The sequence below is a fragment of the Lissotriton helveticus genome, chromosome 4_1 (assembly GCF_964261635.1).
Source record: "Lissotriton helveticus chromosome 4_1, aLisHel1.1, whole genome shotgun sequence".
Classification (NCBI taxonomy): domain Eukaryota; kingdom Metazoa; phylum Chordata; class Amphibia; order Caudata; family Salamandridae; genus Lissotriton; species Lissotriton helveticus.
In genome coordinates, this window is record NC_136063.1 from 914,731,149 (window position 1) to 914,803,237 (window position 72,089).

Genomic DNA, 72,089 nt, shown 5'->3' on the forward strand with positions numbered 1-72,089 from the left:
TGGGGAACTGCATGCCCACTGCTGCTCGGGGTGTTAGTCTGATTATTAGTCTGATTATCAGGCCCGCTACCCCTGTTATTAGGATCCATTCCACCAGCTGTATCGTCTACTTTCTTGCTTTCAGTTGTTGACTCACTTGCCAGTACCAATACCAGGGGCACCGCCCCCTCCAGTCCTGCAGCCTCGCTTGCCTCACTTGCCTCCAGGACAACGCTGGGTGTGTCGTTTCCAATCTCGGTTCCCGGCGCAATTATCAGCTGTCCCAAGCCTGGCTCTATAACTCCTACCAGGCTACAATCCTCTGCGCAGGTCTCCGCCTCCCTCATCGCTCCCGCTTGTCCGACTTGTTCTGCCTCTGCCACCGCTTCCCCGGGAGCTGGTTCTTGTGGCGGCGTCGGCATCATATCCATGGTATCCTCCGCATCGGCTTCGGCCCGAATTTGTCCTCTGCATCGGTCCATCGATGCCTCTCTGCTGTTATTGCCGAAGGATTCCGCCAAGGTAGGCTGCCTCAGCCCCCCTCTTCCCCTTTTGGGGGTGATTTCCTTTGCTGCTGCCTCCTTCGCTGCTGTCTCCGCTCTCAGCGTTTTCTTTTCCACCCGGCCCTCATTAGCCGCTGTCATAGCCCGGCGCTCAGCCTTCTGCTCGGCTCTGGTTTCTGCCTTGCGCTCCTTCTCCTTCCGCCTCAGCTCTCTCTTTTTCGCGGCTGAGTCCATTTTCACATCTGAATCCAGGTTCTTGTTTCTGGCAACCTGATTCCTCGTCGCGATCTGCGATAACATTTTTTCCAGTATGCTCCGCTTGTGTTCTCTTTGAAGCGGCCTTCTTATGTCCTCTGCCACTGCTTTGGGTCTCAGGAATAGGGAAATGTCTTTAATCAGCCGTGCCACCAAGCCGACCCTCTTCAAAATCCTCTGCTCCAATAGTAGCAAGTTAAATGCCACTGCCCCATGATTCCTCGTTTTCAGCTGCATCGATATGGGCGTCTAGAGGGTCACCTTTTGCGTCTGCATAGCCTCTGCTTCAACCGCGGGAGGAGAGAGAAAAAAACAGCCTCTCACTCAGCGGATCGGTCCGCGGCCATCTTGCCCTGCCCCAATGCCATGTTCTGATGCGTCTGTCTGGACAATGAACTCCTTGGAGAAGTCTGGGGCCCTCAGGACCGGTGCTTCACACATTGCCTGCTTCAATTTCTCAAAGGCTTGCTGACAAGCCTCAGTCCAGACTACCCGTCGAGGTTGTTTCTTAGAGGTGAGCTCTGTGAGGGGCGCTACAATAGTGCCATACCCCTTCACAAAGCGACGGTAGTAACCTGTGAGGCCCAGGAAGGCTCGGACCTCAGTCTGTGTCTTGGGGGGTTCCCAGGCCATGATGGCCTAAATCTTTGCCTGGAGGGGCTGCACTGCTCCCCTACCCACCAAGTGGCCTAGGTACACAACCGACCCCTGCCCAATCTGACATTTACTGGCCTTGATTGTCAAACCAGCTTGTTTCAGGGCCTGGAGAACTGCTTGCAAATGTTGCAAATGGTCCTCCCAACTGCTGCTGAAGACAGCAATGTCATCCAGGTAGGCAGCGGAGAAACCCTCCATTCCGGAGAGGACCTGGTTCACCAGCCGCTGAAATGTAGCAGGGGCATTCTTGAGCCCAAAGGGCATCACACAAAATTGGAAGTGTCCCTCAGGCGTGGAGAAGGCTGACCTTTCCTTCGCTCCATCTGTCAAGGAGATCTGCCAGTACCCCGAAGTGAGGTCAAAGGTACTTAGGTATTGGGCAGCTCCTAGCCGGTCAATTAATTAATCCGCCCTAGGGATCAGATGGGCATCAGTCCTTGTCACTGAATTCAGTCCCCGGTAATCCACACAGAACCTCAGTTCTGGAGTGGTGCCCGGTGGAGCAGCTTTTGGGACTAACACCACCGGACTGGACCAGGGGCTACTGGAAGGTTCAATAACTCCTAGCTCCAGCATCTTGATGACCTCATCGTGGATGCTGGCCTTCACCTTGTCTGACAGCCGGTAGGTCTTCGACTTCACTGGTGGGCTGTCTCCTGTGTCCACATCATGGGTACACAGGTGGGTCCTTCCCGGAACAAGGGAGAACAGCGAGGAGTACTGCTCCAGGACCTGGCGGCAGTCCTCCCGCTGCTCAGGAGTAAGGGATGGGGAGAGAATCACTCCCTCCACCGACCCATCCCTCTCTTGAGACGAAAACAAGTCAGGGAGAGGTTCGCTTTCCGCTTCCTCACCTCCGTCAGTCACCATCATCAAGATGACCTCGGGCCTCTCGTGGTGGGGTTTGAGGCGGTTAGCATGCAGCACCCGCAGGGGCTGTCGAGGGGTCTTTAGATCCACCAAGTAGGTGGCCTTACCCTTCTTCTCTAACACCTCAAAGGTGCCTGTCCAGCGATCCTGGAGGGCACTTAGCTCTCCAGGCTCCATCACCCACACTTTCTGGCCAGGCTCCAACTCCACCGGGTGAGCGTTGTGGTCATACCACTCCTTCATTACTGCCTGGCTGGCCTCCAAGTTGTCAGAAGCTTGCTTCCACAACTTCGCCATTTGGCTCCTGAAGGCCAGCATGTAGTTCACCACATCCTGGTGGGGTTTCCTGGGAGACTTTTCCCATCCATCCTTCACCAGGCTGAGAGGCCCGCGTACAGAGTGCCCATGCAGAAGCTCAAAGGGGCTGAAGCCCACTCCCTTCTGTGGCACTTCCCTGTAAGAAAATAGCAAACAGGGTAGGAGGACTTCCCACTTCCTCCGCAGGCTTACAGGCAGACTTCTGATCATGCCCTTCAAGGTCTTGTTGAACCTTTCTACCAGTCCATTGGACTGGGGGTGATAGGGAGTGGTGAACCGGTAGGTCACTCCACACTCCTTCCACATTGCCCGCATGTACGCTGACATAAAGTTGGTCCCCCTGTCGGACACAACTTCTTTGGGGAAACCCACTCGGGTAAAGATCCCCATTAGGGCCCTGGCCACCACAGGTGCAGTGACAGTCCTCAGAGGAATGGCCTCTGGGTACCGTGTGGCATGATCCACCAGAACCAGGATAAACCTGTGACCAGCTGTTGTTGGTGGATCCAATGGCGCTACAATGTCGATGCCCACCCTTTCAAAGGGGGTGCTAACGACAGAAGTGGTTCCAGGGGAGCTTTCAGCTTCACCCCTGTTTTCCCACTGGCTTGGCAGGATACACATGTCCAACAGTAGGTGTTAGACGCCACTTTCATTTGAGGCCAGTAAAAGTGGGGGACAAGCCGAGCAAAGGTCTTGTCCTGACCTAAGTGTCCTGCCAAGGGTATTGCATGAGCCAATTCCAGCAGAAAGGCTCGGTACCGTTGCGGGACTACCAAGGCCCTTGATGAACCAGGTAAGGGTACCTTGGGTTCACTGTAAAGGAGTCCATCCTCCCAGTAAATGTGGTAGTGTCCCGCAACGTCCCCTGCTGCCTGGGCTTCAGCCTGTCGCCTCAGTCCCTCAAGGGTAGGGCACTCCTTCTGGCCCTTACGGAACTCTTCTCTGGTAGGCCCTCCCTCCACATGCCACTCAGCAGGGATGGGCAGGTCCTCCATAGAAACTACTTCCCCCTCCACGGACTCCTGGTCCACCACCGCAGGTGGCCGATCTGTCACATGGGGTGTGGAAGCCGAAGCAGGCTTCTCCTGTCTTCGGGTCTGTCCCTTTTTGGCAGCGGGTTGGGCCATTGTTCCAGGCTCCAACCCAGGCGAACTCCCTCTCCGGGCAGTCGCAGACCTTGTGCTCGCACAGGCCCAGTCAGGTGTACCTAGCATCTCTGAATGCGTCCGGTATTCCACCTCTCTCCAAGCATTGTGCTCCATGTCATTCCCCAGCAGACAATCAACTGGCACGGCAGGGCTTACGGCAACTCGAAGTGAACCTGCAACCCCTTCCCACTCAAAGGGAACCTCGGCCACGGGGTAGTGGCCCATTCTGCCGTCAGCCATCGCGGCGGGGTGGAGTACATTGGGAATCACCTGCTCTGGAGACACCAGTTGACTTCTCACCATAGTCATACTGGCTCCTGTATCTCTCAGAGCCTCCCCTCTCTGGCCATTGATGGTGATCCATTGCCCATACTTAGTAGTATTTGGGGGCACCTGAATCTTAGGAACCATCTCCCGTTCTCCCAGGGACACTAAGGTGACACCCGCCCACTCACCCCCCTTATCTAAGGGCAACTCCTCCCCGAGCGCTACACTAGCTACTCCCGGGGCTTTGCCTCCGGTGGGAGGGGATGGTCTCTTTGGGCATCTGACATCTCCCTTATAATGTCCAACACCACCACACTCGAAGCAGTGGACAACCCTTGGCTGCTGGCTTTGGCCAGGATGAGGGTTTCTGGGCGGGTTAGCCTTAGGGGTGAAACCTGTTCCCTTTCCCTGGGAACTGTTTTGGGGACCTTTAGAGAACTCCCGCTTTTTATCTCCCCCCTCCTTCTTCTGAGGGGCGCCCTGTCCGGCCTTTTGGGAATCCCCTCCAGTCCCCTTTGAGGACACCCGGGTACTTGCCCAGATGTCCGCCTCCTCTGCAAGCTTCCGGGGGTTGGTCAGCTTGCTGTCCACCAGGTGCTGGCGCAGCTCGGGAAAACATTTCTCGAGTAGATGCTCTTTAAGAAATAGGTCATACAAACCCTCATAGTCCTTTACCTCACTGCCCTGTACCCAGCCCTCCAATGCCTTCCTCGCATAATCCAGGAAATCCACCCAGTTCTGGGTGCTTAACTTGTGGCTCCCCCTGAACTTTTGGCGATACTTTTCCGGGGTTAGCCCAAACTTTCTAATCAATGCTAACTTCATGGTGGGGTAGTTGGTCTGCTCCTTCGGTTCTAAGGCTAACAAGGTGTCCCGACCAGTAGGAGGCATGTACTTATACAACCCACCCCCCCAGTGCTTTTCCTGGATCCCATGGGCTCTTAAGGAGACCTCATAGGCAGCCAGCCACTTAGCTATGTCATCCCCCTGACTATAGCTGGCAACTATATCCTTAGGCAGGTAGGGTCTGGACTCCCTGGTTGGTTCTCTCGTTTCGCTGCCACCATTTGGAGAGTTGGCGAGTCCTAACTGTAGAGCCTTGAGTTCTAGCTCTTTTAGTCTAAGCTCATGAGTCATCCTCTGTTCCTCCCTCCTTTCTTCCAACTCCATTTTTGCTATTTCCCACCTTAACAGTCTTTCCTCTCTCCTGTCAGCTAACTCGGTTTCTGACAACCCTCTCAATGACACACTGCTGCCCTCCCGTGAGGTGGCCTTGGGGCTGATTGACATCTCACCCACCCCCGGGGGACATTCCGCAGTCCTATCAATGACAGTACCTCTGTCCGATTCCACCTCCTCCACCGTTCCCTCCGTGTGTGCTTCCACCCATGATCGCAGACTAGTACGGAGCTCCTCTCTTTTGGCCCCTCGCCTGACAAACACTCCCCTCTCCTGACAGAAATCCTTGAGCTGTGCCACAGTATAGGTCTCCAGCTCTGACATTTCGAATTCCATCTTGTCAGTGAAAAGTGTGGATAACCACCCCGAAGTAGGTGACCAGGATAAGAACTTTGAGTGTCACTTCCACCCACCTCCAGGAAAGAATTTGGAAAAAGCAAAAGTAAAAAATTAGGAAGGCCGCCAGGAGAAAACTCCTAGTGTAGGTCAGTGGATTACGCTTAGTTACTGCAGAGTAGTTGCAACCACAGTTCTCATTCCACCGCTAGACACCAATATGTTGGACCTAGGATAGCCTGGTTACATAGGGTAGCCTGGCCTAGGGTAAGACAGTCACTAAATAGAGGCACATGTGTAAAGGTTGCACACCACCCAGCGGTAACTCAATGCAATTCCACTCAAAAATGACACTACACCTTAATTTTTATAAAAGTAGAAAAAAGCTTTATATTTTCTTTTGTTGTCAGTTACTTATTTTCTTAGGTTCATTTGTTGTTTCAAAATCACTTTTACAATACAAATTAAGGGTCACACTTCTTTATCATGTAAATTCTACCTCTCCTCCTTACTTAGCTTATTACTGTACTTTTGATGTTACATTTAACATTCACTTCAGTTGAAAATCTTCAGGCTTATACACTTAAATTGGCACCTTGGCACCCAAAGGGTGACACTCCCTCCCTTAGAACAGGTGACTATTTTAGGGTTCCAATGGACAGGTTCAGTGCACAACACAGCTTATTTGTACAGCCTAAATACTTTTGGTCAAGCAAGCCCAGAGCTTCTTTCCCCCCTCCCGCCTTTGAAAGAGAATACAGATCTTTAGCATAATTCCCACTCTTGGCGGCACACAGGGGTTAAAGTAAACGTCACTGGGCAGTTGCCCTCTTTATTCACACTGTTTCCTCACTTTGCAGGTTCAATAGACCTTAGTCTCAGTCTCCTCTCCTTCAGTTTCTCAGTTAACCAAATACTGGCTGACTATGGAGCACCACCCCTCCTTGGTGACACACGGGGGTTGCCCAGTGAATTAACAGCCCCTCCCTTCTCCACCTTACTTGGGACCAGAAGCGGTAACCACAGCAGCCAGGGCTTCACTCTTCAAGTCGATGCCTTCTTCATAGCCCAGGCCACATGCCCAGCAGCCCCACAACTAAGGAAGGCCTCCTCGAGGCACCAGTGGCCTGGAATTGCCACTCGCGTCCACTCTCTCCACACGAGTGGTCGCGCTTCTTCTCAGGCGCGATGGGCGGTGTCCCCGCGGGCGCCGCCTCCCTCGCTGCCTCCTACGCCGCCCACCTCACCTCTTGGTAGCCGCGCCTCCACACAGGCGCCACGGAACAGTGTCTCCGCTGGGCGCCGCTGCACACGCTTTCTCCTGCGCTTCCCACCTCACTCCTTAGGCAGCCGCGCTAGAGAACAGCCGCGAAGGAGCAGTGTCTCCGCCCGGCGCCGCCTATTCACGATCTCCGCGCCTCGGGGCATGCGCGAGAGAGCGGTGTCTCCCGCCTCAGCTGGCGCTATTCACAACACTTCTCCAGGGGCGATGTACCCCTTCAGACCCGCGCGGGGTCCCAGGGACTCCTCCTCGACTACAGCTCCTCAGGGCCCCTCGTGGATTCGCGCTGCGCTACTCACAAGGCTGGTAAGTCAGTCTTTTGGAGCCTTATCAAGGGGGGTTAGATGAATGTTCAGGAAGGACCTGAGGGGGGCCAGCAGGAGCTTAAAGGGCCACTTCCCTCAGGGGTAATGAACCACACCGGGGCTCAGTCAAAGGGACTCAGGGGGGGCGTCCTCAAGTGGAAAGTGTCAGCCTTAAAGGTAACTAATTACTAATTGTGCGCCACCCTCCCCAGGTCACAGCCTCACTCCTCGGGTTCTATGGTCATCACAAAAGGGCTGCCCACACACCAGCCTTTTTATAGGCTGACCTCAAAAGGTCCAGAAGGGACCGGAAGGTTCTAGAAGAATCCTATTGTGCCCTATGGACCCAGTCCCAGTGGTGGCAGTTGTGGCAGTTAATAGCCACCATTTTGTATGTCAGAAAAAATCCTGTCAGGAAGGCGCCTAGGCCTCAAAAAACTATGAGGGCAAAGAGCACCTAACCCCTGTCAACACCAAAAAAAAGTCAGTGAACACACAAAGATAAAAAGGGTTTGAGGGGCAAAAAGGGGACAAAAATAAATAATTAAGTAGGAGGGACTACCCAAAGGCAGACAGGTCTAACAGCCTGCTACTTGCTTCTTCTATCTTGGGCAGTGAAAGGACTGGACTTCGATTTCTACATCCTGCTTGTCAAGGTTCTCCAAGGCCTTGAGTGTGCTTGCCTCCTGTTAAGAAGTCTAAGGGCCATCAAGGACTTCAGCTGCAGTCCCCTCTTGCTGGGAGTTTTGCCCTGCCAAGTGGTGCCAATTCCAGTTGTGGGCACTTGGGGATGGCTTTGCTGCAAAGAACCACAGATAATCTATGCACCCACTCTCAGCGCTTGTTTTTCCCGATGCTGCACCACTGTTCAGCTGAAAAAACCAACGCATTGCCATGGTGCGGCAGAAGAATCGATGCATTACCCACCGCGCAGCTGAAGATTTCTACAGCCCAACTCCAGAGCACTCCATTACTGACGTCCGTGACGCCCACTCCGACTCCGGCGCAGGCCCTGCCATGTGGTGAAGAAATCACAGCGGGAAATCGACACGGCACCTGTTTCGCCACCGCCACATCATCCCAACGTGTCTGGATTTTCAACACATCGTCCCTGTGCACCAAGTTCTTCATCGATACGGCTCAGCAGTAAGGACCTGAAGTCTTGTGTATGATGATCGATGCATCACCTGCCCTCGCAGTAAGGAATCAATGCTTCACCTCCTCTCATAGTAAGCAATCAGAGAGGGAGCCCGTGTTTGTTTCTTTTCTGCCACCCATATTGCCAGCCTGCAATTTATGTCATTGGACTTCAATCCCCATAGATCCACGTGCTGGGGAGGTGCACCGACTCACTCTCACGCCAGGAGGCGCCTAAAAGGGGGCCTGGACTCCCGCTGCATGGGACGCACGTGGGAGTGCCAGGGGCCCGTCAGCTGCCAGAGGAGGAGGTGCTGGGCCATGTCCAGAAGGCATTACCCACAACTTCCCTGACTCTGGGTAGGAGCAGCTGCAGTCACTACAAGTTTTCTTCTTTTACCCCCTGTGTGTGCTCTCTGTCCCTGGTGAATATAATTATGGGAAAACGAAAGCTTGTGGGTGTTGCACCTGGGAACAAAAATAAGAATGCAAGACTAAGTGCACCTATAACCAACTATTTAAAAACTGCGATGGGACTAATTAATAGAGAGATTGTCAATGTGGAGGAGTGCCTTGCAGCAACAAAGATCACACTAAATAATGTAGTTGAAAACACACTTGTTGATACAATTGCAGTAGAAAAAGTGCTAATGGAAGTCCTCAAAATCATACTACAGCTTTGGTCCATAATGCAGCATCTTGTTTATCAACATAATTACTTGAGATATCAGTGTTAACAGGAGGTTTAGACCCATCCACATCCCCTGTAATTGAAGCAAAACAACCACAGAAGAGTAAAATGAAACAATCCGCAAAACATCCTCAAATACTATAAAATACATTGCCCCCGAAATAGAGTGGGGGAATAAGGATACTCAATGTCATGATATCTCCCATTCCTGGACTCACTTGTTAAAAAATTACATGGGAAAATTGACTCAGTTGAGAAAAATCTGTTATCTGAAATTTTAAAACTTAAGAACGATGTTGCCAGTGTTTCCAAACTAATTGGGGAGTTGATAATACAAGGAAAGAGTGAGAAGGAAAACATACAACCCATCATAAACAACAATACCGCAATGGTTAATAATCCTCAAACTACTACAAATGATCCTAAACATAGTTTACAGAGCCCACCATCGTTGGGCGAGGGAAAAAATACTGTTGGCAAAGGGACATGAAAGAAACTAACATGGGGTCACGTCTTATGACTTTGGCTAATCAAGTGACCAGAAAGGCAAAACCAAACGATATAGACATGGACAAACATGGTTATAAATCATTACCTACCAGGCCCCAAAGATCCTTACACCTACCCCACAAGGCTACACCGTACATGATCATTTTGAAAAATGTGCCAGAATTAAAGGTTGGTATAAATGAGGATTGGGAAGAACTGAAAATAAGGTTCTATTCTGGTTTAATAATCACTGTGACTATGATGCAAATATCTTGTCCCAAAGCCTTATTATATTAAGAAGAGAACTCTGGGTAGGGAAACAACTTAAAATTGTGAAGGGGACTGCGTTGTAGTCTCCTTTCGATACCCAGAGATGGTTAAGACCCTGCTAGAATATCTATGTAATAGCTGTGAGATATTATTAGAACATCAGAATGAAACCATCACTTGGGTACCACTAAGGTACTTCTACAAGCGGATGGGAGGATTCAACCAGGTCATGGTCATATAAGTTTAGACCACTTGCTTTGTTTAATAGATTCTTACCACTCAGACGATGTAGTGATGTAGATTGACTACAAAAAGATACGGTCCAAGATTCCGGCTCTGTTGATGAGATATTATCAGAGACATTACCTGCAACTCAAAAATTGAAATCTAGAAAATTGACTTTAGTAACTTGGAATATCGCGGGTATTAATAAGAAATTGAATGATGAGACATGGCCTGTTTTGCTAAATAATTGCGAAATTATTTGTGTGCAAGAAACGTGGCACACGGCACCCTTCCAAATTGATTTTTTTAAGCCATGGATACTAAAGCAACACCTTCACAGAATGGAAGAGCAAGGGGTGGCCTAGCAGTTTTACTTTCAGTTACATGCCCACTGACCTTGAAGAAAGCTTATATTGACTCTCCCTTTTTCCAATTCTTGTGGCTTTATTCTTCTGACCATCAATGTTACGTATTAATTAATTTCTACAACAATGTTTTTGATAAAACTAGAAATCAAGTGATATTGGTGCTTGAGAGGGAGCTTGATCTTTTTAAAAAACATAAGGGGTGATTACCTTTTGATTTGGGTGAGAGATTTTAATAGTAAAAAATGTAGTATTTCAGATGGAAACCTCTGTGGGTCTGGAAACGAGGGTGGTGATAGCTATTTCCATTTTCCTCAAATTCATCATGGTGAATCTATTAACGAGGTTATGTCCAAATACAACCTAGAGTTGTTAGATCAGTATAGTTCGACGGGCAGTTCCAACTACCGACTTATGAAGGACATGGCCAAGGTTCAAAAATTGACCACATTCTAATCTCGACACATGGCCAAGAACACATACGAGAAAATGGAGGAAAAAATAGTCTATGTTAGTGATCACCAGCCACTTGTCCTAACAGTTAGAATTGATGATACCCACCAAACTGGACCTTGTTTAGCCCCTATTATTTCTACCCATGGGGAAAACGGTTTATCTATTAAATGGTCAGGAGTAAATCCAAAAGATTTTATGGAGGTTTTAAAAAATAAATGTAAACAAGATATAGAAGTCTGTAATAGGGTGGATCTTACTGAAATTCAGATTATGGGGTCTTTCTGTAATATCAGTGCCGAAATATCCAGAGGATTGGAAACTTAGTTTAAGAGAAAAACATAGAAAGTACGTGGCTGGTTTGAATCACAATGTACGAAGGAAAACCAGTCACTAAAAATGCTCTAATAACCAGGCCAGGAGATACTTATAAAAAAAAAGTCCATAGTAAAAAGAAAGCATGAAATCCAATACAATGCTTGGAAAAAACTTTCACAGGCCGCAAATACTAAAGATTCATCCCTATTTTGGAATACTATAAACCATCAGTTTTTTAAAGAAAACTGTGATATTAAGATTAAGAGCCTGGTGCAGCCTGAAGAATGGGTACGTTATTTTGGCCGGGATTTTAATGCAGAAAATGAAACCTCTATCCCAGTCATACAAAATGGCCCTGATTGTACCATAAAGTTATTAAATAATCAAATTTTTATGAATTTTGAATCACCTAATTTGGTCCCCGTCACACTGGATGAAGTGACATCTGCACTAGTGAGAAGTACAAATGTAAAGGCACCCGGTGTTGATGGGGTTCTAATAGATATCTTTAAGTATGATATTGATTTTGTGACCCCCTTTTACAAAATGTGTTTAATATTATTGCAGGGGGCACAATACCAAAAAACATGGTTTGAAAGTATAATCGTGCCAATTTTTAAAAAGGCAACAGTAGTGATACTAAATATTATCACCCTATTTCCCTTCTTGATACAACCTCAAAACTGATTGATAGGATATTGTTAGAGAGACTGGAAATATGTGTAGAGGAAAACAATATCCTTATAGAATCACAATATCGGTTCAGAAGGGAAATCGTAATTATTGAACAATGTAATAATTTACACCTGTTGATCAGTAAGAACACAAATATAAAAAAGGGCCATCTAAACCTTTGTTTTATTGACTTAACCAGTGCCTTTGATTTAGTAAATCATTCAAAACTATGGAAGACTTTGACTCAAATGCAGGCCCCAATGATATCATAATTTACCTTTTCTCAGATATACAGTCGCCTGACTACAAGAGTTCGTTATGGGCTAGACGGGAAATGTACAGCTAGCTTCAGGGTAAAACGGGGAATTAGGCACGGGTGTGCTCACCCCACTCCTGTTCTCCTCATACATAAATGGTGTAGACGAGGAACTACAAAAGTTAAACGCAGACGTCCCTAAAGTAGCAAAACGTGCTGTTCCTACTCTACTTTATGCGGATGACGCACTTTTATTATCAAGAACTGCGAATGGGTTGCAGACCCTTACTGGAACATTTGCACAATATATGCAGGAAAAGGATGTAGTAATTAATTTGAAAAAGACCTTTACGATGGTCTGTGGACCAGGAAAGATAAAAATTAAGAATCATCATATAAATAGTGTCCCTATTGAAAAAACTAAATAATTTGTATATCTAAGTCTGGTTTCACTGATATGGGGAATTGGGGAGCCAATATTGATTAATGTAAATTAAAAATGTTTAGAATAACTGAGTAAATTTTGGGATTTTCACAAAAAATGGGCAATAACATCAGGGGAAAAGCAAGTGTCTTACTGGGGTTTGTTATGGGGCAACACTATGGGGAGGGGCAAATTGCACAACCCTCTACATCCAAGAAAATACATTTGTACGACAGCTTTTAGCTTTACCCAGTTCTACCCCGGTTTTTAGTGTGCAGAAAGAATTAGATGCCCCCTATATACATGATTTTTTTTAAATGTCTGGTATGGTATATGGAGTAAAGAAGGTACAAAGTTTACGCAGGATATCATCAAAGATTGTGTTGCCCTTGACCAAGGAACAAAAATACCATGGTTACTTTATATTAAAAATCTTGAAATGATTATGGGAAAAAAGAGTTGAAGAATAAACTAATGGAATCACAGAACTGGCTCAGGGATGTAAATGCAATGCAGAAACCAACAACCAAGGCTTACTTGGACAGGACATCTGGGCAAGGGATAGCTTTCTATTTACTGCAGATTACAAATACTAAGCACAGATTTTATCTCACAAGACTGAGAATGTGTTTAGTCCATTTTTGATAGTTTTCCCAACGATGGGCAAGAGGAATCATAATCTTCCAAAGTGCCCAGGCGACGGGAGATCACATCAAACAACATTGCAATTTATATTATTCTGTGGTTTTACAGAGATGTTAGCAAGAGTGTCCTATGGCCACTATTTTTAAAGGAGAGAATTTTCACATATAATATAGCCTTTGAATATGTTTGTAGTCTGGCAAATATTAGGGTCTGTAATGTAGTGGTGACCTTTTTTCAGAAGTCAATTAAAATACGACATAGTACTTATCATCTCAAGGCCTTGTATATGAACACAATGAATAAAATCCAGATAAATTAGCCAATATTTTGTTTAATAGATTCCATAAAATATTATACTCCATGTATTTGGCCTTCTTATCTTTCCTGCTTTCCCAGTTATAAATAAGATTTCTTAGAGGGAATGTATTTTATCCTTATTCCATGATGTATTATGAAGTTAATAAAACCATTGCCTAGCTTTTTAATTGGATAATCTTGCACTATTTACCACTTTGCACTTTTGTTGAAGTAATACCTATATGATTTCTAAATATACATTTAGTATATTTTATCTTAGATATTAGGTTCTTTTAGATAGAGTATCGAAGTGCCAGAATTATAACACATTCTACTGATATTTCTTTGCTGTACAAGGAAGTTAGAGTTCTTATCATGCTATGAATTGGATCTTTTTGCACAAAGCACGTTAATATATATGGCCAATATGGTTCGTTGTTTGGGATCTCTTTTTTACCTTTGTGTGTTTCTTTTCCTTTTTATGTAATGTGTGTTATCGCATATTGTGAAACATGAAAATATGTACAAAAAATGTTGATTTCTTTTATGGTTATGTTTTCATTTAACTGAATAAAGCTTGCTTGATTTCATTTGAATCAACGCATCAACTCCCCTGACAGTAAGGAATCGACGCATCCAATCCACTGCGCTCCAGTAGGGAGCCGACACATCACCACCCCTGGCAGTAAGGAATTGGCGCATCACCTCGCTGGGAGTAAGGAACCAATGCATCACTTTGCTTTTCCCGCACCTTAACTCCCCTATGCCTGTTTTAGTCTTTGATTTTGATGCATCCCAGGTACTTTGTGATAAAAATTAAGCACTCATAGCTTCCTATGGACTGGACTATGTTTAACCTTTTAAAAGTGATATCTTGACTTGTGTATGTTGTATATTTGTAGTTGTGCTCTTGTTTCATTCAGATAAATATTGATTATTTTTCTAAACGGGTGTGGTGTCCATTTGTAGTATTCTCACTGTGTTACCGTGTGTGTGTACAAATACCTTACACATTGCCTGAGATAAGCCTGACTGCTCGTGCCAAGCTAACAAGGGAGTGAGCTTAGTTTATTTTAGCTGTGTAACACCTTCACCCTCACTAAAATAAGGATCCCTAGTTGGACAGGGTGCAAACCTGTGCCAATTAGAGACCCCCATTTCTAACAAGTAAGAAGTGATTAAAGGAGGGTTAGTGAGGGATTAGGAAGCAACATACACCAACCACAATAGATTAGACCCATTGCTATATAGACTGCACTTCTACATTTACTACACCTAAAAGGGTCCCTTAGCAGTAGTAAATGTACTCCAAATCAGACCTGCAGTAAGTCTAGCACTTCACCTGGCCACCCACAGGTAATGCAACATGTTCCTGTTGAAAATAATGGAGGGGGATTTAAAATTAAACCCCAAACTAAACAATGGTAAATAAATTACATTAATTTTACCTTAGAAAAAAATATATAGATATGTTAAGATAGTCTAAATATTTTAAAAATATTGTTTTAAAAATATATACATATATTTATTTTTAAATATATGTTAACTAATACATATTTGTTATTCATTCTATGGATAACTTTTAATATTTTATATACATAGAAATTAAATGTAAACATGCTACTGTAAGTGGAATATATTTTAAAAAGAATACTTAAATAATCATATTTGTAATAATTACATATTTATTTAATCTATGATTAAGTTCATAATACTATTCCATTATATTTAATTTATTCTAGGTTTCAAATACATTTACACATTTTTTTACATTACGAATTGACTAAATAATTTGTATTCTTTTTTTCGAGTTTAAAAAACTTTTAAACATTTCCCTATACCATTGGGAGATCTCCACCTCTGTGGCTGAGATCTGCAACCCATAGAGGGACATCCTGGGCATGCAGGCTGGGATCTCTTCCCCAAAGGCAAAGATAGATCTCCTCCAAGGGGATTATTTACGAGCCTCCAGCGGGTCAGATTACTAAATCACATCTATGAGGCCACGCAAAGCCATTACACGTGAGTTTGAATGGCCTTATAGATAAAGAGGAAGGCAAGGCAGTGCAAATCACTGCATTGCCTTACTGTGCGCTCAGGAGGCATTCCATGGGCATTGCAGTGGGCTTTCCCACACAACACCCATGGAATTTGATGCAGCCCCAGATTTACAAGATCATGTAAATGTGAAAAAGAGCCAAATCCTTACTCAGGACAATTGTTAGACACAGGTACATGGGGTGTCTGCGAAGAGGTCTTTGAGAGGAATTACCCTGCATTTGGGAGGTGTCCTGATCTTTCTTTTTTTGCAGCGGGGTGTTAGAATGCACCTTCTACCCACTTTATTTGTTTTTTTCGGTATCCTAGTGGTAAGATTAGGGCAGCTTGTTTTTTCTGTTTCAGTGTTCCCTTCTATTTTTCTTCCTTGCTTCGCTATGACATTTATTGCACAAATATTTAATGTGTGCTTACTATAATTTCATTTCATATAGCATCTCTTGTAGTGGCTCTGGGCCTAGTAAGAATTGATAGTTCAGCACATCCTTCAATTGGGAGAATGGGTGGGAGGAATGGCCTAAGTAGGTAATGGGCTTATTACTTACAAGTAATGTTGATGATTCCTGAGGCCATAGTACTTGTCCCATTTAATTAATACCTGTCACTCCCTCCCAGTTGTATTTCCCTTCGGACTGGAGTTGGTGGCTTGTGTCGTTCAGATGGAGGAGTGGGTATGGACCCATTTTATGGCTCCACCCTAAAACTCAGGGGAGGAGTTACTAAAATAATGTTAAAAGCTTGTAATGCTTGTATAGGAGGTTGCATTACCTCACATAGTTAAGAATGGAACCAAGAAGACGACCCTAGGAGTAATTAAGATTCCTGTAAGTAATGGAGCTATTAGCATTTGAGTTCAGTTAAGTTTAAAACTGGTTTAGATAACTTCGAATGCATGTAAAAGTGACTGAAGATGGAAGGATATATTGCAATTTCCACATTAGAAAGCAGGTATTAGTGAAACACACTAGTCAATTTCATAGTGGCTAGGTAGGCTCTCTTTGCTTGCACCTGAAATATCTTCTGCAATGTGCAGAACATCTAATGGGTAATTTGAGTTTGGTAAGTTTTGTGGGTTTTGGGTAGGCCTTCAAAAATCAAGAGCACAATTGTGCGAGGATACAACCAAAAAAGGCAAAGTAAATGTTAAAGCTTTTATTTAGGGACAAAATTGCCAGGCAGGGAATCCTTTTTTGTCATGTTATGTCTTTAAGTAAACACTACCGGCTATATGTATCAAAGCGTTTTATCCATTCTGTGTCTATGGGAAAATGTGTTCATACAAATGGGCCTAAGACTCAAACTCAAATAGTAAATGTTTTTAAGGATGTTACAAATAATATAATTTTTGAAAATGCCATTTGACAATCTCATATTGTTTCACACAAAGACATCCAATAATTAAAGACATTTTGCTACGCTAATGAATTCCTTAGCTGGTAAGGCTTTTCTTCTGCCATGCACGGCTATTTTTTCATATTTGGTGGCTTTGCGCTTACATCTTCATAACTTCTTCTCTACAAGGTACCCAAACCACATTTTTGCCCATATTTTCCAAAATTCTAGGGATTATAAAGAAACACAGGGTTTGGGGATTTCCCTTGAAGGAATTGAGAACAGTCGAAACATTGTTAAATTTTGTGTTTATTGGGAACAATGGGAAACAAAGAACAGTACAAGTGAGTGAATAGCTTTTTGTCTAACAATGGCATCAAGAAAAGTTTGCTTTGATAGGATCACCATCTACCTAGCATTCAGGAATAAGCAGAGTTTTAAACAAAGCAATTTGGTACCACATTTTTTGCATTTTTGTAATAGGTAGTACATTTTTTGTAATTTTTGTGAATTCAGCCTATTTTCAGTCTATGGTGTAAAACCCATGGGTGATCCCAGAAAGCAACACAGTCTGCGCTATCATGATTTCAGAGAAGGCTCACTTGTGTTTATCCCTCAACGTTTTTCTACAGAAACTAATAGTTGAAAGAAACACAATTATTAAATAAATTGGACAAAATTGTGATTTGTTACAATATTTTCATCTGTAATTTTTGTAAAAATAGCTGAAATACAAGAGCACTGTGCTGTTACATCCATTAACCTTTTCTGGTCACAGAGATATGTAGGGTATGCAGGTTCCCCCTAAAGAAATCACAATACCCCGAGCCAACAACTGAGCTGCAGCTTAAAATGATTTTTAATTGTGTAGTGATTATGTAGCTACACATATGGGCAAATCTTAACTTTAAAATGGGGATGAAGGAAACTTGTGTTTTTCTGACGTGTACCCAAGATACTGAGATCGTGACCACTGGTTATTTGTACACCTCTGAATTTGGGGTTGCCCATTCTAAAGTGGTTCAGAGGGTATTTTGCAAAAATTGCTATTTCCTGCACATTGATTTAAATTTGGAAGACAAAAATGGAGAGAACTTCCATTGGTAATAATAAATGTTTTATTACTTTGTGTTCCCACTCGTTGGACAATACTAATGGTTCTCTATGTGTGAAGCTAGAAGCCGCAACACAAACCACCCTCAAAACACAACCTTGAGACAACACATTTTGCCCAGAAAAATCACGTTTTTTTACAACGTTGATGTAGGCTCCTCCCCAGCCTAGGTACCCGCTAATGTTAATGCCATACACGGAGCTTAGTCTAACATTTCTTTATTCGTCTGCCTGTAACTAAAAACTCAACATTCTAAACCTTCATTCACTTCACTCTGCTCTAACACATACATCACAGTTCAACTGAGTCCATCAGGAGCCAAAAGTAATCTGTCATTGCTAACTCTCATAACACTACGGTGGGGAGCTGACAAATGTGGGATCTAGTTCGGCTACCACCAATAAAAATCTATAAAAACCTAGGCATTCTTTAAAACAATACTCATGGGGTGTCCAGGGTTGTGTGACTCATGTGGATGGTACAGTGTTTTCTTATCCATAAGTCCTTGTAAACGTACAACGTTTGGTAAAAAACATATTAGCCTCACATTTATGTGAGAGTAAGTTCCAGACGCTGCAAGGATCCACTATCATACTACCCTGTGGTCCCATAAGTCGACTGATAAAAGCAGTACTTGAATAGCTGGGCCTAGCGCACCTGACACAAATTACCTCAAACCTAGATGTGGCAATATCCCATTTGACCAATCAAAGACAATCTTTGTTTGTGATGTAGGCAGCTGCAGGATTTGAGCCCTGGCAAGTCCCCCTCCCAGGGAAACCTACCAAATACAGACATTTAAAAAAACTAGATACGCAAGCGACCCAGAGAGGTATGACTTGCAGGGATCCTATTACATTGTCTTACCCACAAGTCCTTTCAAAACCTCAAACATTTGCTAAAACTACACATTTGTCCTCATTATTTTGGGCCAGCAAGTTTCAGAACTTTAGAGGAACCACATCATTCTTAACACCCAGCATTTCCACAAATCTCCTTATAAAGCAGTACCCAATTTGGGTGGCTGGGCTGGGATGTGTGTAGCTGCTGAATGTAAGCCCTGGCTTTGCCGCCACCCAAGGAAATCTTCCAAACCCAGGAATTTCTGAATATTAGACACCCAGGGTAGTCAAGGGTAACTTGATTTGCATAGTTCCTATGACATTTTCTTACCCATAGGTTATTACACCTCAATCTTGGGCCAAAAACATTCACTGTCTTCGTATTTCTGTGAGAGAACATTCTTGAAGCTTCAGGTATCCACAAAACTCCTACCATCTAGCATTCTGACACATCTCCCAATAAAAACAATAGCCCATTTGTGTGACTGGGTCTAGTGACTGCAACACAAAGCACACCAAAGCAAGACATTGGGACTTGCTATTTCACCAAAGGAACCAACCCTTTTTATGATGTGGAAAGTTGTGGAATGTGATCCCTATCTCTGTTGCCACACAGGGAAACCTATCAGACCCAGATAGCTCTGAAAATGAAACACCCATGGGAGACCAAGGTGGTATATTCATGTGTCCAATGATATTTTCGAAACCACAATGCCAGGCAAACATACAACTAAGGCTATAATCAAACTTATTCTTCACACTTCTGCAAGAGAAAGCTCCAGACTACTGGGATCTATTGCAGATCGCTAGGAAAACATAGGGTGCAAATACATGACCACCTGATAGAGGGGCAGGTAGATGTCCTTTTTCTCACTGAGACATGGCTCAATGATGCCTCGGCACCAGACATTCTAGAGGCCCTCCCACAAGGATACGCTATCAGCAGGATTGATAGACCCACAGTTAGGGGTGGAGGGATCGCTATAATTTGCAACCATGAGATTCAATCCACCCTAGAGCCTGCCAACATTACAGACAGCGAAACTGGGCTCTTCTCGATCTCAGCTTCAGAAAATCATATTTTAAAGGGACTCCTGGTATACAGACCACCAGGACCAGGGAAGTGGTTTTCCCCTAGTTTAATTGTGAGCTTAACCCTGCCAGCCCTCAAGTATGAGAGCCTGTTATTGCTGGGAGACTTGAACCTTCATTTTGATGAGGCCAATAATACTGAGGCGCAAGAACTATGACAGTCCTCCAGCTAATCCTGAAATCTGAACGGCCTACCCATTGTCATGGCCATCTTCTTGACGGTGTACAGTCATAATATCGAGTCTTTTATTTCGACTGGACAGAATATCGAGTAAAAAATATAGAATGGACATAATATCGACTAGACATAATATAGACAACAAAAATATCGACTAGAGAAAATTAATATCGAATAGAATGGACATAATATCGAATCAAAAATATAGAATGGACATAATATCGACTAGACATAATATAGACAACAAAAATATCGAATTTAAGGTAAGTTAATAATAATTTTTATTTTTTGTGTAATATAAGTCTGTAGCGGGTTGTGGGTTTATAGGGGAATAGGGTGGGAAGTAATTTAATTCTAATTAATTAAATATGTTAATTTATTTATTAATATCTATTTAGAATTAATTGTTAATTAATTATTAATTGGTAATTAATTAAAATATAATTGGTAATTAATTATAATTGATTAATTGATAAATATTTAAATTTTAGTAATTTATTTTCTGTAGCGGGTTGTGGGTTTATAGGGGAATAGGGAGGGAAGTAATTTAATTATAATTAATTAAATATGTTAATTTATGTATTGATATTTATTTAGAATTAATTGTTAATAAATTATTAATTGGTAATTAATTAAAATATAATTGGTAATTAATTATAATTGATTAATTGATATATATTTTAATTTTAGTAATTTATTTTCTGTAGCGGGTTGTGGGTTTATAGGGGAATAGGGTGGGAAGTAATTTCATTATAATTAATTAAATATGTTAATTTATTTATTGATATTTATTTAGAATTAATTGTTAATTAATTATTAATTGGTAATTAATTAAAATATAATTGGTAATTAATTATAATTGATTAATTGATAAATATTTTAATTTTAGTAATTTATTTTCTGTAGCGGGTTGTGTGTTTATAGGGGAATAGGGTGGGAAGTAATTTAATTATAATTTATTAAATATGTTAATTTATTTATTGATATTTATTTAGAATTAATTGTTAATTAATTATTAATTGGTAATTAATTAAAATATAATTGGTAATTGAAAATAATTTATTAATTTTTAAATTGTAACTTAATTTATTGTTAATAGGTAATTAATTAGTATGAGTAGGCAATTTTTATAATTAAATAATTTTATTTTGTATTTATAAATAAATATTTAATATTTGTATACACTTTTTTAATATTTTAATTATTTGTAATTGGTATTACTATTTATGTTATTTATATATATTTGTGAAGTATTTACTTTCCCTACTATTGCACTCTCTGAAGTTGGAATAGTAATTTTAACCCCTACGCTATCCAACACTTTCCCTACTGTTGCACCCACTGGAGTGGGTATGCAACGTTTACAACGCTACTTTTACTATGCACTACCATTACAACAAAACTTTTAAATTGCAAAAACTTTTACAACGCATACATTTACAAAGCATGTTTTTACAACGCAGATACCGTTACAACGCATACTATTACAATGTAAGTATTAGTAAGTATATAATTATTTTTAAAAGGTTATATGTTTGGGATTTTGGGTAAAGGGGTATTTTTAGGGTTCAGGGTCAGTTTTCAGTTTTTGGGTAAAGGGGTATTTTTAGGGTTCAGGGTCAGTTTTCAGTTTTTGGGTAAAGGGGTATTTTTAGGGTTCTGGGTCAGTTGTCAGTTTTTGGGTAAAGGGGTATTTTTAGGGTTCAGGGTCAGTTTTCAGTTTTTGGGTAAAGGGGTATTTTTAGGGTTCAGGGTCAGTTTTCAGTTTTTGGGGTAAAGGGGTATTTTTAGGGTTCAGGTCAGTTTTCAGTTTTTGGGGTAAAGGGGTATTTTTAGGGATCAGGGTCAGTTTTCAGTTTTTAGGTAAAGGGGTATTTTTAGGGTTCAGGGTCAGTTTTCAGTTTTTGGGTAAAGGGGTATTTTTAGGGTTCAGGGTCAGTTTTCAGTTTTTGGGTAAAGGGGTATTTTTAGGGTTCAGGGTCAGTTTTCAGTTTTTGGGTAAAGGGGTATTTTTAGGGTTCAGGGTCAGTTTTCAGTTTTTGGGGTAAAGGGGTATTTTAAGGGTTCAGGGTCAGTTTTCAGTTTTTGGGTAAAGGGGTATTTTTAGGGTTCAGGGTCAGTTTTCAGTTTTTGGGGTAAAGGGGTATTTTTAGGGTTCAGGGTCAGTTTTCAGTTTTTGGGGTAAAGGGGTATTTTTAGGGTTCAGGGTCAGTTTTCAGTTTTTGGGGTAAAGGGGTATTTTTAGGGTTCAGGGTCAGTTTTCAGTTTTTGGGTAAAGGGGTATTTTTAGCGTTCAGGGTCAGTTTTCAGTTTTTGGGGTAAAGGGGTATTTTTAGGGTTCAGGGTCAGTTTTCGGGTAAAGGGGTATTTTTAGTGTTCAGGGTCAGTTTTCAGTTTATGGGTAAAGGGGTATTTTTAGGGTTCAGGGTCAGTTTTGGGTTTTTGGGGTACAGGGGTACTTTGTAAAAATAAAGTAAAATTACATTTAAATTAAATTTATTTAATAAAATTAAATTATATTAAATTATATTATAATATTTTTTATTAATTTATATTCAAAAAATTATTATATACTTACCAATACTTACGTTGTAATGGTATGCGTTGTAAAGGTATGTGCGTTGTAAAATCTTGCGTTGTAAATGTATGCGTTGTAAAAGTTTTTGCGTTGTAAAAGTTTTGTTGTAATGGTAGGCGTTGTAAAAGTATGCGTTGTAACGTCATACATCCCTGGAGTGGGAATAGTAATTTTAACCTCTACGCTATCCAGCGCTTTCCCTACTGTTGCACCCACTGGAGTGGGAGTAGTAAATTTGACCTCTACGCTATCCAACACTTTTGCTAATGTTGAACTCACTATAGTTGTAACAATACATTTTAAACATTTTCTAAAATGTTATATATGTTTATTTAATAATATGTTTATATATATATATATATATATATATATATATATATATATATATATATATATATATATATATATATATATATATATATATATGTGTGTGTAATTTTTGGTGATATAATTTTTTTAATTATATAAATTATTTATTAAAATTACACTTTTTTATTAATTATTTCTAAGTTTATATTAAATATATTTATTACTATATTAGTTTTAACTTAATTTTAAGACATTTAAAAAAATCGATATTTTGACAGTCTATATTTTTGTAAGTCGATATTTTGGAGTCGATATTTTGGTACCTACCTGTTTGAAGATAGGGAGTCGATATTTTGTCAATCGATATTTTTGACTCGATATTTGTGTATCTCGATATTTGTGCCGTCGATATTATGTCAGTGATCCATTCTTGACCCGATCTTCGCAAATTGGGAGCAGCTATCTATTGAATCCCCTACTCCCGTGGTATGTTCTGACCACTTTATCATCACACTTAGGGTGGCGTTAACATATATCAACACATTAGGCAATATAGGAGCTAGAGAAAGAGAAAGACGCAGGAAATGGGCTAATTTCTCCACAGAGGTGTTCAATAAATCCATCACACAAGGCGGGCCCCCAGGGGGCCTTGAAATAGAGTCAGCTTGCGAGGCTCTGGACAAACGCATCATGGAGGCTTTGGACAGAACTGCGCCCTGGTCGAATACTGCACCGAGGAGGCAATCCAAACCGCCCCATGGTTTAATGCCGAACTGCGGGATAAAAAAGCAGTTTGAAAACGCCTGGAAAGGCAGTGGAGGAGAGATTTCTCTGCGAACAAGAGGAACAAGTATAAATCCGGTCTTAAGGAATACCACACCTTACTTAGAAAAACCCGGAGGACCCACTATAGCAGCAGGATAGAGGGAGCGGACAATTTAGCGAAAGAGCTGCTCTCCGTTTACAAGGAGATATATGATCTCGCCAGAACTAATTCCCCCATGACAGGTTCAGAGGATTCCTGCAACCAGGTGGCGGAGTTCTTTGCGCATAAGGTGGAGAGGATATACTCCTCTTTTCCGATTTCAACCAGAGAAGGCAGCGAGGGAGGGGAGATATCCACAGAGGCTGAATACATGGACTTACAAATTTTAGCGTCCCTTCTCGGGAGGTCCTATATACAATAGCGGGCAAAATTAAATCGGGCTCCCCCAAGGAACCAGCACCAGGGAAAGTACTTAGGGAAAGTATGGAGACTCTAGAGCCCTATATTAGAAATCTATTAGAGCTCTCCTTCAACTCAGGAAAGGTGCCGAAAACCTGGAAGGAGGCAGTAGTGCTCCCCCTGAAAAAAAAGCCCAACATAAGTATGGAGCAATTAGATAACCTGCGCCCCATCTCACTCCTGCCATACTTTGCCAAGATAGCAGAGAAGGCTGTCAATAATCAGCTGACAGCCCACATTGAGGCGAATAAACTGCTCCACCCCTCTCAATCAGGCTTTCGCGCACTCCACTCGACCGAATCAGCGCTACTGCTATCCACTGAGACCCTAAGGAAATATGCAGATGAGGGACAAACAGCTACACTGATCCTGTTGGATTTTAGTGTAGCATTCGACACTGTAGCCCATCATACGCTGCTACAGTGCCTGAAAAGGGGAGGAGTGGTGGGTAAAGCATGGGAATGGCTGGAGTCCTTACTGAGGGACCGCTTTTTTCAAGTGGCACAGGGGCCTTTTCGATCTACAAAGATCTGCCTGAAACAGGGAGTGCCTCAAGGGTCCAGTCTCAGCCTAACCCTATTCAACCTGTATGTTGCACCAGTAGCAGAAATCACGGACAAGTTTGGGGTGGAAGTCGTGTCCTATGCAGACGACACGCAACTGGTTGTGACTTTGACACAACCAGAGCGACAGGCCGCCACCAATTTCTGCTCCTGTCTGAAGGAACTGGCAGATTGGATGGCAAATAATTGCCTGAAATTAAATGGTAACAAGACCGAGGTACTGATTATGGGGAAGGCTCCCTCGGTTTGGACCTCAGCCTGGTGGCCCCCGGTGCTAGGTCCTCTTCCCACTCCAGGCCAACAGGTGAGGAATTTGGGGGTATGGCTTGATACCAAAATGTCTTTTGAACACCATACCAAATGGGTGACAGGTACCTGCTTTGGGATAATGAGTGTTCTTAGAAAAACTTTGGACCTACTGCCTCTCTCAGCTAAGAAACCCATGGTCCAGGCCTTGATCACATCAAGGCTGAATTATGGTAATGCCCTCTACTTGGGAGCCAACGCCAAGTGCACTCAGAGGCTGCAACGCATACAGAATGCAGCAGCACGCCTGGTGCTGACGTTGCCCAAGAGAGCACCTTCTAAGAAAGCACTGAGATCACTGCACTGGCTTCCAATTGTGGAACGAATAATGTTTAAAGCACTATGCATTGGCCACCTTATCCTACAAGGTAAAGGGCCCACATATCTTCACAACCTGATAACCCCGTACCACCCATCCCGACAGCTGAGGTCTAGCGGGACGGGACAGGTCCAGGTTCCGAAGTTCAGAAGAGTGAGAATGGGAGGACACTCCTTCTGTGTGCTGGCAGCCCAACAATGGAATAGACTGCCTACGAATCTCCGGCTGGAGACGTCAGAGGCAGCATTCCGTAAAGGGCTGAAAACTCACCTTTTCCCCAAAGAGTAGGGAAGGGCAGGGTAGGATTGTGAGGAAGATGAAAGCAACAGTGGTTAAAGTTGAAGTGATCAAGTTTTACGCTGGCATCTACAGTGCGGGGACATACCAGCTGGTGTAACCAGGCGCTTTACAAATTCAGCTATTATTATTATTATCTACAAAATTCTTACAACCCAGGATTTCTGCATGTCTCCCAATAAGAACAGGACCACACTTTTTGAATTATTCCCTTATCATAGGCAGTTAAGTATTGAAAACATTTGAAAAAGTTTATTTAACTTGAAAAATATAGTAAACATATTTTATGTAAAATATTAATCAATATGTGATATTGCTTAAAATGTAGAACACAATAAATGCATTCTGAAGCAGTATTAAATCAATTTTGAATTAAATATTTATTTAACAGTTAATAAAATAAAACGTTTCTTACTGAAGTTAAAGTTACAAAACTCCCAACTAAAGTAAAAAAAAACTTTGCACTTATTAATAATTACTAAAAGTGTTGTATGGAATTAATTAAAAGTCGTTTTATTATTTTTAATAACAAATAATGGTTTATTAATATATACATTAGAAAGGTTATTGGCATTTTAGAAAATACAGTTGCTGCTCGGATATGAATTTATCTTAAAGTTGGTTTAATTTAACACAACGGCCAAGAGAGTCTCGACAGAGTGTACCTGAGAAAAGTCTCTCATTTTGCAAAGTTTCGGCTGACATCATATACATCTCGTGAGGCACAATAAAACAATTTCTGCATTCTTGAAAAAGTATTGCAGTCATAAATTAACAAGTTTGGGCATCAGATAAGGACACATAGGGCTCTCAGCCTCCAGGAGCACTAGTTTGGGCGGTATACAACCTTTACCACGCAACTTTTACCACGACCTACCTTTACCACGCAACTTTTACAACGCAGGACCCTTTACCACGCATACCATTACAACGCTGGTATTTACAACGCAGGTACCTTTACAACGCATACAATTACAACGTAAGTATTGGTAAGTATATAATTTTATTCAAAATATTTTAGGTTTGGGTTTTGGGTAAATGGGTATTTTTAGGGTTTAGGGTCAGTTTTCATTTTTTGGGTAAAGGGGTATTTTTAGGGTTCAGGGTCAGTTTTCAGTTTTTGGGTACAGGGGTATTTTTAGGGTTCAGGGTCAGTTTTCAGTTTTTGGGGTACAGGGGTATTTTTAGGGTTCAGGGTCAGTTTTCAGTTTTTGGGTACAGAGGTATTTTTAGGGTTCAGGGTCAGTTTTCAGTTTTTGGGGTACAGGGGTATTTTTAGGGTTCAGGGTCAGTTTTCAGTTTTTGGGGTACAGGGGTATTTTTAGGGTTCAGGGTCAGTTTTCAGTTTTTGGGGTACAGGGGTATTTTTAGGGTTCAGGGTCAGTTTTCAGTTTTTGGGGTACAGGGGTATTTTTAGGGTTCAGGGCTGGGTTTGGGTTTTGGGGTTCAGGGGTATTTTTAGGTTTTAGGGCTGGGTTTGGGTTTTGGGGTACAGGGGTATTTTTAACATATATATTTAAAAATTAATAAATACATATTAATATAAATAATTAAAATATTAAATATTAAAATAATAATTTATTAATTTAAAAAAAATATTATTAATAATTAAATTATTTTACCATATTATTTACTTACCTATACTTACGTTGTAATGGTATGCGTTGTAATAGTACCTGCGTTGTAAATACCAGCGTTGTAATGGTATGCGTGGTAAAGGGTCCTGCGTTGTAAAAAATGCGTGGTAATGGTCTGCGTGGTAAAAGAACGCGTGGTAACGTCATATATCCGTTTGGGCCAGTGTGTATGTATCTAGATGCCTGGTGTGGGGAGGGTGCGATAACTACATGTGGTGTGCATATTGTGTCCTGATTGGCTCAGCGTTCCTATCTACATGTGGTATCTAGCTTTGTTGTATTTTTGGGTAACTCGAGCCTCTGGCCAAATGTGTTTTATTGGGGCCAATTTCCTGAGAACTGTTTGTGGTCAAATTATTTATCTGTGGGATCGATCTGGGTTTTCCCTGGGTTCGAATGTCTTTGGCCTAAGTGAGACTACCCCTGTGACTTATCACTCAATAGGGGTGATTTGGGGCTGCAGGACCTGTCTGAACACGTATCTGTGACTCAGGGTTGACTCATTACAACTTCTGAAAATAATATGGCAGTTACTTATATCATTTTTACCGACATTCTCAACATTTTGCTTACAATTATCAAAGTTTAAATCAACATTGTCTTTACTGATATTAACATAGATATGCCTGCCTAGATCATGGCGTGCATCTGTATAGTTTCTACTGGTAACAGCATAGTTATGTGTGCATGGATTATGGCATTTATTGACATTGTTACTGCCAGTATGGACATTATTGTGCAGGCATAGATTTTGGCATACATTGACAATGCATTTATGGATACTGACATTGATATGCAGGCCGAGGTTATGGCATATGTTGGCATTCCATTTATTGGTATTGCCTTTGCAGGGCCTGCATGTATCATGGTATTCATTGACATCAGATTTATCCTTTACAACACATTAATAATACATATTTCCTCCATTATTTTCTATGGAAAGGTGCTACAATATCACTGGTTGGCCACGTGTACTGGACTTGCTCTATCTCCGACCTCGCATAAATTTGCTAATTTGTTTAGTTCTTTTTTACTATAGTAACTTTAGAAGTGCCATATGTGAATGGCCATGAGCTTACACTTTTGTGGGTGGGTGGGTGCATGACATGTCCCTCCCTTAAACCTTCCTTACTCCTCCTTTTTTGACCTAAGTATGACACACTTTTCAACCATATCCCAATCACTCCCCCATTTAATGCTAAGTAGTAAGCTTACATGTGTGAGGATCTCCCCATGGCAAGGGTAGAAGTGATGAGGTGGAGATTTACTTTCCTAGGTTTGTGGATAACATTTTGTAGTGCATTATTAAAATTAGTAAATGATTTACAAAATGCAGTTTGAGAATAGCAAATCTAGTTTCTAGTAGGCTTTCTTCCCTCCCCTGGAAGAGGAAACTTTAGAGCAATCCCCATCTGGCCCCGAGTGGGGGTATAAAGTCTGTGTTCCCCCTTTTAGGTTTAGGTTATGGCCCAATGCCAGGGTGGGACACCCCCCCTTTTATGGGCCCCACTTTAAAAACCTTGTGTCTACAATGTTTTCTCCCCCCCCCCCCAATGAACAGATTAGGGTCATACCCTAAATTGGGGTAAACCTATCTGCCCAAGTACTGGGAAGAAAGGCAATTTTTCCCCTTCAGGGTTGGGGGTATGTTCAATGCCAGGGTGACCCTCCCATATGCTTTTTTTTCACCATTTTGGAATCCATGGTGCCTAGTGAGATTTCGGTCTTCTAAGGAACATATGGGGGAAACCTACCATCTGCCAATTAAGGGGCAAGCAAACACTGTCACCCCTTCAGGGGTGGGGGATATGACCTAATGCAAGACCACCCCATCTCTTTTTTTGCACAAGTCTAAAACTGCTGTTGCCTAGTGGACTTTCTGCCCCTGCTGGGGGGAGGGGCAGATTGAGGGTAAACACCCATCTGCTTTCCACATGTGTCAGAAAGACTGTATTGCCCCGTTTGGGGTGAAGGCATTCCTTATATCTGGGTCAGCTGCCTCACCCCTTTGCAAAAACTATGCCAAATATGTTCTGGTGTCTAGTAGGTTTTCCGCATCCCAATTGGGGCAGATTAGGGGTATGTGCCCTCAAATACCACCCACTGGGGCATAAGATCTGATAGTACAGGGAGTAGGTAGAACAAAGTCCCATGACCTGGGGGCGCTCTCCTAACCCTAAAGTCATCCCTGGTGTCTAGTGGAGTCGATCCCCAATCAAGGATCCACTTGGGAGAGTCACCTGCCCTTCCCCTCCAGATCAGCACAAGGGACGCAAAGTTATGCCTCCATCACTGATCTGGGAGTGAATGTGGACTAACTAAGCCACTGGTTTCACTTTGAATCACTGTGACAACACTGCTCTATCTGCTGCTCGGGTGGTTTTTCCATTGGGTTTGTTCGATCTTGAATAATTTGAATATATATTTTCCTTCCCACCTATAGTGCACAATTCTTTTTCTGTCAACTGTCTCCAGTCTCCTCGACTTTCATGAAGGGTGCCACTGTGTAGATGTCAGTTTGGTTGTCAGTCGGTTTTATTTCTTGGCCTGGCCACTGTTTCTTCTCTCCGCATTTGGGAGTGGCTTTCTTCAGGTGTCCCCAGTGCCTCAGTGGCCTTGCATCTGCAATGAGTCATGGGTCACTTTCCTTTTGTCCTACCTTACATTATTTCAGTGAAACTGCAGAGAGGTCTGACTGTGACTTTACCACTAGTATTCTGATGCAGCCTCTTAGTTCTCGCATTGTGATTCTTCTGTGGGGTAGTTTGGGGTGTAGCACCCTGTAATGTCTGTCCTCTTTGTTTTCTTTTTTCTTCTCTGCTCTGCCCTTCCTTCTCAATGTGTTAGTCGCTTGTGGGAGTGTGTCACTCGTGGGCTAGTGTATACGATCTCTGACGGTCCATCTGAAAGTTGAAATTTTAGGGTCTGCTGTTGCCAAGGTGGTGTGTCTTCTTGAAGAACTGTTCAACCACGAGTAGTTTCATATATCTCTCAAAGAAGCAAAAAGTTACTTGTTTTGCGGGCCTTAAACTCTCTGTGGGTTCATTCTCTGCTGTCACTTGGGCCTCCTGCTCCACAGTTCAGCCATCTTGGAGTTTTCCTTCATCTTTGAGGGCCCTTGATATATTTTCAGTTTTCTGGTGGGTTTGCACACAATGTACAGCCAGAATACTCTGGTGCTGCAATTTCCCTAGTATTCTCGAAGGCACTATTCCTTTACTGTGCTCTGTGAGGTTTGTTGTTTTCACTCTTTTTTTCTGGAGTTTGTGCCTTCTTCTCTGCTTACCTGTGATGCTCAAATTTTTCCTGTGCTCTTTGCTTCTCTGTGAAAAGTTACTCCTTCACTTTTTTTTCTAGCTCTGACAGCATGTAGAGCTTTTGATTTGGTTTGGCATTGATCATCGCTCCTTGTGGATAGAGGGAGTATTTGCCTAGGAGTCCCCTTTGCTTCCAGGTCTGCTGGTATTTTATTGTGGAAGGTGGCATGATTCTTCTGATGGTTTGGATTATTGCTATTAACCTGTGCCATTTCCTACTCATTCTCGCTTTTTTAGTTAGTTGTTAGCCTGTGTTCAGTCTTCTTACATCTGTGCCTTCAGTGGTGTGATTCAGTGTCCCAATGTCACATTTGTCTTATTCTGATGGCGCAGACTGTATAAGATTTGTTCTGTGGCTTACCTTGCTGTTGACCTGTGGTCGGGCCTGCTCTCTGCTTCGATACATCCTTACTATGATTTGGATGAGAATGGCACACGAGGAAGTAACACCCAATTATTGAGGCAAACTTGACTTTGTTGGCACTGACAAAAAAGATTTAGGGTCTAATTTAGAGTTAGGTGAAAGGGTAACTCCTTCACAAACTTAACAGATATCCAGTCCACTGTAATGCAAATGTCTTTGGATATAATGCACTTGTTATGCAGACAATGGAAATATCTGTCATGTTTATGAAAGAGTAACCCATCCACCAAACTGTAAATTAGGCCCTTGACTCAGACTAATGAAAATTGCAGGTGCGTAATGGGGACATGTAACAATCTTCCCTTACATGAAAGATTTGTATGAATTTATGCTTTTTGTGCAGCATTAACAATGTCCAGAATGCATTTTAACACTCCATTTAATTTGTATACACAGATATAGTATTGTTATTTTTTAAACAAACTTTCTATGATGTGTAGAAGTGTGTTTTTCTGGTATATGGTAATTAAGCCCCACTTTAATAAAAAAACCATCTTGTCTAAGATGTAAATCATCTCTCTCATTCATCCTGTTTCCTCACCTGCCCAGCTTCTCTCCCTGCAGGCTCCACAGCACACAGTCAAGCTATGATGTGTTAGTTTATTTCCACAGTTATTCTCTTCTCAATGAACTCTCCCTAGTTCAGGCACAATTTGAAACATCCACCAAGGTCCTTCCGTTTGTTCACTGTGTCCCATTCATTAACATAACACATTATTGTTGATGCATCTTGCTTTATTCGAGCATCTAAGGACAACATTACCTTCTTGTTAGCCTTCCTTGCCACGTGACTAACAAAATGAGCTTCAGCTCCACACCAGAACCCACCAAAGCAAAAAAAGTCAGCCTCCCATGCCTCCCATCCCTTCCCAAAATGGCCGACCCATTACACTCCATGACCACTATAGGAGGCGGTACAAAAGGGGGTGGTGATGGACGGAGCATCTGAACCAATCAAACACTCACACCCAGTCAACAGATCTGGGTTTAATCCATCACCGTTTTTTAGCCCACTCTGCCATCCCAGTTCAGACGTGGCCATATGCAAATCAGTCTGACCCTGTGCCTCATGGGAACAGTCCAGCCCGAACTGCCTAGCCATGCCTTCCCTAGATCGGAAACAAGATTCCTAGGACCAGTTTCTGGCATTTCAGCCGTCTTCAGCCAGGCCTGCTTGAATCCAGTGGCAAAGTGAGCAAGGGACTCACGTCTGAGCATACCCTGCCAACTCATGGCGAACAAAGCGGTACAAAAGGGGGTGGTGATGGACGGAGCATCTGAACCAATCACTCACACCCAGTGAACAGATCTGGGTTTAATCCATCACCGTTCTTTAGCCCACTCTGCCATCCCTGTTCAGACATGGCCATATGAAAAATCAGTCTGACCCTGTGCCTCATGGGAACAGTCCAGCCCGAACTGCCAAGCCATGCCTTTCCTAGACCGGAAACAAGCTTCCTAGGACCGGTTTCTGGCATTTCAGCCATCTTCAGTCAGGCTTGCTTGTATCCAGTGGCAAAGTGAACAAGGGACTCACGTCTGAGCATACCCTGCACACTTATGGCGAACAAAGTGGTACAAAAGGGGGTGGTGAAGGACGGAGCATCTGAACCAATCAAACACTCACACCCAGTCACCAGATCTGGGTTTAATCCATCACCGTTCTTTAGCCCACTCGGCCACCCCAGTTCAGCCTTGGCCATATGCAAATCAGTCTGACCCTGTGCCTCATGGGAACAGTCCAGCCCGAACTGCCAAGCCATGCCTTACCTAGACCGGAGACAAGCTTCCTAGGGGCGGTTTCTGGCATTTCAGCTGTCTTCAGCCAGGCTTGCTTGAGTCCAGTGGCAAAGTGAGCAAGGGACTCACGTCTGAGCATACCCTGCCAACTCATGGCGAACAAAGCGGTACAAAAGGGGGTGGTGATGGACGGAGCATCTGAACCAATCACTCACACCCAGTGAACAGATCTGGGTTTAATCCATCACCGTTCTTTAGCCCACTCTGCCATCCCAGTTCAGACATGGCCATATGAAAAATCAGTCTGACCCTGTGCCTCATGGGAACAGTCCAGCCCGAACTGCCAAGCCATGCCTTTCCTAGACCGGAAACAAGCTTCCTAGGACCGGTTTCTGGCATTTCAGCCATCTTCAGTCAGGCTTGCTTGAATCCAGTGGCAAAGTGAGCAAGGGACTCACGTCTGAGCATGCCTTTGGTGGGGTGTGCGTTCTAACCTTTTTGTTACAAAGTTGCTTTTGGCGGTCTCGCTGGTCCTTCTATAATGGGTCCTGTTTGTCAGGTTTCGTTTGGCCCCCCGGTTGCTCCGGTTTTGGTTGTCTGCCTTGGTAGGGGCCTTCTTCTGGATGTGTTTTGGGTCTTGTTGACTGGCGGTGTTTCACCCCTGTCTGTCATCTGCGGATCCTCCCCTTCCTGTTAGTCTCGGTGCCTCTGGCCCTTCCTTGGGAGTGTTGGCGACATTGGTCTTCCTGGGAGGCATGCTTGGGTTCTCAATCTGCACTGGGTCTGTGGGTATCCCTGAGGGCGGTTTTCGCATCTGGCTAATGTTTGCCGTTCCTTGGCTTCTCTGGGGTTTTCTCCTGCCTTGCTGGGGATTATTTGTTGCCTTTCTGTTGAGTTTGTCCCCTTTCTCGTGCGCGGGGATGTTTCTGGGGTTCGCCCCTGTTGGCTTTTTGGGCACATTGGTGCTGTCCTTGCCTGGGTCATTTTTGGCTTCGGGTGTTCCACCCTGAAGACTCGTGTTCTAATCGGATCTTGTTTGGTGCATAGTGGGTCAGGCCTTTTTCATGCCTGGATGGGAGTTCTCCTGGGTTCTCCGTCTCCTGGTGCTGTCTGCTTCCTTTGGGTCCCAGGTGCTGCCTCTTCGGCCTTCTTGTCCGGGCTCCCGGCTTTGCGCTTTCCTGGGGTCCTTTTTCTTCCAGGGGTAATGGGCTTGTTTGGCCTGGCCAGGGCTTTTGTCCTGTTGGTGGTGCTCGCCTGGGTGCATCTCCATTGGCGTCTGCTGCTGCGGTGGTTGTCTTGGGCCTTGTTGCTCATTGGTCCATGTTAAGCCTATGTGGGCGTGGGTTTTGTTTCCTGCCTCTGCTTTCTCTTTCCCTTGCTGGTTTTTGTCTCCGGCAGTGCTGTTGGGTGTCCAGGATTGCTGGGACTCCCAGTTCTCCTCTCCCTGGCAAGGCCCTGTGCTTCCGGTGTGGATTGTATCCTCATTTTTTGTCCCTGGTTTGGGGGTCCTGGGGCCTGTTGGCTCTGGTGGCTCCCTGGCTGTCTGGACATGGCTCAGGCTACTTTTCGCCCTGCCCTTCTGTCCTTCCCACCTTTGGAGTGTTTCTGCCTGTGGCTTTTTCTCCCTGTGAGCTCCTGTTCCATTCGGTTTTTCGTTGTTAGGCTGGGCAGGGCCTGGTTGTTGGCTGGCTGACTGACTGTATGGCTGCCCGGGTGCTCGCTTCGCTGGCTCGCTTCCTTCTTGTGGTATGTTCCTGGGACAGGTTGCTTGGTCTCTGTGCGGGGCGGTCGTGGGTCTTTATGTATTGTGGGAGGAGGACCGCGGGCCCCCTACTGGAGCACTCGAGGGGCCCTGTTACCCCCGGGGCTACAATAAAAAATGGTTGGAGGGGCTGCAAGGTCTCCAAAGCCCCAGGGACCACACACTCCCCGGGGCTTTATGTATTGTGGGAGGGCCGGCTCCTGCAGTGTCCCGGGGTGTCCATCCCACCCTCCCATAGCAAGGAAATCTGTTATCTCTTTCAAAATCTAAATCAGATTGCTTTTCTACATGGAGAGATGCATGTTAGTAGTTCCCCATATGGAAAAGCAATGCCAGCTCCCAAACGCGTAGAAGTTGTGCATCAAAGGCGCTGGAGTCGCGCACCCTACAGATTATGAGTCGGGCATCCAGTGCGTGCACATCAGGGGGCGGCACTGAGCGCTGCGCTGGGTGCTCGACTTTTAATTTTACAGTAAAAAAATAGCCCCTATCAGTAATTTCTAATATCCCCGGGGACCCTATCCCCCGGGTCTAATAAAAAATGTTGGGAACTGTGGGGGGAGCCACAATGCCCCCACGGTCCCGTCGGCTCCCCGCGTCTTTCGGGAGCCGGCATTGGTTTTCCACATGGGGAGATGCTAACTTGCATGTGGAAAGCAATCTGGTTTGGATTTTGAAAGTGAGAATAGATTTTACTGCTGTGTCTTTCAAAATGCAAACTAAGTTTGCTATGGGAGGGCGGGAGCCGCAAGACTCCCGCCTTCTCATAGCAAACAGCAGTGTCCCGGGGGTAGGCACCCCGGGACACTGCAGGAGCCGGCCCTGGGGCGTGGTGGTCCCCAGGGCCCTCAAGGGCTCCAGGCGTGGTGCCACGCAGCCTGCCTCCCACAATACACAAATCCCTGGGGGGTGGTTGTTCCCGGGGCTTGAGGTGGGTCGTTGAGGCCCACACACTTCTAATTTTGCAGGGGGGCCTTGGAGTCCCCCCAACTATTTATTGTATAGCCCCGGAGGGTGGCTCTCACTCTTGTATAGGAGACAGCAATATTGAGAAAATCTTCCGGTAAGATAACAGATGATTTTGAAATTAATTTTCGGCATTTTTGTTGTAGTTTGCAGGTGTTAAAGTGGCGACAATTTTAACTGCGTCTTTATAAAGATGTCACTAAGTTTTGTAATGCCGACAATTGTTGTCTACGACAACAATCTTATCTTCCATTTATATAGGTACAAACTTGGAAGAAGAGAAAGTGACGAGAGATGATTTCCGGCGTGTTTGGGCTTGAGAGCCTGAATAATCATTAAATGGGGTCTGGCAGATGAGTGTGTACTTATTCAGCAAGAAGCTTTTCGGGGTCTTGCGAAAGCAAGTCATCTTCAATAATTACCTCCCGCTGAGTGTACTTGCAAGGTCATCTTATTTGCTTGTATGTTAAAAACAGAAACTTTCGACACCTCTTTTTCATTGGTTGTGAAGCCTTTCAAGAAGACTTATTACCGACCGATGCACATATTTTGAAAAACAGTTGATTGGCTGTTGTGTGGTTAACTCTACCTTCCTCATCCTAATGTTGATTGGCTTGTTTTTTCTATGTGACGTCACGATACCCTCACTATGTACGTAGCCCATTTTGTGACGCACTTTATTTTACAATGCGTTTCAAAAACTAGTTGTGGTAGGGTGTTTTTAACTTAAACTGTGTACTCTGCTTTCGAGTTTGTTGACTGTAAAGGTATTTAAAAATATGATTCTATTTTCTATTCTATCACAATTGTGCTGACTTTTCTCCTTTACCGTGTACTACGTTCTTTTATAAAATGTATAATTGTTCAAACCATCCTTGAAAGAAAAATGCTGTTTTCAAAATAATTTTTTTGAGTCTTCTATATTCATCATATGGGTGAAATGCAAAATATGTTTTTCATTCATTGGTATCACGCGTTGGACCACATTTTTTTATTATATCATAAGCACTCATTCCCTATGTTTACATTATATCAGTTTTGCCTCATCATCTTTATTTTAATGTTAGGGTTTTTTTACTTTCTGATAAAGTAGAATAGAAGTGCTACGACAAACACTCCCTCACTACTTCATCTTTCTTTTTTATGTACATTTCTTCATGTTATTATTACATTTTACAATCATTTTTAAAAATTGAAAGCATTAACATCAACAATTGAAGACACAAATATATTATTTTTTTGAAAAACAAGTGCTTGCGAAGATAATCTTTCTGTTCTTCACGAGTGAAAATTGGTAAAAGCACTACTCAATATAAATACTTTTAGCCCATTTTCACTCAAAAAGATAAAGAGTATTCTCCTTTATTCCAAATTATTTCAATTTTTTATGGATAGTTTATTTATACCACATTTTTCAATATTAAGAAATACTTGCATACTAAAAAAAATATTATTTATTATTGTTTCAAATTCTCTGTTAAAAGTCATCCAACTCCACTTTAAGGATCATAAAGTTGAATGTATATTAAAATATACATTAAAAATATGATCCCTCTGTGGAAATGAAAGATAAACTCAAAATGATGGCATCGCTCCTAATCATTACTTTGCACATAGTAATTCCTTAATTAACCTACATTTCTTGTAATGGTTCTTTCGTCAACTCGTTATTATATTCCATTTAAACTTAATCATACCACATTCTATAATCATTTAAATATTTTTGCTTTCTTTTTAAAAAATATCAAACATATACTCATTCAGATAATTTACCTCTCTTCGATATTCTTTCCTTCCTCCGCCGAAATTCATCCAACTCCTCTGGAGGGGACATAATGTTTTATGTATTTTGAAATATACATTAACAATATGTTCCCTCTGAGAAAATGAAAGATATTCTCAAGATGCTTCTGGAGCCCCAAATCATTACCTTGCTCGTAGTTTCTTCGCCTGTATTGATTCTCTGAAACAAAACTAATCATCCCACAGGTGTGGTTTATATACTCTTTGTTTATAAAACAGTGTATGGGATCAATGTATTGCTCCTCCCACTTTTAACTCACTCTTTTCAGTTGACAGGTGTTCTCATTTCCACTGTTTTAGTACGTGCCTCTTTCCATACTTTTGAACTTTCGTATAATTTCTAAATCATTTCTATAGGTTACTTTTTTTTAATACAAGTATTAACATTCATTTCCCTTTTTTTTACCTATTATTCTAGTAACTTCCCTCTTTTTAAAAAAAACTTTTTTATTATTCTTCATTACCCTAAGCCCCTATTTTTCCTGCATCCTGTGCCAGAGATACTCTCTATTAAACTTAGAGTATTCTAATTTATATCCGAGTATAAATGTATTTAATTCCATTACTCCGAGTTTTAATACATTTATTTATCTAATATTTTTAATCTTTCTTTATACACTGCAAGGGATACTGTTATTTGTCTAGAATTCACCCAGTGTCTTTACTTACAATAATGTAATCATTCAGTCAGAAAGCATGTACTCATGCAGTGAGCCAGGCTTTAGGAAATGGAGTGATTCAACTTGCTATGTATGATGCATGTAGTGGTGTAATAACCTTCACATTTGTGCTTCAGGACTACAAATCCCCACTCACTATACATACCAGGGGTCTCCAACCAGTAGCTCGGGAGCTACTGGTAGGTCACCAGCACCCTGAAAATAGCTCTCAGAGGTGAAGCCAAACCAAGCCAATCTCAGAGATTCTGTGTATATTAAAGAAGGTAGCACTGCTCATTTCACTACCCTTAAGAGTTACAGACAGCCAAACCAATGGCAGGGCCTGTTGATAACATTCAAACACACACTGTGGTGGGCACCAATTAATCAATTAGGGATGTATAGAGCACACTACTCACCTGTGAGGGTTTCCAGGCACTGGGGGAGTATGTGGGGGGGATTTGTGCAGCTTTGGTCATTAAAAAAGCCCGGTCTTATGGCTCTTCCTGGATGCTTTCCGTGTAGGGCTTCATCTGATGCTGAGGGGGAGTACATTCCTGGTCTTGGCCATGAGATAGGAGAATGGTGTGCCTCCTGTCTGGTTCTGTGGATACAGAGTATTTCGGCCAAGGCCTGGTCAGCGGAGTGGAGGGTTCTTTTGGGGGTGTAGAAGGAGATTGAGATATTGGAGTCCGGTGTTGTGGAGGGCTTTATAGGTGTATATGAGCAGCTTGAAGGTCACTCTTTTTTCGACGGAGAGCAAGTGGAGTGCTCGTTTATGCTGGGTAATGTGGTCTTGTCGTGGGATGCTGAGGATGAGTCTGGCTGCGGTGTTCTGGACAGTCTGAAGTTTGTGGAGTAGAGATTTGTTGATTCCGGCATAGACAGCGTTCCTGTAGTCCAGCCTCCTGGTGATGAGTGCTTGGGTGATGGTCTTCCTTGATTCGGGGGATGGGTCTATTTGAAAGTCTTGCTGAGTATGTGAAGGGTGTTGAAGCATGTGGCAGCTGCAGCGTTGGCCTACTGGTCTGTCACATGAACCATGTGTATCCACTTTAACTCTAAGTTGGGGAGACGTACTGCTGTGGTAATATCATTTGTGGCACACTGCATGTGATGATTTGAATTTTACTTGATTAGGAGCATTTAATATTGATAAATGTATTCCTAGCATTCTGCTGATAACTTCATCTGGAATTTTTGGGTGGTTACTACTGATAATTGTGCTTAGGGTGGTCATAGTGTAATGTTAATACATACCCCCAGCACCACCCCTATACTTCACAAACACCACTACACTACCCTAAACCCTAAAACACTACCCCCAGCATGAACCTCTATACTACATAAACACCACTGCACTACCCTAAACACTAAAACACTACCCCCTATAGTAGACAAACACCACTGCACTTTCCTAAACCCCTAAACACTACCCCCAGCACGACCCCCTATACTACAAAAACACCACTGTACTACCCTAACCCCAAAATCTACCACCAGCATGAACCTCTACACTACATAAACACCACTGCACTACCCTAAACACTAAAACACTACCCCCTACAGTAGACGAACACCACTTCACTTTCCTAAACCCTAAATCACTACCCCCAGGCGGACCCCCTATACTACAAAAACACCATTGTACTACCCTAAACCCTAAATCTACCAACAACATGACCCCCTACTCTACACAAAGAAAAATGCACTACCTTAAATCCTAACTCTATCCCCAGCACAACCCGTTCACTAAACAAACACCACTACACTATCCTAAACCCTAAAACACTACCCCCAACACTTATACAAACAGCACTTCATTTACTCAAATAGATAGTAACTCATAGTTAGTGTTATAAAATCACTATTACAAGTATACAGTTATCCATACAGTTACTCATGCAATCACTGAGTCATATGTATACCTCTTTATATATAACAAATGTCACATACACTGCCTTTTATTATACTTTGTTGCATATGTACCATTGAGAGTTATATTTGCTCATCACCACACCCATAAAGATATTAACTCACCCAAACAATTGTTATAACATGTAGTCTTAACATCATATACCTACTGAATCAACTATTTACACATCTTTGGGCAGTCAGACCCGACCCCCCCACCGAACCACACACACATTCACTCTCCAATACAAATACACAGTTAACTAATCAGGAAGTAATATAGACTTTTATGTAGCTAGTAACCAACTGGTGCAGCAGTTTATAGAACAACTGACAAAGTGTTGCAGATATTCACATAGTTTAGTCACTATCCAATATATTTAGTGAGACACTATAAATTACGCAAGTAAACAATCAATCACACTGCTACTAAATCCTTTGTCCTGATTTTTTTATATCCACTCATTCTTCAATGCAAATTGCTACCATATTCACTAGATGCTGTCATCAGTGATGTCATAAGTGATGTCATATGAGATGTCATCAGTGATGTGATCAGTGATGTCACTAGCAATGTCATGAATGATGTAATATATATATACCTAAAGAGCTGCGTATGGAGGGGCCGGATTTAGAAGGAAAGGAAAAGTCATGCAGGGTAACTTTTTCTCTCCTTGTAAATATGGAGGAGCCACCTGTGCAACCTGTACCTCACAAAAAAGTAACGTACTGGTGGAGTAGAGAGCTTGTAAATCTGCCGCAGAATTGTTTTCATTTCTGCTAATTTTTTTCTTCCAATATATGCTACAATGCACAGCATACATTGTAGGAGAAAAATGCCTTCACTGATTGCTTTTGTTTAGGAAGGTGTGTCTTCCTGCACAAAAACAAACTCCACACTACACAGATATTCTTGCACCATGGTGCAAGGGTGCCTGTATCACCACATGCTTGCAGTTTAAGCAGCAGTGCAGAGGGAAGGACAGACTTCCAACATATTTATGTACATATGTTGCATCTCTGTGGTTCGGAAGTAGCTCAGCATGCTGTAGCTAAAGAGCTTACAGTGTCATGCTACAGCACTTCCTTATAGTTCTGCAGTTATACATTCACCATATACCACAAATGCATTCTTTAGTCAAGTAAGCAGTACGTATACATTTATGTAAACTTTCACATACTAGCATATAAATTCAGCTCTTTCTTTAACCAGAGTAGTTAGTTCTGAAAAGAACGTATTTTTTTGTTTTTGTACTTTTATATATATTTTTTTAAAAATTTTTTCTTTTTTTTTTTTTTTTAAAAGAAAAAAAAGTCAACAGGACTAACAAAACCATGAACTTTTAGGGAATAAAAAAAAAACTAGCATTGATGGTTATGAATTGCTCTGCAAACTAGGTCTACTGATTGCTCCCCATAACAAAAATAAACCATTGCACTTCACGCAGTGCATTCTAACTTTCACGAATTGGGTAAGTATGTCTGGTTGTTATGTTGAAGGTGATGCCACAGAGGTACTTGGCATTGCCGGTGGTGGAGGTGCATTTTGGCATAGTCTTCTACATTCTTCGTGAGCATAGTTCACAGGATGCAGGGATTGGAGGTGCTTGCGCATACCAGCAGTGCCACAGGAGTATTTCTTGTTCGGATCTCCTCTGGACAGTACTGCCTGGCAAATCTTGCATGTTACTTTGGTGGCATTACATTTCTTTTGCCCCTCCAGAAAAGTAGAAAATTTCCATACAATGGATGTGTATCTTTTGGGAGGGTGTGGTTCTGGTAGAAATTGTTCACTAACAAAATTATCAGAATCAAATGATTCTTGCAGTGGTGTAGCCATGTTTTACTCCAAAAAAGAAGTTCAGGTTTCCAATGAACAAAAAGTGACGTTCTTTTCAGGATAGGTCTTCTCCTTAGGAAGGAATGAGTGGGGTTCTCTAATAATTAGAACAGTAAGTGTTATAAACCAATGCAATCTCTTTTTTTGGTAACATGGGATCCGCGTTGGGTGCGTACACGCATCACTCATCTAGTGCAACTTCTCCAAATTGTATTTAAAAGTAATATAAGTTTATTAAAAGTAAAAGAATATAATTTTTTTCACCTTAATATTTACATTAAATACATATATATAAATATATCCACAGACCAGCCTCCGAGCAAGGGAGCCACGACCCTTCAGGGCGGCCTCTATAAATGGGCACGGAGCAGCCCATCAAATAACCATCAGTTACACACAACAAAGAGGCCCAATACTGGAGTTTGAGGCATATAATCACAGGCTCAGCAGCGCAAAACATTCCCCATGTCCTTACGCGTTTCAGCATCTTTTGCCTTGATCACAGGTGGGGTCCATTAGGTGCAAAGTGCATTCATGCGCGCCTTTTGACTCAAGAGTCACCTGACAGTCACTTAAAAAATACAATCCCCATGGTGCATTTCACTGGTAGTTTAAAGTTATTGCAAAGCATCTTAGTGAATCCTTGTTCGTTTTCAATGTTTAAAGTTCATTTTTCAGTGCATGCATCCAATATCACAGTGGGTTTATTTGCTCACACAGTCAAGTGAAAATATTCTTTGCGTGGTGCTCACATACCGTGTCAGCCTTGTGAAAATGCCCGGGCTCCAGCACGATCGGAGTGCGAGATTGTCCCACTCTGAATCCCTTCGTCAGCCATTCCATTTTCGCTGTAGTAGCATTTCCTTGTTTTGGCTAGAAATGGCGAGTGGGTCATGCTCCCATTATTAAATCCACAGACCAGCCTCCGAGCAAGGGAGCCACTGACCCTTCAGGGTGGCCTCTATAAATGGGCACGGAGCAGCCCATCAAATAACCATCAGTTACACACAACAAAGAGGCCCAATACTGGAGTTTGAGGCATTTAATCACAGGCTCAGCAGCGCAAAGCTATATATATATATATTTTTTTTGTATATATAAAAATTTTGCAGAAGTCGTGCGCTCACCGCGTTGAACACATAGATGACGTCATGCGGAAAGGCACGCGCGCCGTGTGGCGTGATACGTATATGTTGCATATGCACTTGAAGTTACGTACGGGTCGCATACCAATCGCGCATGAAAATACGCACCCATCGCACACTCTACGCGGATCCTACAGAACAATTGTGAACTGGTGGCTATGTTCCGCACAGTATTCGAGAGGGGTGCGCTTTGGGTGCGGGACTGCTCAAACAATTGTAAAAAAATAAAAAAATAAATATTATAAAAATATTTTGAAAAATATATATATTACATTAAAAATATATATATATAAAATGTGTAATGTAATCTAAAAAATAAGATATCTAAAAATAAATGTATTTAAAAAAAATTGTTAATCAGTATCAAAGAAATAAATATAACAATTAATACATTTAAAAATTGTTATTGAAAAAATCTTTTGAAATCACTGAAAGAAACCTAGGGTTTCAGGCAGGTTATACTTTGGAATTATCTTTTTAAAAACCTCAGAAATTCACTGAAAAAAAACATAGGTTTCAAGCAGATTATAGTTAGGAATTAGCGTTTAAAAAACCTTAGAAATTCACTGAAAAAACCATAGGTTTTAGGGGTGTTATAGTTAGCTGGACATTTCACTCATACAAAACCATTGAAATTCCTCCATTATAGTTAGTTGTACTAACTGTAACTCTCGTGCCCGCAATCCACTGGTGATGATGTCACATATTACATAGTTCATGACATGGTCAGTGACATCTCTGATGACATCTCTGATGACATCTAAAATGACATCACTGATGACACCACTGATGTATGAGTGAAATGTCCAGCTGACTATAACAACCCTAAAACCTATGTTTTTTTCAGTTAATTTCTAAGGTTTTTTAAATGCTACTTCCTAACTATAACCTGCTTGAAACCTATGTTTTTTCAGTGAATATATATATATATATATATATATATATCCCAACACTAAAGTTGAGCCCTCTGTGGGAAAAAGCAACAAAGTCGGAAATTTGGATCCATTTCATTCAGGATCAGATGCAGCATGAGACGCACTCCGGCACAGGCATCTCACTTGTTCCTTGCCAAACCGGTTTCGGGATCGTCCTCCCTTTGTCAATGGCAGCTGTTCACTCAGAGAGCCTAGCGTGCACTTTCATACTCAAGAGCCCGCCCATGTGGGCGTGTCCAAACGGAATTGTGGTTCTTGTAGTGCTTGCGATATGCCTTAAGTGAGTAGGTTCTGCGTGGCAGCAAAGTGGAATAAAAGTTATAAAACCCCTGTGGGCTGATGCTTTGTGGCGTTGGGCATCCTGCTGTGTTTAATCATCTGGTCACAGGACTCCGACCTCCCGTAGAGATGACACCGCTTGGCGCCATCACGGGTCCGCCCTCGAGCGGCATACTTCATTCCCGCGGCTGGACTCAGGCCGCAAAACATCCCAACACTAAAGTTGAGCCCTCTGTGGGAAAAAGCAACAAAGTCGGAAATTTGGATCCATTTCATTCAGGGGTTTTATAACTTTTATTCGACTTTGCTGCCACGCAGAACCTACTCACTTGAGGCATATCGCAAGCACTACAAGAACCACAATTCCATTTGGACACGCCCACATGGGCGGGCTCTTGAGTATGAAAGTGCACGCTAGGCTCTCTGAGTGAACAGCTGCCATTGACAAAGGGAGGACGATCCCGAAACCAGAGTGCGTCTCATGCTGCATCCGATCCTGAATGAAATGGATCCAAATTTCCGACTTTGTTGCTTTTTCCCACAGAGGGCTCAACTTTAGTGTTGGGATGTTTTGCAGCCTGAGTCCAGCCGCGGGAATGAAGTATGCCGCTCGAGGGCGGACCCGTGATGGCGCCAAGCGGTGTCATCTCTACGGGAGGTCGGAGTCCTGTGACCAGATGATTAAACACAGCAGGATGCCCAACGCCACAAAGCATCAGCCCACAGGGGTTTTATAACTTTTATTTGACCTTGCTGCCACACAGAACCTACTCACTTGAGGCATATCGCAAGCACTACAAGAACCACAATTCCGTTTGGACACGCCCACATGGGCGGGCCCTTGAATATGAAAGTGCACGCTAGGCTATCTGAGTGAACAGCTGCCATTGACAAAGGGAGGAGATCCCGAAACCGGTTTGGCAAGGAACAAGTGAGATGCCTGTGCCGGAGTGCGTCTCATGCTGCATCTGATCCTGAATGAAATGGATCCAAATTTCCGACTTTGTTGCTTTTTCCCACAGAGGGCTCAACTTTAGTGTTGGGATGTTTTGCGGCCTGAGTCCAGCCGCGGGAATGAAGTATGCCGCTCGAGGGCGGACCCGTGATGGCGCCAAGCGGTGTCATCTCTACGGGAGGTCGGAGTCCTGTGACCAGATGATTAAACACAGCAGGATGCCCAACGCCACAAAGCATCAGCCCACAGGGGTTTTATAACTTTTATTCGACTTTGCTGCCACGCAGAACCTACTCACTTGAGGCATATCGCAAGCACTACAAGAACCACAATTCCGTTTGGACACGCCTACATGGGCGGGCTCTTGAGTATGAAAGTGCACGCTAGGCTCTCTGAGTGAACAGCTGCCATTGACAAAGGGAGGACGATCCCGAAACCGGTTTGGCAAGGAACAAGTGAGATGCCTGTGCTGGAGTGCGTCTCATGCTGCATCTGATCCTGAATGAAATGGATCCAAATTTCCGACTTTGTTGCTTTTTCCCACAGAGGGCTCAACTTAAGTGTTGGGATGTTTTGCGACCTGAGTCCAGCCGCGGGAATGAAGTATGCCGCTCGAGGGCGGACCCGTGATGGCGCCAAGCAGTGTCATCTCTACGGGAGGTCGGAGTCCTGTGACCAGATGATTAAACACAGCAGGATGCCCGAAGCCACAAAGCATCAGCCCACAGGGGTTTTATAACTTTTATTCGACTTTGCTGCCACGCAGAACCTACTCACTTGAGGCATATTGCAAGCACTACAAGAACCACAATTCCGTTTGGACACGCCCACATGGGCGGGCTCTTGAGTATGAAAGTGTACGCTAGGCTCTCTGAGTGAACAGCTGCCATTGACAAAGGGAGGACGATCCCGAAACCGGTTTGGCAAGGAACAAGTGAGATGCCTGTGCCGGAGTGCGTCTCATGCTGCATCTGATCCTGAATGAAATGGATCCAAATTTCCGACTTTGTTGCTTTTTCCCACAGAGGGCTCAACTTTAGTGTTGGGATGTTTTGCGGCCTGAGTCCAGCCGCGGGAATGAAGTATGCCGCTCGAGGGCGGACCCGTGATGGCGCCAAGCGGTGTCATCTCTACGGGAGGTCGGAGTCCTGTGACCAGATGATTAAACACAGCAGGATGCCCAACGCCACAAAGCATCAGTCCACAGGGGTTTTATAACTTTTATTCGACTTTGCTGCCACGCAGAACCTACTCACTTGAGGCATATCGCAAGCACTACAAGAACCACAATTCCGTTTGGACACGCCCACATGGGCGGGCTCTTGAGTATGAAAGTGCACGCTAGGCTCTCTGAGTGAACAGCTGCCATTGACAAAGGGAGGACGATCCCGAAACCGGTTTGGCAAGGAACAAGTGAGATGCCTGTGCCGGAGTGCGTCTCATGCTGCATCTGATCCTGAATGAAATGGATCCAAATTTCCGACTTTGTTGCTTTTTCCCACAGAGGGCTCAACTTTAGTGTTGGGATGTTTTGCGACCTGAGTCCTGCCGCGGGAATGAAGTATGCCGCTCGAGGGCGGACCCGTGATGGCGCCAAGCGGTGTCATCTCTACGGGAGGTCGGAGTCCTGTGACCAGATGATTAAACACAGCAGGATGCCCAACGCCACAAAGCATCAGCCCACAGGGGTTTTATAACTTTAATTTGACTTTGCTGCCACGCAGAACCTACTCACTTTAGGCATAATCGCAAGCACTACAAGAACCACAATTCCGTTTGGACACGCCCACATGGGCGGGCCCTTGAGTATGAAAGTGCACGCTAGGCTCTCTGAGTGAACAGCTGCCATTGACAAAGGGAGGACGATCCCGAAACCGGTTTGGCAAGGAACAAATGAGATGCCTGTGCCGGAGTGCGTCTCATGCTGCATCTGATCCTGAATGAAATGGATCCAAATTTCCGACTTTGTTGCTTTTTCCCACAGAGGGCTCAACTTTAGTGTTGGGATGTTTTGCGGCCTGAGTCCAGCCGCGGGAATGAAGTATGCCACTCGAGGGCGGACCCGTGATGGCGCCAAGCGGTGTCATCTCTACGGGAGGTCGGAGTCCTGTGACCAGATGATTAAACACAGCAGGATGCCCAACGCCACAAAGCATCAGCCCACAGGGGTTTTATAACTTTTATTCGAATTTGCTGCCACGCAGAACCTACTCACTTGAGGTATATCGCAAGCACTACAAGAACCACAATTCCGTTTGGACACGCCCACATGGGCGGGCTCTTGAGTATGAAAGTGCACGCTAGGCTCTCTGAGTGAACAGCTGCCATTGACAAAGGGAGGACGATCCCGAAACCGGTTTGGCAAGGAACAAGTGAGATGCCTGTGCCGGAGTGCATCTCATGCTGCATCTGATCCTGAATGAAATGGATCCAAATTTCCGACTTTGTTGCTTTTTCCCACAGAGGGCTCAACTTTAGTGTTGGGATGTTTTGCGACCTGAGTCCAGCCGCGGGAATGAAGTATGCCGCTCGAGGGCGGACCCGTGATGGCGCCAAGCGGTGTCATCTCTACGGGAGGTCGGAGTCCTGTGACCAGATGATTAAACACAGCAGGATGCCCGAAGCCACAAAGCATCAGCCCACAGGGGTTTTATAACTTTTAATCGACTTTGCTGCCACGCAGAACCTACTCACTTGAGGCATATTGCAAGCACGACAAGAACCACAATTCCGTTTGGACACGCCCACATGGGCGGGCTCTTGAGTATGAAAGTGTACGCTAGGCTCTCTGAGTGAACAGCTGCCATTGACAAAGGGAGGACGATCCCGAAACCGGTTTGGCAAGGAACAAGTGAGATGCCTGTGCCGGAGTGCGTCTCATGCTGCATCTGATCCTGAATGAAATGGATCCAAATTTCCGACTTTGTTGCTTTTTCCCACAGAGGGCTCAACTTTAGTGTTGGGATGTTTTGCGGCCTGAGTCCAGCCGCGGGAATGAAGTATGCGGCTCGAGGGCGGACCCGTGATGGCGCCAAGCGGTGTCATCTCTACGGGAGGTCGGAGTCCTGTGGCCAGATGATTAAACACAGCAGGATGCCCAACGCCACAAAGCATCAGCCCACAGGGGTTTTATAACTTTTATTTGACTTTACTGCCATGCAGAACCTACTCACTTTAGGCATAATCGCAAGCACTACAAGAACCACAATTCCGTTTGGACACGCCCACATGGGCGGGCCCTTGAGTATGAAAGTGCACGCTAGGCTCTCTGAGTGAACAGCTGCCATTGACAAAGGGAGGACGATTCCGAAACCGGTTTGGCAAGGAACAAGTGAGATGCCTGTGCCGGAGTGCGTCTCATGCTGCATCTGATCCTGAATGAAATGGATCCAAATTTCCGACTTTGTTGCTTTTTCCCACAGAGGGCTCAACTTTAGTGTTGGGATGTTTTGCGGCCTGAGTCCAGCCGCGGGAATGAAGTATGCCGCTCGAGGGCGGACCCGTGATGGCGCCAAGCGGTGTCATCTCTACGGGAGGTCGGAGTCCTGTGACCAGATGATTAAACACAGCAGGATGCCCAACGCCACAAAGCATCAGCCCACAGGGGTTTTATAACTTTTATTCGACTTTGCTTGCACGCAGAACCTACTCACTTGAGGCATATCGCAAGCACTACAAGAACCACAATTCCATTTGGACACGCCCACATGGGCGGGCTCTTGAGTATGAAAGTGCACGCTAGGCTCTCTGAGTGAACAGCTGCCATTGACAAAGGGAGGACGATCCCGAAACCGGTTTGGCAAGGAACAAATGAGATGCCTGTGCCGGAGTGCGTCTCATGCTGCATCTGATCCTGAATGAAATGGATCCAAATTTCCGACTTTGTTGCTTTTTCCCACAGAGGGCTCAACTTTAGTGTTGGGATGTTTTGCGGCCTGAGTCCAGCCGCGGGAATGAAGTATGCCGCTCGAGGGCGGACCCGTGATGGCGCCAAGCGGTGTCATCTCTACGGGAGGTCGGAGTCCTGTGACCAGATGATTAAACACAGCAGGATGCCCAACGTTACAAAGCATCAGCCCACAGGGGTTTTATAACTTTTATTCGACTTTGCTGCCACGCAGAACCTACTCACTTGAGGCATATCGCAAGCACTACAAGAACCACAATTCCGTTTGGACACGCCCACATCGGCGGGCTCTTGAGTATGAAAGTGCACGCTAGGCTCTCTGAGTGAACAGCTGCCATTGACAAAGGGAGGACGATCCCGAAACCGGTTTGGCAAGGAACAAGTGAGATGCCTGTGCCGGAGTGCGTCTCATGCTGCATCTGATCCTGAATGAAATGGATCCAAATTTCTGACTTTGTTGCTTTTTCCCACAGAGCGCTCAACTTTAGTGTTGGGATATATATATAAAAGCTCCAGGGTCCCCCTCTCATTCCAGAAAGAGAGTTGAAGCACTCCAGGTTTAGGCAAAGTGTCTTTATTCAGCACACAACACAGATGAGACGCGTTTCGAACTTTTAGTCCTTCTTCAGTGTCCATATATATATATTTGTATTTTCTGATTTTTGATGCTTTGGGATGTGCCTTAATGCAGGAAAACATTGCTTCATGAAATTGAGGTTTCACACTGTCTCTGATCCAGTGAAATATGGGAACTCTCTTTGTGGCAAAAATGTGTGTTATCTACATTTTGGTGTACCATTTTGGTGTACCATTTTTTATTCCACTGGCATGCAAATTCTGAACCTCCACTACATCCAAGAAATCCTTGAAACGTTCTAGTTTTAACCCAAGAGAGCCAATACATTTTCAGGTACAGCAAGAGATTGGCACAATTGAACAAAATGTACTTATTTCTGGTGATTTGGTACTTAGGACTGATGGATATGTTGGGGTATGTATATTCTGTCTTCAAAGTTTATACTAAAGCACCTGTACTGATGTATTCATGTGTTTTGTGTGTATAAACTGTCAGCAACAAATTAAGTGTAACAAAATGAATATTCAAAAAGCATAATGGCCTGCTTTAGAGATTGGGTAATGGGTTACTCCATTACCAAAGTGACAGATGCCCCATCTGCCTTATTAATAGTGGCAAAAAATCTTATACACTTGTAACAAGGTAGAGAGGTAAGCTGTCACATTTGAGATGAATTAACCATCTGCCAAAATCTTAATCAGGCCCTATCTTTCTGTATACTGATTTTGGATGAAGATACCATATTATCTTTCATATTTACGTAAACAAGTAGCTTTTTGTTAAAGTTGTTGGTATTTTAGTCTGACTTCTGCACCTGAATGTCTCTTGATTATGACATAAAATGTGCCTAAAGCGTTTGATCCACAAAGCCATTTGCACTTCCAAGTTTATCTCACAAGGATAAATGGCGTTATATCCCAGTGTAAATAATTCACAAAAGATATACTGCCACACCTTTTATTAACACATCGTTTATTCATTTGTAATATTACTGTAAAATAAAGCACAGCACTTCGGGAAGCCAAAAAAGTGTAACATGCTCAATGCAAAAATAGCCTGTATGCAAAGAAAAAGTATGCAGCAATGCGTGATTCAACGGAGCAGAATTTTTGCCCAACATTCAGTTGAAGTATACAATGCCAAAATCCATAAATTATTTTAATTCTTTTATACAGGTTTTTCTTAATACAAGTCAATAGAAATGTGAAAATATGACAGAACCTGTTACTTCAGAAGAAACTAATGAGCAGAAGAAATGATCTTTTTGAAGAAAGAATGTGAAATCTCCTTGAAGACTAGATACTAAAACATGAACAGGCGCTGGCTCTAATACTTTTTAAAATTCACGCTTCATTATGCTAATCCAAAAACTAGGCTATACTTTCAATTCAATTCAATTTCTGTTTTTATTCGATCTTATACAATCATAAAAGACACATTTCAACACTACAATAAATATGTAAAAACACACGACACAGAAGTTTTGTTAAAAAAAAAAGAAAAATGACACATTAAAATTCCATTTCAGATCGAAAAAGATACTAGTAACATTAAAACACCCAAAATATCATAAAAAAATATAAAGAAACTTCGAGGTAAGAAACATTCTAGATCCAGTACAAGGCTAGGCATAGTTGGCGGCTTCAAATTTTTACTAAATGTTGCTCATAAGAAAACTAAGAAAACTAGAGAATGCTGTAACACAATACATCAGCTTACATTGTGCCTTGCAAATTATTCCATCTAAGTGCCCAAGTCCAGCTCAAGAATTTAGCCATAGCAATAACAATGACTTCAGTAGTATCTGTTTTTAAAATACGCAGAGCCATGTGGCAAGATCTCGTTCCGATCATTTTACAGACCGGTTTAAGCCACTTCTGTCGAGGGTGCTTATATGCAGGGCACACAAACAGGACATGTGATAAAGTCTCATCCTGAGTTACACAAAAGTGACATTTTGTGTCTTGGTCTTCCCCTCACTTTTTCACAAAAGGTTTTAGTGGGAGAGTGCCCACTCTAAATTGATGAAATAATTTTCTCCGGAGCACGTGGTAATATCCCAATAGGCATCAAGCCTATATTCGCTTTTAAAATTAAGGAAGAGGCCAGTAAGGGATGCATCAGACACCATGGACAGAGACGTTTGATAAACCATGTCCATATAAATGGCTTTGAAATCTTGTTTAGATGAGAAAGAATTCCCTTTGAGGTCCTCCCAGAAATGAATGAGGCCCATGTCTGATAACGTAGCCTTAATCTTTTGTAACCACGTGATTTTATTAGATTTGTCAGCTTCTCTAGTAAACTTAGCAGCTTTAGCATAAGGCGCTAACTCTGGAGTGGTCCAAAGTCGACGCCAATAAGCGAGCGGTCTAAAACCCGCAGCTTCCCCAAAGGAAATGCACCCTACATCTAAGAGTAAGGGCCTAAGAGGGGAAGATTGAGGGAGGCCGATCAATTACCCTAAAAATTTATTCTGAGCTACAACTAGTGGAGCTAAATTTTCGAAGCCCCATAATTCTGCCCCATAGATTATTGACGCTCTAACCTTTCCTTGATATATGACAAGGACCGGTCAGACTGGTTTGGTCTGGGATAACCGGAATTCTTTTAAAAGGGCCCCTGCTAATTGATTATGCCTTAAGACTAACAAGGCTAACTGTGGCTTCCAATTCATGTGTTTGCCCATAGTGACGCCCAGATATGTAAAGGAGTCCGTTTGTTCCAAGGACTTATTATTAATTTCTACTCTAACCTTCACTATTTTATGCCTATGTAAGACCATGTACTTTGTCATTTCAACATTGACCGCTAAACCATGGTCACTGCAAAAAAGAGTAAATTGATCAAGGGCTCGCTACAGACCGGATTGCATCATGGACAAACTTAAAGTGTTGTCTGCAAACATTAGTAGCGGAACGCTAGATCCAGAAGAGTAGGGGCGTCCGTTGGATAATCAGTATAGTAGGAGATAACATTATTTATGAACAAGGAGAAGAGGGTAGGGGCCAAGACAATCCCCTGCTGTACTCCCTTGTTCACAGGAAAACGATCTGTTAACTCACCCTGCTGACCCCATTGTACTTGGGCATATGTTGACTCATGTAGTTTTACAATAAAAGATAAGATCTCAGCAGGCATCCCTGCTTCCCTAAATGTGTCCCACATCTTGCGGCAGGGGACTAGATCAAATGCAGATTTAAGATCTACAAATGCAGCATAAAGTGTCCCCCCTGCTAGGACCACAGTATTCCAGTATATTAACATGAATCTAAAAACTTGATCGATAGTGCTAACGTTGGAACAAAACCCTGCTTGATAGGTGGTAGGATTTCCTTATCATCTTTCCAACTGTTTACCGTACTTAGCACTACCCTAGCCATGTTTTTTTTGTATAGTGTCTATAAGGCTTATGGGCCGATAATTAATTGGACTAGCGCGATCCCCCTTTTTATAAATGGGGATAATTTCAGCCCCACGACACAATTCCGGAATAGGGGCCCCTCTGGCCAAACCATTAACAAGAATAAGGATGCATTTCAACCAGTTTTCCTGGTCTGACTTAAATACATCTGCTGGAATGCAGTCTGGTCCCGGTGCTCTGCCTGTAGCTACACAATCGAGAGCTCTCTCAATTTCTGTCATAGAGAATGTTAGAACGAAATCCGTCTCTACACTGGGCAAGTACCAGAACTATCTTCAAACAATGAGAATTGGGTCTGATAATGTACCACCCAAGCTTCTGGAGGGACATTATTAACCGGGGCCGGGCCTGCACTGCCGCTACCCCATTTAATCAAGTGCCACAGCCGACACCAGTTTTCCCCATTACTTGCTTCCAATAAGTCCCTCCATCTATTCTCATCAAAAGCCTTATTTACCTTAAGTTGGATTGCCATATATTCTGACCTTCGCTCCCTTACCCCCTGCGTAGAGCCTACCCTAATCGCTTGGGACAGGTGTCTAAAAGCTAACCTACATGCCCCATCATACAATTTAGCTGTTTTATACACTGGAGGGATATTGGGTCTTTTAATATTTTTTGTTAAATATCCTTTCAACTTAGCGAACAGGGACTGGTGTATCTCAGAAACAGCAGAGGGGTTGGCCTTACTGGAATCAAGGTAGGAAAGGGCTGAAAGGGATTCTTCAAGTGTCAGCTTTATCTGGGCCATAGTACCCTCATCCTCGGAGACCCGTGCCCATTTTAATCTTCGACAGTCATGCGACATAAATAGGTCTGCCTTTGTAATATCCGTACCACCCCTTGATTGTAAACAACCCTTTACCTCCAGTTTCAGGGATAGTGGATCATGATCACCCTCTGGTCTTATTAGGACATCCATATCCTTTAACCTCAACCAAAGTTCCAAGTTAATTAAAAAGTAGTCGATCCTACCGCTTCTCATTCCAGTATTAAAGATGGGGTTAAATTTGCTATCAGATTTGGATCTCCCATTGACAGCTTGGAGCCCTCTTTCCAATGTAAGAATGTTTAATTGTAAGACTGCCTCCGTCCATTTTTTAATTGGACGGAGCGTTAATGACAGACACCTCATGTTGCATCCTCATCGCTAGGAAGACAGCCATCTTGTAAGCCAAGTGGCTCGAACGTGCAATTAAAATCCCCTGCAATGACCCAGTTACTTGTCACTTTTAAAGATTTAATAAATTGGTCTAGGCTAGAGACGGTTGGAGAGGTTTCCCCCCCCACCATCCCTCTTGCGTATACATTAATCAACATGAAATCAGGCTCATCTTTGGATGTTATTTTAAGTGCCTGAATATCCAGATTATCTATCCCTAGTTCTTTTACCTGATACCCCACCTGCTGTCTGACCCATACTGTTAATCCTCCTGAGGGGCGCCCTGTGGAACTTGCAATTGCTGGTTTACCAAAAGTCTGATAGCCTGGGCAAAAAATCTGGCTCAAAGACCAGCTCTCCTGAAAGGTGATCATATCAAAAGACTCAATAAAAGTAATCCAATCAGTAGAAGTGGTCTTCGATGAAAGGCCAGCAATGTTCCATGATAATATTTTCAAAGTACTAGGAGTGGGACCTTCCCGCTGTTCTATCAACATTTATGCCTCGATGTCCACAGACCCCCCTGTAATACCAATTTGAGGACATAAGGTGGTCACAAGAGAAGCGGTTGGCTGGATAATAGAATCCTCCATCGCCGTTAAAAGTTCGAAAGGCAGTCAATCGTATTCATCTAGTCCAGACAAGGGGGCATACCTATTGGAATGGTTGAAATCAAAAAGACAGTCTAAAGGTAATTTTAGTGCCAAGTGCCCCCCCTCCCTTGCAGGGAGTAATGGTACGGTCTATAAAAACACCCCAGTGGCAAAAAGGAAATTTTCCCTATATAATGTCCTGGGTTTCTACTCCCCAGGTGCTCCAGTAGGAATCTAACAACATGCCCAGTGCATTGTTTTAGCCATTAGCTGTTCAGAGGATTCCGTCTGCCCTTCCTGTAAGGTTGGAACATTCTTTAAAACCACTACTAGGGGGGCAGCGGCCAGTGGTAGATGTAAGGCTCTCGATCCATTTACATCTATCCTACCGGCCAAACGATTATGCACAACTGGATAATCACAATCTGAAGAGCCATGAACAGTAGTAGGTTGATTACCTGTCCCGCAATTAGAATTTTGTTTCATGGGGTTTCTTAATATCCCACCCCTGATCCTACTGCCCTCCTCCCTAGGAGTGCTTTGGATGAGCTGAGCAAACTCGCTGGACATATTCCCTATTTCACCCACATGGCCACCCACGGGTGCTGGATCACCAACACAATCTATTTCCACCCTATCATTACTGCCAGATGGTACAGGGGTTAAATTAGACGATAGGGGAATTGTGGGGGTAGGCTTGGGGATAATCGGATTACAGAAAACATTTGTAACAGGTATAGAGGGCCAATTAATTTTTCCCAGGGTGTCCTTAATAGTGTGAAGATTGGGTAAAATTTGTAATTTAAAGTTAGTTAGGCTGTCCTCAATCAACATAAGTCTTTCCAAAATTGGGGTCAAAGTTGACGAAATAATAGCCCCTACTTTGGCCAACAGAGTCTCGTGAGCATCAAGAGGCAAAACTCTATGTAAATCTTGATTAGAAACAACGTTGCCGACGCTTGCAGGCAGGGGGATTGATGACAATGGAGATACAGAGCCGCCATTCCTATTAGACATTGGCTTTTTTTAGCTTTTCTGCTTTTGCAGGCCCCCTCCTCTCTTCCTCTTAATAGGCAGTACTGATGGCAGGTCCGTAGATGGAGGTTTGTGTTTAGATGCTGACCTTGTGGCAATACGTAAAGCTATACCACTGGGTGCACCTTCTGAGGCATTCTCCGTGGCTGGAGGACTATTTGAATCCTGAATTATTATTGAGAAGTCCAAGGGGGTCGGGGGATCTGGGTCGCACTTCTCGCTGGATCATGTGGATCAGTGTCAGGAGCCGATGAATGCTCAGTAGTACGTACAGATTTCAGAACACCTAGCGATGAGCGTGCACCTTGTGGAAAGTCTAAAGAGAGACGTTGCTCGTTCAAAGCTATCTCGTGGGCTACGACCGAGTTGGCTCTAATCAAAAATTGGTTCAGAGTCCCTACAATGCTCCTGGCTAGGTAATACAGATTTACCCTTTCCCTCGCGAGAACTCATTATAACAGAGTATGTCCACAGCAAAGGACGGAAAGAAATAAAATAGTATTTAACAAGTGAGAAGGGAAATCCCTAGATGTTTATGTCAGCAGTAAGCCAATAGTATGTAGTTATCAACTGACCTGAGCAGTCACAGGAGTTAGAGGGGGGCCAAGCCCAGCCTCTTCCGGCCTCTAACGGGCTCAAAGGGGCCCACCCTTGGCCGGGGCGCGCCCGCGCCGAGGGAGCCCTTCACTTGTTTTAACCCCTTTGCTGTGGGGGTTATTCCCCCGCTGTGCTGGGGGGCAGGGGGGCACGCACAGCACCCCCATGCTCATTACGAGCTCAGCTCGTCATGAGGCGCAGTGCTCGTGTGCTCATGACGAGCTCAGCTCATCACGGCCACACCCGTTTTTGTGGAACGTTCAGCACAGCAGGGGAATTATCCCCGCATGTGAGTGTTCCACGGCCCATGACGAGCTCAGCTCGTCATGAGCACACAAGCACCGTCCCTCATGACGAGCTAAGCTCGTCATGAGCATGCAAGGAGTTTAGCGCCAGGTTGGCGCAAAGCTGGTGCAAGACTCCTCCTGCGAGACCGCACTGCCCCCTGGGACTTGTAGTCCTGTCCGGCGGTGGCCCATGGTGATGTGGCGGCCAAAATGCGGGGCAAGGTCCTTGGCAAAGCGGCATTGGCTACACCTGTAGCGTGGCTTGGGATGCGGGAAGAAAAAGAAGGAGGGCTATACTCACTACACAGTGTAGAAAGTGTGCTATTGTACATCACTGAATATAATGGCTCATAGGCGTCAGAAATACATGAAACCTGGTAGACATATTATAGATGTGTATACTTCATGTTAATAGAACAATTTTATTGCATGTTCATAATAAAGGTCTGGCACTAAGGCATGTAATGACATCGTTCGAATTTTTCAATACCCAAAAACAGTGTAATACTAAGCATGAGTAACACACATCAGGAATGGAGAGTGAGTATTCATGTGCGTAAATGGTCTGGAACTTTTGGGAACTTCCTTTATCCCATGAGTGTATGGGTATTCACAAAAACGTAATACTACACAAATATGAACATTGCACCATAATTGTATGTGTATACACTTACTCACGGGGATATCCCTACTCATGGACTTGGTCCTCCAAGAGTACTCTTTGAAACATTTTGTGAACTCTTGTTACTCCTAAATCTATACTTAAGTGATGGTGTAAACTTATAAGTGCAAATTTGCAAATATCTTCATGACCTCTGGTGTTCAACAGAGTTGGTACGTCTGCCTCTTGTTGAGTGCCACTGTATCTATATCTTTGCATACAATGCTATGACGTACCAACAGTGGGAACAAAAGTTCTCTGCCACTGTTGTTGTGCCCATAAAGGAATTCCAGGCTGTACTGACAGGGCTCTCTGAGATGCTAGAAGCACACCACTGGCTCACTAGACTGATGGAGAGCAGAGAGCACAGCTTCTAGATGGGAGGCAAGACAAAGAAGGTGGCTGGGTCAGGCAGAAGTCCATTTTTTTTACATTTAGGATAGGGAAGAAAGGCGGTGTTATGACGGCTGCCCCAATATTCCTCTACTCCTGAGTAGTAGTTAAAATCAGCAGGGCTTGAGTCGGGGTAGCACGCGGGTGAACGGCGTCCCCCCACTTATTTTATCGGGAGGACGCTGTCCCCCTGCCAAACAGCTGGACTTCATTCTTTGGCCTCTCTGGGATGAGATCGGAGGGCACATTTCGTGACGTCACTTCCGGTCGTGACGTCACTTCCGGTGACAGCGTCCCCCCACTTCTCTTTTTAGGACTCGTGCCCTGAAAAGCAGGGAGCACATAATTGTGAGGGCCATACATAACGTAAAATTATGGGTTGGTAAAAGATTCATAGATTCCATCATGCTACTTGTGGAAAATGGTTCACAAGTGCATCCCTTGATCTATTTAAAAAACGGATAGTAAGTCATATAATGGACTAAGGGTCATCCAATCAGAACCGTCAGAGGGCTGTGAGGGTAACACTATAACACAACATGCACAGTTGATTGATCGATACTGGGAGGGGGGGGGTAGAACGATGGATACATCCTGCGTGAAAGGAGAGGCGATATTCCTACTTTGATCCCTTTTCATGTTGCACATCTGATTTAAATTCTTCATTTGTGATACAAAGAGCTAAGTTACAACAGAGGGGAAGAAAATGTCAAGCACATCTGTTTTATTTGTGTGGGATACGTAAATTGCATTTGCATACGGATGTAAGGAAGCTTAAATATTATAATGAAAGTTTTTTTATTTTATTTTTTATTTTGTTTATTGCTTTGTAGATTATAATGAAAGTCGTGCTCCGATTTTTGCCTTCAAATTTAACTGTATGGCCTGCTTTAGTTTGTGCCCTTCTTAATTTTACTTTTTTTTATAGTCCATTGCCCCTGGATGCCCTCCTGGATCCCGCATTGAACACATCGAGCCTTTGACTCTCCGGCCTTGCCATGTTAGCAGAGATTTGCTTCCGCTTCACTTTGTAAAAAAAAAAAAAAAAAAAGAATCAGTCATGACGAAAATACTGCAGCAAAAAATGATGCTGCCCTTGAACGTGGTGTCGAAAGCCAGCAAGGCGGTAATGAGGAGCCATCTCATTAGCATGGCCTCTAGGACAGCGGAAGTGGCAAATTAGCCAGCACGAACAAGAGATATCTGATTTAGGAAATCAGCATAAACCAAACCTACTACACTAAACCTCTTACGGGAAATCCAATCAGAGCAGAATGGCAATTTAATAACATCATACCCGCAAAAACAGATTTTTCTCGGAATATAATTAGGCATCTGCGCTGTGAGGGGAGCAATACGGCGGCAGGCATCATGACTTGTCAGCTTCAAGGCCAAGCGAGGAGCCGAGCTTGTGGGAGACCTAACATACAAGGTCAGATGAGTTCTGCCTTTCGCGAGCTTGAAACAACAGAGGTTTGCACAACACTATTCATCGCTCAGAACAGATTTGGAGCTGGAAATGCGCAGGAGAAAAGATTAATTTTGCGCCATGTTCCCCCAGCAAACTGATCCTCCGTTGCTTTACATCTGGGGACTACTCAATGGCGTCAAAACATGCCCCGATGCAGCTGTAAAACTCGAATGAGCCTCAAGCAATGTTGGTATGTTGTTGTCATTGAGAAGGAGGACGCATTTGACTACTTGCTGCTCGTGCAATTTCTCTGTTCAATCCATCCATTCTCGCTCCCTCTTCTCTCCTGTCTCTTCTCCATCTCTGATCATTTTCCTCTCTTTCTGTCTCTCTCCTAAAGTCTCGCAGGCCTGCTGTAGTTCACCTATGATGAATTCGTACTTGTATAGCGCACTTATACCCTGAGGCGTCTTGGCGCTGTACGCATACCGCTGTGAAACCCATCCTGGCTTTTCCCTGTGAAATGCCCACTCCTGGGCACCCCCAAGGTGAAGCCAGGCATCCCAGCACCGTTGGGGCCGTTGTGGAGATTAAGCAAGCTATTGCCCAGAGTTGCAGAGTGGGACCCATGATTAGAATAGGCACTGAGGCGAGGATTATCAGGTACGAGGAAATTGAGCTCAAGATCCGCCGAGGCGGGAATTGAACCCTGGTCGCGGACCAGACCTCAGCATCAGGGTCTGCCGCTCTAACCATTGAGCCACACTTCTCCACCTATGGGAGCTGTGAAAGTGACAGAGGCACTAGGAGTAGCCCTGGGTGTTCAAAACCGCCCCCAAGAACTTCAGCCCTTCAGCCTGTAGTGTCTCACCATAAAGAACTCAGGCAGACACTGTGATTGTAATAACGGACCTTCTTTATTGCAGCGTCCTTCCTCTTCAAATCCCAACGGCTAACTAACTAGCTGCCCATTGGGCTCCCCAGCTCCTCCCTTTCCGCCCGCCCTCGTCCCTCATGCGGGCTGGTCCTAGTGCCTGACCAGTTGGTCACTGGGCACTCTAACTGCTGCATCGACATCATTACATCTCCCCCCTCTGTGAATAAACAAAAACAAGAAAACAAAATGGACACCACGGCAAACAGCAAATTGTTCTTTCTTTAGAATTCTTCAATGAAGCGATACGGTTTCGTGATCACACGCCTGGGGCGTGACTGGAGGTTGGCACTGTCATTCTTGGTCTCATCAGCAGTCTCCATCAGTAACTGACTGTCAGTCGGCAGTGTCTCTGGGTCTCTTGGCTCCAGTTTCAGTTCAGTCAGTAGCTCTTTGATCTTTGGTCCGCACTTCTTGAAGTACGTCACGTTCCTGGTAAGTCTCTTCCCGTCGGTTTCTGCAGTGATCATAGTTCCTTTTTGTTGGATTACTTTGAGTGGAACCTCATGATATTGGCAATCAGTCTTTCTGCGCTGCTCTTGTCGTGCCAGCACCCAGTCTCCTTCTTGGATTTGAGAGGTGGTGGCATGGCGCCGTTCATCCGCGTAGTCTTTCATTCTTTCCTTCTTCATCTTGTCTCTGGCCGCGATCTCCTCGTGATCAGAGTCGGAGTCCAGTTTGTGCGCTGCCATGCTCATCATTGGTATCCTGGTGCGCACTGGGCTTCCTAGCATGAGAGTGGCAGGACATTTGCCTGTGGTGGAATGAGGCGTATTTCTGTATGCCCGCAACACCTCATCGAGTGCTGTCAGAAGGCTCTTTCCGGTGAGTTCTGCATGCTGGATAGTCTTTTTGATCGTGGCCATGAAGCGTTCGATCATTCCGTTGGCTTGTGGCCATAGTGGTGTGATCTTGCGGTGTGTGAAATTGAGGTGTTGGGCAAAATCAGCGAAGTCATTGGTGTTGAAGGGGGGTCCATTGTCTGACTTCACCACTAGTGGAATGCCCCATGCGGCAAAAACCTCATCTAGGATCGGTATGACACACGATGCTCTCGTGGAAGTACACAGTTGTGCGATGGGGAATCTGGAATACTCATCCATGATGGCCAGGACGTATTGGCCCGATTTGATTGGCCCAAAGAAGTCAATGGCAATGTGTTGCCAGACACCCTCCGGTAGTGGAGACATTTGAAGTGGTGCAGGGGGATCCGGACGACTCACTAGTTAGCATTGCGGACAGTCCTTCAAGGTCGTCTCCACCATCAGGTCTAGTGTTGGGAACCAGACTCTTTCACGGAGTGCTCTTTTTGTGGCCACTATGCCCCGGTGTCCCTCATGCGCTAGGTTGATGACCCCTTGTCTGAGTTCTCGCGGGATCACTATTCTGGTGTCCCGTAAGATGAGGCCATTCGCTGCTATCGACAGTTCATTATTGATATGTTTAAATGCCGCCATTTCTTGGTTGCTTTGTCCATTGCTTGGTGTATGTCTCCAGCTGTTAGTTTGGATCAGCCGTTTCACCTCTTGCAGGGTGGTATCCGTTTGTGTCGCTTTGCAGATGGCTTCTAGTAGAACAGCAGGAGGTTTCGCTTGGTTCACCACAAAGTGAATGTATTCATCAGCGATTGATTGTTCTGATTTGTCTGATCTGAGGGGGTGTCGAGACATGTAGTCTGCAGGGTTTGCATCTTTTCCTGGCTTGTGAATTATGGTATAGGTGTACTCTTGGAGCCTTAGGCCCCATCGCTCTATTCTCGGTGGCATTTTAGCTCGCGGGTTTCCGAATATTGTGATCAGAGCTTGATGGTCGGTTATCAGTGTGAAGTGTTTTCCAAAAATGAAAATGTGGAAGTGTTCACACGCCCAGACGACAGCCAAGCTTTCTTTTTCTGGCTGTGAGTATGCCCTTTCTGTGTCCGTCAGACTTCTGCTGGCATATGCTACTATGTGCCGTTGGTCTCCTTCTCTATCATATTGTACAAGGATGGCTCCTAGTCCTACAGGACTGGCATCTACTGTTATTTCTGTCTTTCTTTTTGTATTGAAGTATGCTAGGTTCTTTGCTGATTCTACAGTTCTCTTGATCTCTCGAAATGCCCCTTCACATTGAGTGGACCACTGAAAGGGCTGTCCTTGTTTCGTGAGCATCCGTAGCGGGTAGCTTAGCGTGGCGTAGTCAGGTATATATCTGGAGCAGTAGCTGGCCATTCCTAGGAACGATCGTACATCACCTACGTCTTCCGGGCTTGGTGTATCATTTAGTGCTGCTACCTTTTCTGGGTCTGGTTTCATGCCACTTCCAGAGAATAGGAGTCCGAAAAATTTTAGTGTTGGTTTGTGAAGTTCGCACTTATCTTGGTTGAGTGTCAGGTTCGCGTCCATCAGAGCTTGACAGACCTGATCTAGTGCTTTGTTATGTTCCTCAGTCGTTGCTCCATAAACTAGGATGTCGTCGCTGTAGTTTAGGACCTGTGGGATGTGGTGTATTGTTCTCCTGATAGCCTCCTGGAATATCTCTGCTGTGGAAGACACTCCGAAACTTAGTCTTTTATATCTGAATAGTCCAAGGTGTGTCGAGAATGTTGTTATGTATCTCGACCCTTCGTGCAGTTCTAGCTGGTGGTATCCTTTGTTGAGGTCCAGCTTCGAGAAAATCTTGGCCCCATTGAGGGAAGTGATCATGTCACTGATGTGGGGGCCTGGATGTCTCTCTCTCTCTATTGCCGTGTTGGGCGCCCTCATGTCTACACACAGACGGACTCGGTCAGTTTCTCCTTTCTTTGGGACTACCACGACTGGGGAGACCCATGGGGTTGGTCCATCTGTTCTCTCGATGATGTCGGCTTCCAGTAGGTCTTGTAGTTCCTTCTCCACGGCTTCTTGCAGGTGGAATTGGATTTTTCGGTGGTGTTGCGCTACGGGAGTGATTTGTTCATCTATGTGCAATTTTATTTGGCAGTTCTTCATCTTTCCCAGGCCTTGAAAAAGTTTGGGGAATTTCTTGATGAGTGCTGGTTTGTCGGTGACTCTGAATAGGAGGCTCACTAATTTCAGTCGCTCAGCAGTGGCTAGGCTCAGGAGGCAGTCTGCTTCAGGCCCCTCGATGACATGGATGTATGCTGGTATTGTCTGATCTTCATATGACAGTTCGGTCTCGAACTTCCCAAGACATGTGAGTGGTTCCTTGGCCATCCACGTATATACTTGTACGTGGGCATCAACTAGCTTTGGTGGTGGTTTCATGCGTTGGTATTCCGTCACTGGTAGATAGTTTAGCGTTGCTCTACTGTCTAGCACGAAATTGGTGTGGTGGGAGCCGACCCTGATGTCTAAGCGTTGGTATTCTTTTAGCTGATCTAGGTCAGCTACACGGTAGAGGTATTCCTTTCGACCTCGGGGGGTGGGCGATGGGGATCGAGATTCCCTTGATGACGATCGCCGAGATTGGTATGTCCTGCCGGAGCGGCTGCTAGATTGTGATGACCCAGAGGATGAGTCTCGTCTGTCCTGGACTGCTCTGACATGATGACGACTGTTTGAGGGTGGGCGTCGTCGGTGTCTGTCCCCGTGGTCACTCTTCGGTACTGCCCCACACATGCTTTCAAAATGGTTGTCTCTGCCACATTTCTGGCATTGTTGTCCTAGTGCGGGGCAGGCATCTGCATGTGGGAAGTCATATCCGCATCGGTAGCATTTAAGTTGTCTGTCGGATTGTCCCTTCCTGTGGCTCGTGTCTTTGTTTCCTTTGTGTGACCCGTGGTGATGTCTCTTTGATCTGGGGGAGCGAGTTCGTGGTGAAGACCTTCTGTGTTCTTGTCGCAATTGCATTCTGAAAACTTGTTCCCGTCTCTCACTTTTCCCGGTCTCCATCTTCTTTGCGTGTTCGTCTGCTTGTTCATCCACTCTTGTCATCTCCACGATCTCCTCCAATGTGTAGCTTCTCTTGAGTAGTTTGCGTCTTAGCGGCTTGGAGAGACAACCTTCTATCACTCTTAGTCGCAGTGCGTCCTCAGTTGAGAATTTGTCAAAGTCACAGTGTTTCGACAGTTGTTTCAGACGTGATACAAATGCCCCCATTTGTTCACCTCTTTCTTGAGCGGCCAGGTTGAAAGTGTATCGCTCAAAGTCGACGTTCCATTTTGTTAGGAACTTTCTGTCCAGTGCCTCACGTATTTTAGTGTAGGAGTCTTCTGGTAGGTCTGTTATGAGTCGTCCACCTTCTCTGCCGATCAGGTTCTTGAAAAAAAGTCGCCTTGGATGCTTCCATGAAGTCCTCAAAATCCTCTATCCATTCTTGCCATCGTGGGCCCATGCTCCTGCCGGATTCAATGACAAGTGGTTCGGGGCGGCGCAGGAGAGATGCTCTCATGATACTCTCGGAACCTGATTCAGGCATTGTATGCTTGTGGTTCTTGGCGGCTTTGTAGTCCTAATTCACTTTCTGTTTGCTGCACTCGCCAGTGCTTGTTTGTTATTTTGTTGCACTCGCCAGTGCTTGTTTGCAGTCTTTGTTGCACTCGCCAGTGCTTTATTATTGCTTTTGTTGCACTCGCCAGTGCTTGTTTGTTGCTTTCGTTGCGCTTGCCAGTGTTTGTTTATACTGTTTGTTGCACTCGCCAGTGCTTGTTTGTTACTTCTGTTGCATTTGCCAATGTTTGTTTATTACTTCTGTTGCATTTGCCAATGCTTGTTTGTTTCTACTGTTGCATTTACCATTGCTTGTTTGTTACTCTTGTTGCATTTACCAATGCTTTTTTTTGTTACATCTGTTGTATTTTCCAATGTTTGTTTGTTGCTTGCCAGTGCTTGTTTGTTGCTTGTCAGTGCTTATTTGCTGTTTCAGGCTCTTTGCCTGACTTCAAAATGGCCGCCGATTAATCCTCGCAGGGGATTGGTCAATATTGCCTGACTTCAAAATGGCCGCCGGGAATCCCGTTTTCAGCGAGATTTCAGTCGTTTCTGCTCGTTTCTTCGACCGGAGCCACACATTCACTCGGCGCTTCGATTTTCCACTCACCACTCGTCATTTTCAGCCGCGATCCACTGCCAGAGTCACTGTTGCAGGTGAGGTTTCTTTTCTTCGTCTTTTGCCGCCGGAGTGGGCTCCCGGTTGGTTTTATTTGTTCATTCCTCACACGTGGGGCGAGCTTGGCTTCTTCTGCCGCTGGGTGGGCTCCGGTGGGCACTTTCGCTCGAGCCTCACACGTGGGGTGAGCTTGGCTTCTTCTGCCGCCGGGTGGGCTCCGGTGGGCACTTGCACAGCGCGCTCGAGCCTCACACATGGGGCGAGCTTGACCTCTTCTGCCGCCGGGTGGGCTCCGGTGGGCACTTGCACAGCGCGTTCGAGCCTCACACGTGGGGCGAGCTTGACCTCTTCTGCCGCCGGGTGGGCTCCGGTGGGCACTTGCACAGCGCGCTCGAGCCTCCAGGCACGGGCGCGAGCTCCGCTCTGTCCGCCGCCGAGGTGGGCACTCGGTGGGCGTTTTTCTGCAGCGCGCTCCAACCTCCACACGTGGGGCGAGCTCCGGACCAGTCGGTCACTGGTTGCTGCTGTGGCTGTGTGCTTGCTCAGGGTTCTTTTACCTTCGTCGCCAGTTGTAGTGTCTCACCATAAAGAACTCAGGCAGACACTGTGATTGTAATAACGGACCTTCTTTATTGCAGCGTCCTTCCTCTTCAAATCCCAACGGCTAACTAACTAGCTGCCCCTTGGGCTCCCCAGCTCCTCCCTTTCCGCCCGCCCTCGTCCCTCATGCGGGCTGGTCCTAGTGCCTGACCAGTTGGTCACTGGGCACTCTCACTGCTGCATCGACATCATTACACAGCCCTTCAGGGAAATGCCTCCCTGGTGGAATGAATGGCTTATTCGGAAAAGCTTTCTGGGCAGCTGTCTTCCTGGTGCAGCGGAGTGTGCAGTGTGATTGGTAGACCTGTAAGAGGAAGTTCTGGAAGATTTGGTCCTGTATTTTGGTGGTGATATATTCTTTAACGATGTTTCAGATGAGAGGGAAGTGGTGAAGGGTCGTTAATTGTTGAGGTTGTTTGGCTGCCGGGTAGGATATCTTGTACTGATGTTATTGAGAGGACCTCCTAAGCTATTTATGATGGTTACCAGGAGAGGTAGTACATATGCATGAAGGCATTTCAATAAGGATCACATTAAAAGGGTGTCTTTGAATGGGGTGGCATTAGGTGCAATGATGTCTGTTAGAGCAACAAGCAGGAGCAGATTAATGTCAGACCACTTGGGCAGAGAGCAATGAGTGATTATTAATGGAGAGGATGATATTTTGTTGTTGACAGTATGTGCCCTGATTTTTATCTTCTCAGAGAAGAAGCGATTGATGATGTTGCTCTTGTTGACTGATTATGGAATCATGTCAGGATGAACAGCTGTGTTGCTGTGGGCAGTGATTCCTCATGCTCACACTATGTCTACAGATTAATGATGAAAAAGGAGTGCCAGAATCAGGTGCAGCCAAGAGGGTCGCTCCAAAGGGGGCAGGCTTGAAGAGATGAAGTCTCAAGGTTGCTCCCTGCAGAAGTATGCTTTGAGGCTGAAGATTTCCTCTAGGAGAATCTGTAGAATTGGACTTGCTGGTAAGCTGGGTTGTTGGCTGAGGCAGACAGAATGGCAGATCCTGACAGACAACAGGAGATAGGGTGCAGAAGATAGGTTCCTGGCTAACAGCAGACAAGCAAATAACCGCAATTCTAAGGAAGAGTACAACATAGCAAGGAAAAGCTTTGTATAAATCCAAGGAAGCACATTTGTGAAGTAAGTGCAAGGAGTCTAACTCCCTTTCGTACACTGGGATCTGAATGTGATGCCTTCTAAAATGTCTTACCCTGTACACATGATTCTGGTTGTCCAATTGACATTGTGCCTAAAAAGTAAGCACGGGAGAGAGACACTAATCTTGTGCATGCATTGTGGAGCAGAAAGAAAACAAGAAAGATGATGTCTCAGAGACCTCCACCACCATATCTCACAAGCTGGGCCACAATGGAACCCTGGTAGCCCACTCAGCATTGTGCTGCAACTGCAACAGAGATCCAATGTCCTGTGAACCACACCTTTCAAGAGCTGCTGCTGACACTGCCGAGTCACTGTTTCCAGCCCTTGATCCTGTCCCTATGCTAAATGAAACCTGGGCATCAGCGGTGTGCGTTGTTTCAGCCATTGAAGCCCCTTACCAATAAGAGTGTTTGAGAAAAGACAAAAGATTTGCTTTCAATATTTGGTATGCAAATAGTAGTTTTGTAGAAGGTGACTATGGATGAGCTGATACGGAATCTGCTGGCTGACAGGAATGTTTTGAGTTGGCTGAGGTCATTGGGGGCCTTTCACTATCGCCATTTCTTTTCTTTTCTTTGTGTGACATATTTGTTCCCAGAACGTCAGATTGTATTGCATGGTTATTTATATAGCATTGCCAATACCACTTGCAGGACCAAAGCGCTAAATTCAAGAACGTACCTTATCCCTGAAGGTTTAGACTTGGAAATTCATGTTTTCAGAGACGGGTTTAGTTTCATGTGGTTTCTTATGGTTGTGCGTTATACTTTCAGTAGAGTATTGACATCTGATGAGGGTCGATATATGCTCAAGGGATTATTGAAAAACTTTGAACAATACCCACGGGAAAGACTTTCAAGAAGTGGAAGGACTTTTTGGTTGGTTGAGGTGTAGGTACGAAATCATTGCGGGGTATTACGTTTGGTGAATTATAGAGGTAGACATTGTTGTAGTTGGAGTCCCATTAGAACTAACAAGTTTGGGATGGCTGTTTAACCACCAACGGTGGTCAATACTGTACAGTAGACTGAGGGCCTGATTTAGATCTCAGTGGACAGGTTACTCCATTACAATGGTGAAGGGTATCTCGTCCGCTGAACCCTTAAATCCCATAGGATATATTGGGATTAATATCTTGGCAGACGAGATCTCCAATACTTTTGTGACAGAGTAGCCCATCCGCCGAGATCTAAATCAGGCTCTTTATCTCTTCCAGTTCCCTGCAAGATAAATGCTTTCATGTTCTCATTTGATGCAGGGTTTGCACAAAACACTCTTCTTGCCTTAGAATGTTGACCATCCTAGTACTACGAAACAACGGATGATAACATTGTGCTTAGATAGAAAACTAGATTACCTAGTTCTGAATGTTATGAAAGCCTGTATATCACAGTCACCAAATCTGAGATTTATGCGTTATTTGTGTAAGACTGTAACAATATGAAAACATGGGAAACAATAACAACTAATTAGCAATGTAAGTCGATGGGTTTTGGTTGGCCAAAGCTGACTAGCAATGGAGCACAATCAGATATAATCTGCTGTTGCTACCTGCTGAAATGTTATGGAGGACTTGGACCTTAGTTCCACTATGCAACCAAATGGCCATCGAGCAAGATCAGGTAAGTGAACTCCCTCCATTAAAAGACTGAAAGCGTAAATGAACAGTGTTTCATGACATCAGACATGTTTTTTCAGTGTCCTAAAGTAGGCTTGAGTTTCTCACTGCTGAGCTCAAAGATGGAATAACCTCCAAAATGTACCAAGCTAAATTTGCATTTTATAGGCAATCTTGACATCTGGTCACTGTCCTCTAACAAGGGCCATTTCTTAATTCCCGAACTTTTTGAAAATATGTATTATTTCTTCTCTAGATCTATAACACTCTCCTAACCTTCAGGAATGTATTTTTAGGACTTAGACCATGGGATCCAGTTGTGGCCTGTGGAGGGAGTTCCGTGGGGCTGAAAGGCGGGGCGGGTGGCAGGGTGGGGGGGTAGTAAACACCGGAATATGGATGATTGGAGGTAAGTAAACAATTAAATAAATAAAATGATTTTCGTTGTGCGCCCTGCATTGCGAAATACGATGCAGTGTGCGCTACAAAATTCATTTTATTTATTTAATTGTCTACTTACCTTCAACCATCCTTATTCTGGTGTTTATTACCCCCCACCTGCCCCTCCCCCGCCCCACCTTTCCACCCCACGGAACTCCCTCCACTGGCCGCAACTGATGGGATCAAATTGTGGGAAGGCTACCCACAACTCACAGGAAGGTCCACTGCTCAGTTTCCTGTTGCAACTGTTTCCTGGGTGTCCTTCTCTCCAGCTCCAACTACCACAGATCATCAGTTCAAACACAACACAGGATTTAGTTTGTAGGGGAGACATGTATCTGGAGGGAGGCTGAGTGGCAGCCCTCAGCTGCAGAGAGGCCTAAATACTGGATGGCCTGAGTCCCATTATCTCTAATCAATCTGCATGAATCTCTTTTGTTTGAGAAAGAATACAAATTAGGGCTCAGATTTCCCACCAATGGACACCTTTACAAGCTGTATAAGTAATACTTCCCTACGGGCGAGACTGTTAATATTATTCCTGGAGTTATGAAGAGATTTAAAAAAGTGGAAACTTCACTCAAGATAGTCTTGCAATGGCATTCCAATATGAGAGTCTAAAAATGTTTAAACTGTCACCCTCTCACATCAGAGAGATTTGAAAACTGTGAATCCGAGTTCCTTCAGTGAGAGATTGAGTGCATAGGTAATCTAGATGAAAACCACCTGCATGCTCGGGATTTGAAATTAATACTTGAGTTTGAATCAGATCATAGCCTTCAAATTTGGAGACCTAGTATCCCTCTATGCAAGATCATGTTCTCACTGAAAATGTGGACCTTCCCTCCAGAAAACATTTAAAATTAAACATCTGACTTTTTGATGAAAGTATTTCAAAGAGGTAGGAAACATGCATTAAGAGGCAGCCCTCTGAAGGAGGAATTTTAGAACCTATTGGTGTGTTATTCCTCCAAGAGAAAGCCTCTAACACCTAGATATGTAATATTTGATCACGAGAAAGACCACACATATTGGTCGAACACATTTTACCATGAAAGCTTCTCCCTTTGTGAAGTAGCCTTTTGATATGCAAACCGTTATTGTCTTCCAGAGTAAGAGAACATTCAGCAGCTGAATGCCTTTCCTTTTTTTACCTAAAAAGAAACCATTAAAATTCTGTTAATTCAAGCCTTCTCCACCCAGGCAAGACTTTAATTGTGGAGATCCTATCCCCCGGTTTGAAAGGCCGTATTAATGGTAGAAATGTGTATCAAGCATAGAAAAAAGGACCCATAGATTTTTCAAATTTATTATAAAATATACTTATTCATGGTCAAGAAAGCCTTTATCCAAATAAAACAAAACAATAAACACCATGTCACAATATAACATGGTAAATATTAAAGCTTTCCTTCACTGGAAAGTCTCTAATGATTATACTTGTGTGACACTGCATGGCTCTAGGGTTGTTTTCTTCCATTCAGTGCATGTACATATAAAGTCTTTCATCTACTCCACGAAAGAAGACAGTATTACATGTGGATCATAGAACAGGTTCATTTCAGTGAATTGCCCATGCTCAATTACGGGACTAGGATATTGAATATATGGATTTAATCTAATGAGGGATGAACAAACAATCAATCCTTAACCCTGCTCCATGATGGTGAATCCTAATAAGTCAGTATTCCTACTGTTGTTCATTTCAGCATCTATGACAATACCGCATAACATGCCTTTTCCCTTCCCTTCGAACTATATTTTTGATTCTCCATAGGGAAAAGATTTTTCTTGACACGAAACCCATCCCAAGCAAGAGTGGCTGTTAAGTCCTCATTTCTGACCAGAAAACATATATTCTCTTATCACTGCCTGAAATAAAGAATACTTTTAAGTTGAGAAATTTCCCTTAGATATTTGGTGAACTCCCATTAATTTGTATATGGATTTGTACCACTTCGATCTTGCACAAATTGTTAATAAATCTGGGCTCAAGTGTCAAATGGCTGTAGGTAATGACAATGGAAGCCCTTTAGCACTTAGCATTGATGAACAAACAATGAATATAAAGTCAGATGAATGAAGTGAAACCTGAAGAAACATGACTGAGCAAACAATGTATTTCGATTTTGTCCTTTTACTACCTGTCCTCTTCATCCTTAGAAGGTCCTATGGGAACTAAAGTACCGTACCTCAAGAAGATGGCTACCCATCACATTCCAACTGTAGACCTCTGATTGGCCGACTCATGTACAGTCCCTTAACCAAAATTCATGTGGAAAAAACACTAAGCGACTCAAATTGCAGAAGCCAATGCTCTGGAATGTCTTCAATCTAACAATGGACAGTCAATCAAAAATGCACATAAATAATAAACATTTAGAACCCATTCAACTAAGAAGATATATCACGGGAAAAGCAGCACATGATCTTAGACTAGGATAACTTCCTGACATCTTGACAAGCTGTAGGTTTCCCATAACCCATAGGACATTGCATACCTTCCCATGCCATCACCTACAGCCTTGACTTTGACTGACTTTAATGAACCCAAATCCAATGTGGAAACACGAGGACCGAAGGAAAAATAGCTTGATGAAAGTATATCAGAAGATACATTTTGAATCATTTACGGACTCTAACAGCACTCAAGCATCTTAATTGATGAAATCATAATGCACAATATATTTAACTTTACTACATTTATTCTCTAAAATGTGTATAGTTTATCACATATAGAAAAAATTAAATTAAGTGCCGAAGGTGCAGTGCTTAAAGGTGCAGTGATGTACAACATATACATTGATACATATGTAGAAGGGGATTGTCTTGAAAGTTCCATTGACACAAAAGAGTCCCAAATGTATTCTCTCGGTTATGCGTCTGACTCCGATCAGGAACGCCGGCTTTCCTAATCTGAGTCAGACACGTAACGGGGAGATTTAATAAGGAGCTTACCCCCAGAGGAAGGGCATTCAACATATTATATATTAACAATATTACGTCTTTACATGAATGATGTGATTAATTCCTGAAATGGCAAGACTATCACAGAAAATGTAAAATACAAAGGGCCTCATTTATGAGAAGTGACACATCGCTGCGTAAAAGCATCAATGAGTCACTTCTCAGTGCGACCTCCTTGCAACATGATGGATGTGTCATATTTACTATATGACGCATCATGTCGCAAGAAGTTACAGTTACGTCAGTATTTCTGACGTAACTGTATGGCGCAAAAGTGACACATTGCTGGAGTGTGTCACAAAAGTGACGATACTCCAGCAATGTGTCCTTTCACATGGGGCAAGC